General features: G+C 38.3%; 8 protein-coding genes, 1 non-coding gene and 1 pseudogene across 9 annotated transcripts in view; 6 read left to right on the forward strand and 4 right to left on the reverse strand.

The window, feature by feature from the left end:
- LOC126793165 (uncharacterized) overlaps window positions 1–1,406 on the forward strand; it is a 7,895-nt gene extending 6,489 nt beyond the window's left edge. The window contains exons 19-21 of the mRNA XM_050519610.1: window positions 66–170; window positions 440–826; window positions 1,125–1,406. Coding sequence (XP_050375567.1) covers window positions 66–170; window positions 440–640 — 306 coding nt within the window. The 3' untranslated portion in view covers window positions 641–826; window positions 1,125–1,406. The remainder of the gene's footprint in view (window positions 1–65; window positions 171–439; window positions 827–1,124) is intronic.
- Window positions 1,407–15,423: 14,017 nt separating this feature from the next.
- Window positions 15,424–17,323, reverse strand: LOC126795684 (pentatricopeptide repeat-containing protein At3g22470, mitochondrial-like; annotated as a pseudogene).
- Window positions 17,324–19,513: 2,190 nt separating this feature from the next.
- On the forward strand, window positions 19,514–22,357 carry LOC126793180 (protein MNN4-like). Its single transcript, XM_050519627.1, has 4 exons — window positions 19,514–19,867; window positions 20,104–20,153; window positions 20,247–20,299; window positions 21,719–22,357. Exons 1-4 carry the CDS (start codon window positions 19,644–19,646, stop codon window positions 22,136–22,138), a joined length of 747 nt encoding a protein of 248 aa, XP_050375584.1. The 5' UTR covers window positions 19,514–19,643; the 3' UTR covers window positions 22,139–22,357.
- Window positions 22,358–23,473: 1,116 nt separating this feature from the next.
- On the forward strand, window positions 23,474–30,579 carry LOC126793170 (membralin-like protein At1g60995). Its single transcript, XM_050519615.1, has 14 exons — window positions 23,474–23,681; window positions 23,790–23,852; window positions 24,110–24,517; window positions 25,187–25,268; window positions 25,654–25,715; window positions 26,254–26,348; window positions 26,581–26,660; window positions 27,367–27,450; window positions 27,939–28,055; window positions 28,363–28,448; window positions 28,606–28,712; window positions 29,351–29,442; window positions 29,533–29,609; window positions 29,894–30,579. The coding sequence occupies exons 1-14, from the start codon at window positions 23,529–23,531 to the stop codon at window positions 30,362–30,364; spliced, it is 1,977 nt and encodes a 658-aa protein (XP_050375572.1). The 5' UTR covers window positions 23,474–23,528; the 3' UTR covers window positions 30,365–30,579.
- Window positions 30,580–30,873: 294 nt separating this feature from the next.
- On the forward strand, window positions 30,874–32,944 carry LOC126793173 (ABC transporter G family member 23). The gene has a single exon (XM_050519617.1). The coding sequence runs from the start codon at window positions 30,919–30,921 to the stop codon at window positions 32,869–32,871; it is 1,953 nt and encodes a 650-aa protein (XP_050375574.1). The 5' UTR covers window positions 30,874–30,918; the 3' UTR covers window positions 32,872–32,944.
- A 1,972-nt stretch (window positions 32,945–34,916) lies between these two features.
- Window positions 34,917–35,615, forward strand: LOC126795685 (uncharacterized; the record flags this gene model as incomplete). Its single annotated transcript, XM_050522467.1, has 1 exon — window positions 34,917–35,615. A coding segment is annotated over one exon (699 nt), but the record flags the coding sequence as incomplete, so codon positions are not given.
- Window positions 35,616–39,756: 4,141 nt separating this feature from the next.
- On the reverse strand, window positions 39,757–39,863 carry LOC126796556 (small nucleolar RNA R71). Its single transcript, XR_007672397.1, has one exon. It is a non-coding gene; the product is annotated as a small nucleolar RNA R71 (small nucleolar RNA).
- Window positions 39,864–40,697: 834 nt separating this feature from the next.
- On the reverse strand, window positions 40,698–46,040 carry LOC126793176 (short integuments 2, mitochondrial). Its single transcript, XM_050519623.1, has 7 exons — window positions 45,759–46,040; window positions 45,576–45,653; window positions 45,349–45,490; window positions 45,181–45,251; window positions 44,998–45,094; window positions 42,418–42,632; window positions 40,698–40,990 (listed from the first exon to the last, which is right to left on the reverse strand). Exons 1-7 carry the CDS (start codon window positions 46,038–46,040, stop codon window positions 40,739–40,741), a joined length of 1,137 nt encoding a protein of 378 aa, XP_050375580.1. The 3' UTR covers window positions 40,698–40,738.
- Window positions 46,041–49,899: 3,859 nt separating this feature from the next.
- Window positions 49,900–51,235, forward strand: LOC126793178 (ABC transporter I family member 20-like). The gene is made up of 3 exons (XM_050519625.1): window positions 49,900–50,421; window positions 50,512–50,742; window positions 50,840–51,235. Exons 1-3 carry the CDS (start codon window positions 49,900–49,902, stop codon window positions 51,047–51,049), a joined length of 963 nt encoding a protein of 320 aa, XP_050375582.1. The 3' UTR covers window positions 51,050–51,235.
- Window positions 51,236–67,288: 16,053 nt separating this feature from the next.
- LOC126793181 (uncharacterized) overlaps window positions 67,289–70,475 on the reverse strand; it is a 4,102-nt gene continuing 915 nt past the window's right edge. The window contains exons 3-4 of the mRNA XM_050519628.1: window positions 70,352–70,475; window positions 67,289–67,800 (exon numbers count right to left, since the gene is read on the reverse strand). The exon at window positions 70,352–70,475 is cut by the window's right edge and continues 36 nt beyond it. Of these exons, the coding sequence (XP_050375585.1) occupies window positions 67,509–67,800; window positions 70,352–70,475 (416 nt within the window). The 3' untranslated portion in view covers window positions 67,289–67,508. The remainder of the gene's footprint in view (window positions 67,801–70,351) is intronic.

Raw genomic sequence — 70,475 nt, forward strand, 5'->3', positions numbered from 1 at the left:
GCTTTGTTTATTCCTTTGAGTGATTACTGATGAGCTCAGGCAATATGTCCCGGTTAATTCTTCAGGTACTTCCTGTTTTTCTGAAAGTTCTCCCACTTAAAGAAGATCATGAGGAATCCATGGCAGTGTACACTTGCGTCTCTACTCTTGTTTTATCATCCAATGCTGAGGTCAGTATATTTTTCCCCCTCTTCAACCTGAAACTGATTGAGATCAAGACGATGAAATCTCTCTCTCTCTCTCTCTCTCTCTCGAATTTGTTTGAGTCCTTGGTTCAGTGGCTGAATGTAGTTTCCGGTTACCAACTGACTAGATGGTGTTGACTTGGCAGAGTTTCTGTAAAGATTATTCTTATTTGTGGGGCCCGAAATTCTGAATTGTTAGACTGGTTTAATCCTTGAGTGTAAATTTTTTACATCTTCTTTTCTTTTTGAAGCAGATTCTTTCTCTGGTCCCTGAGTTGGTTAATGTATTTGCTCAAGTTGTGGCATCACCAGTTGAACCTACCGAGGTGAAAGCACATGTAGGCAGAGCTTTTTCTCACCTGGTTTCAATCTATGGCCATCAGATGCAGCCCCTTCTGAACAATCTATCCCCTCAACATGCTAATGCCCTTGCCACATTTGCTCCAAAGAGCTGAGAGTCAGTTACTTGCTTTCTATATGCATTTATCTAAGAAGCTTTTGAGTGAGGCCTCCCAGTCGTGGTTCTTCCACATAATTTGGCGTGGATTTTTATTGCCGAGATTCTTTTCCAGACACCGTAGTTGTGCATCCCATGTTTACATCTGGGATCAATTGATCATGCAAGGAGGACATCTTGTAAGGTATGCACATATATGAAACAACCTAGTTTTACTTTATGAAAAACAATTACATATATACTGCTGATAGCAGTGGCTTTCTTGGTTTAATAACCAAACAGTTGAACTATTGGTAGAGCATGCAAAACAAAATGTTCTTTGGGATAATTCTTTGGTTTAATGTTTGATCCGCTTGGAACTTGGGAGCCAAGTATATAGGGTTTTCTAGTTGTTCTGTGCCTAGTTGAAAGATATTCCTCTACCAGTTTATCACTACTATTTTTATGTATATCCCACCTGCCTAATTATCTTCTCCTTTCAGGTTTCAATCCTCCTTCGAAAACCACCTCCATTTTTCAAGGCTGGAGATACCATATTTATTTGTTTTTATATTTATCATCTTTTTAAATCATAGCTATTCATTTTCCCCCAAATTGTGTATCCCACATTCAGCAACTTTTTGATAAAGTGGAGTGAATTTTGAAGTTCTAAGCTTGTAGCCTTGTTAGTCTGTTATGGTGTGGGAACCTAGGCCTTATAAAATGGGATCATGTGATTCTTAAATATCAATTTTCACCTCAGTGTTTTGCTTTGTGACATATTATTTGTGTTGAAGTGGTTATTTCTATCTAGAGTAATTGGTGTTGCTACTATCATTTCTTCATTTCATCTGAACTTATAAACAAAAGGGGAGAACTGCGACAACTTTCAACTTTCTCGCACGCATGTTCGTTCAATTATTGTGGAAGCTTAACTCTTTCCTTCCACTTGCTGAAAGGGAAGTTGCAGAAGCTACTACACTGAAGAGGAAAGCCTAATTTGGCCTCAACAGGATAGATCAGAGTTAGGTTGAGTTCACTAATCTTGAATGGGATTAAGGGGGAATGGGAGAGGGAATGAGTGATTCTCATTCATGTGTTTACTTGATATCAGAAATTGGAAAGAGAAACATGAATGACTCACATTCATGTGTTTACTAATCTGAGAAACGGAATCATTGCTAACTTAATTATGGGTTTCCATAATATGACAAGGATATTTGTGAAATTGTACCCTGGGAATGAAAGGGGAATGAATCTCAAATTCAAGTGGGCCCAGATTATATTTATTTCCCCATTGGTGCAAGTAAACAACCAAAACACGAGAATGAAACCACATGAATCATTCTTATTAGGTGCAAGTATAATTCATGAGTTAGTGGAGTGTGGCGATCCAATTTGGAGGCTGCTTAAATTAATGCAACTTCCAATTTTTGGAATATTATAAGGTAAATTTTGTAGTTGATGTTCTCACAATACTGTTATACCACAACCGTGGCCTGCAAATCTCCAATATACCGATATTGTCACTAATTTAAGCACCTAAGAACATCTCCAACCAAGAGATGTCAAATTGTTGGAGTCAAATTCAAATTTGACACAAGAGTTGGCGATTTCAAAATTTGACTAAACTCATTCCAACCAATATATCAAATTATATCGAGTTATCAAAATATTTAATTATTAAAATAAATCCTTTTTATGTGCTCTTTCTCTCACATACACTGTTTTCCCATCGTCTTCTTCTTCTTTTCTACTTAAGAATATCTTCTTACAAAGACTCCCACCCTCCTGTGCATAATCCCCTCATAATCAAACCCTCCTTTCAAGAATCAAAACTCTTTATAAACCAAACTCTCATATGTCCACAGACCCAATCATACCCAAAACCTATAAAAAATAAACCTACCCACCCGGAAAAATCTGCAAACAATCTTGCTTATTCACATACCTGGACACCCAGTCTTATCCAATATAAAGATCCACCCCGCAAAAGGTTGATTTGCTTTCGTCTGGTAAGAGAGAGAGACTGCAAACGAGAAGAGGAGAACATGAAGAAAGAAACAATAAAAAATAATTTGATAGTTCTCCTTAATAATGTTAAATTTGACAGTATTGAGTTCAATGTCAATTACACGTTGGAATTGACATTGCCACCTCAAAATTGTCATTATTGTTGGAGAGGATCAAAAAGGTCAAAACTAGTTGTTGGAGCCTCCATATGTCATTTGACTAGATGGTTGGAGATGGCCTAAGGTGTTGAGTTTTAACACAAAATGGCTCGGTGATATCCACCCCTTATAAGTTGCATTTTTATTTTGTCTTTTCTGAGATGTGATCTCTCATCTTCAACAGTTCCCCTCACGTACAACTTGTTCTATCCAATTTCCACATCAAAAATTAGTATATGTCATTTGGTGTTATTTGTGGTGATTTGCTCCAATTCCCATTTCAGAAATGGGTAATACAATCTAAGCCCCTCAACGGACACTTGGTATGGAAATCGATGAACCCAAAATTCATTATGTAAGAGAAGCAATTTGAGAGGGACTCGTTGTGATACCATGTTTCACAGCAATAAGCGTGGTCCGTGGATTACCCATGTACCAATATTAGAGGTGGAAAACGGGCCGGCCCGGGCCGGCCCATTAAATCAGGCCACGGGCCGGGTTGAGGTCGGCCCAGTCTTTATCAGGCCCGGGCTCGAGCCGGCCCATTTGCTTAAATACTAGGCCCAGCCCGGCCCGCGGTCCAAGTTCATAACGTGCCGGGCCGGGCTTATCATGGGCCGGGCTCGGGCCATGAGGAAACAAAGCACATGGTTTTTTTTTAACTAGATCTGTTTTAAAATTAACTTGATACAATCAATATAAGATGGGTGAAAATTATAGAAATAACCACATAAGAATCATAGATGAAATAAGTAATGTTTAAGTATCAAAACAGATCATCCCCACCCCTGTGCATATCAGTCGGAGTTACATGGAGGAAAAAGACCAATGTCTGATAATTAAGTACAAAATATTATCAAGCCTTCAAAAGGTGAGATAACATCACTAGTTCACTACAGTTTGAGCAAATCCCAACTAGGTTGGCACCCACTCAACTATCAATCATTTGCCTTGCTCAAACCTTTCCATAAACAAAAAAAATCCAAATCTACTGCTTTTGCGTTCTAATGCTGCAACATGAACATGTGCATACCTCAATCTTCTCTACCTTCAACAATGATGTAGCTCTGAAGAAAACAAGATACAAAATATGATTAGACAAGATATTCAAACTAAACATCATGACTTTTAAGAGATTTCAAAATTCAAATTATAGTAGATCATTATACTTACTAGCTTTTACTTTCTTCTTCATCACATGCCAAGTCATCATCCTTGAAACTTTGAGTTCTATAATATGCATCATCCCAATCTTTAACACACATAAGAGCCTCCAAATTTTTGGGAGTCAGTCTTGACCTCTTTTCATCCAAAACACGACCACCTACACTAAAAGCAGATTCCAAAGCTACAGTGGACACCGGTGTTGTTAGCACATCACGCGCCATGATTGAAAACACAGGAAAGTTCCTGCAGTGTGTTTTCCACCACTCCAAAATGTCTAGTTTCTGTTTTTCTTCCTCAGTCATGAACTCAATAAAATCAGTATCCATATATTTGAAGAACTCATTGCATGAACTGAAAACGCCTTTTTCTTTCGCTTTACTAGCAAGCAAACCAAAAACAGCCTGACTACTAGATGCATTAGATGCTGATGAAGTAGCATGGTGAGGAGCTTGACTACCTTGAACATTAGCAGCAACATATTTCATATCATACAACTTATAAGTATCATTGAAATTTTTCTGGATAGTACTTATTTTCAATGGCATAGTGATGGACAAATTCTGAGCAATTTCACTCAATATTAATTGCAGACCATCAAGCTTGATCCTGGGATCCATAATGGTCCCAAAACAGCAGGTAAAAGGAACCTCCTCCCAATACTTTTTGTATTTTTCTGTCATTGATAGAAGCACAAAGTGTGACGTTCTTAATGTTTATATACCCTATTCTTATGATTTGTTACTTCTTATTTAGTTGTTTTAGGTTCATATTTGTCATTTCTATGTTCTAAGGAGAGCTATTTCGAATTTAGATGAATTGATGATGAAATTGTGCTGAGTGTTAGAAATCCTTATTGAGCTAGGATTCCTTACTCGACTATGATTCTACTTTCCTATTTTCATTCTTTCCTATTCCTTAATCGTCGATTTCTTTTCAGGAAAGACAAATCATACTTGGACAGGAAGTAGTAATGTCATGATGCATTCCTAGTAAGACAAGGAAATCATGTTCGAGTTGAAGAAGGAGAAGAAGAGTCCGGCCTAACTATTCCTAGTTGAACAAGGAGAGATGTCGTGCAGCCCATATATGTTTCCCTATTGGATTTGGTTTCCTACATCAAGTTGGATTTGGAGTACATGAATCAAAATCCATATCAAAGAAGATTTCAGCTTCCCAATTGGATTCTATCTCCTAATTGGGACGGCAAGATGGCTTCATTGAATCCTATATATAGAGGCACAGCCTCATTGTTTATTGATCATCAACCTTGCATACAAGCACAAGCCTAGCTCTGCCGAATCAATCCCTCACCCTTCCAAGAAATCCTAAACCCGATTCCACCATCCTCCACCAATCTATAGCTTCGAAGTACGATTGTGAAGAAGTTCCATTCCCTTAGAAAGCCACGGCTATACTTTGTGAGATTGCTTGATTTATAAAGTGTAACCATGATTCTCTCTATGTCTATTTCGGTTTTTGGTTTTTCTTGTTCTTGGATGAGTATGCGATTTGTGTAGGTAGTGTAATCTTGTTTTGATTTTGTCTATGAAATAGCTACTTGATTCAATTTATATAATGTTGCGATTTTAGGTTTTTAGTTCTATGAATTTAGTTTCTGCCATGCCTAGTTCTTGAGTGATTTCGATATCTTTATGTTATGTATACTGCTTAGAACCCTAATTGCATGATCCAACCTTAGTTATTCATGATAGTGTCTCGGCATGACTCTTAAAGGAGGACTAAAATTTGATTTTCGTTAGCTTTATATGATTTGTTTTGGTGATTGCTTATGTGTTGGTTGGTTGATCACATGTATATATTAGTTTAGGTTTTATTTTCTGTTTTTATCTTTGATGCGAAACTATATCAACTTTTTATATCTTTATGAATTCGTGTTAAGTGTTGTGATCCTAAGCCCTGGTTGGATCCCCAGTTTATGAACGATACCCTCTTGCTTTATACTACTAATGATGTGTACATGGTTAAATATTGATGTCGAGTAATCGAGCAATCATCAAATGGCGCCGCTGCCGGGGATCCATAAAGATGGATCCCAAATCTTTTAATGTCGAATTCATTGTTTATATTGTACATTTGTATATTCTTATCTTATTTTCTTGTAACATATAGTAATTTTATCTTAGGATGTTGCTTTGATGATTGAGTGAATGATTGTTGTAGGTTGTAAATCGAATGGAATAGGTAAAGTCCATTTTGTTAATATTAGCCTTAACCCCTCATGTTTTCTTCCAAAGTTTTTGCATGAGGTTGAGGGCGGCTTTTCTTAACACTTGGAGATTTGTCAACACCCAAGTTTGTTTAAAGCTGAGTAAGGGGCACGCTTTTTCATTACTCTGGTGCATGGGACCAAAATTGGATCTCAGAGAACTATTGACTGACATACATCTCGGTGATGGAGTCGATAGAGGGCTTGCCCTCCGTAGTTCAACAAATGAGTCCTACCATGTTCACTATCTCTGAATTAGCTATCCGGCCTTCTGAAACAACGATTCAAACTTGTGTCTAGGCATCCATACTTAGGCCGCACGTCCACCTTGGTTTAAAACTTAGAATCAATCGATCATTTAATCATTTGAATGACTTAGGAATATAGAAGTATACAATTGATTGAAAGACTTTTGTAAAAACTTTTTGAACGAAACCTTGTACGTTTCTTGTATGTTTCTTGTATGATTTTTGTATTCTTTCATGCGATGAAGAGTGGGAGAGTTCGATACTCTCATGCCACCACCAAAGAAGGCCGTGCCTTCCAAAGACAAGGATGCCGTGTCCTTGTCCCAAGTTGATCATGTTGTGCATGGTAAGGTAAGTTTTCTAACTTAAGTGGATTAGTTTCAACTAATGTCCTTGCTTGTGTAGATTCCCCAATAGGTTGAAGCTACCACCGATTCTTAATGGATCCATGGAGTACATTAAAGTGATGATAAGATCAATTCCTAGTTGGATTAGGAGAGGAGTGGCCATGACACTCCTAGTCGAACAAGGAAAGCGTGCGTGTGTCATCAAGAAGGAGATTTTCCATCCGGATTGGGATTTCCAAAGTAAAGGGAGAGATGGATTCCTAGGTGAGTTAGGAGAAGGAAGTTGTTGTGAGAAGAAATCTTAGTTGAAGTAGAAGAACCATGCCGTGTGTCATGAATGAAGAAGTCTCATTCGGATTTGGATTCCAAGTAGGAATGGGAGAAGTTTTCCATGTCCTTATAGGTTTCTTTCTACCTCATGGAAAAGGATTGAGATTGCTCTATATATAGAGCACGGGTTCAACATAATTATTCATTATTTTTCCAACCACACACAAGTTCATAAGAAGGAGAGGAAGGCTACCACATTCGGTTCAATCAATTCATAAGAAGACTTTCAAGTGTGCAATGGAGGTGTTTGCGTTTCGTGAAGACAACATGTTTCCAGAGAGGGACAGCCCTGCGTTTCATCCTAGATGCATTGTGTTGCCGGCTCCTAGACATAATCATATTCGTATGGAGGTCACATACAAGATTCTGAAGACCATGCCGCTCTTCAGAGGGTTTAAGATTGAGAAGGCTGATGTCCATATATTTCTTTTTGAGTCGAAGGTGCAACAAGTTATTCAGTCCATGAACGTGTAGACTTAGAGTTATTGTATCTTGAGGTGTTTCCCTTCACTCTAGTTGACAAAGCAAAAGAATGGTTGCACTCTATTCCAGAGAATTCCATCCGATCATGGGATGAGCTTAAAGAAACATTTCTCAAGGAATTCTTGCTCATGGCAAGAAGAGCAAGAATGAGAAAGATGATTCGAGCATGTCGACAAGAAGATAATGAGCCCTACCACAAGTACTTAAAGAGATTTCAAGAAGTAGTATCACCGTTAGACCATGACATGAACCAACATGCGTTGACTAGTACTTTCTACCAAGGTTTGCTAAGGGATTATCAAGAGTATATTGATTCGTTTTCACCAAGAGGGTTCATGAACCTTGAGGTAGGAGATAGGATCATGCATATTGGAGTACTTGGAGAAAGAAGGGATAGTATGGTTTCGACGTCATACTCTAGGGTGAGTGGTACTTCTCGGTTCTTTGGATTAGAGTTGGATAGAAGGAGAGCAAGGAAGTGTGGGAACACTCAAGACTATTTGAAACCTCTAGTTGGCATGAAGAGGAGAGGTAGACCGGCTAGAGTTAAGACTACACCCACAAGAGCGGAGCACCGCCGAGACAGGATGATCAATGAAATGCAATAATCGATTTTGGAATTGGCAAAATCGCATAGGGAGCTAAAGGATCTTGTGGAGGAGATTCGTGCTAGCTCTAAGGAAAGGAGCAAAGAACTTACAATTGAGGAGGTGGAGTCTTACAGCCGTGTCAATGAGGAAGAAGAAGAGGATCCGAGTTTGAAGGAAGAAGTTGATTCGAGCTATAAGAGCAGTGATTCAGACTCGAGTGAAGATGAGGAGGATAATGGCGAGATCATGATCATATCTTCTGATGATGAAGAGGATGACCATGTCGTATTTTTTAGCGGATGAAGATGAAGAAGTCTAGGTTATAGACTCTAAACTTAAGCCAATGAAGGAGCCATTAACGAGTGTTTGCATTTTCTTATCCCTTATCTCTTTTTAATTTTCGTTGCTTATCATATTGTACATTGAGGGCAATGTAAGTTTTAAGTGTGGGGTGGGGTATACATCATTCGTTGTATTCTATTGTTTGATGTTTATCTGTTTCGATTTTGTTGTTTTGTTTTTCGATTTTTTTAGTGTTATTTTTTGATTTTGTTTTTCGATTTTAAGTTGTTTGGTTAAGTTGTTGTTGTTTTGAGTCCTAGGTGTGCCTTTAACTGTCTAGGATGAGTTGATCTTTGAATTTATGGTTGATAGATGATCACGATATTCAATTGAACTTAATTGTTATTTGGTGGTTAATCGATGTGTAGATTTTGTACGAACATGTAGTGGATGAGGATTTTGAAACTTAGGTACAGAATGAGCATGTTCCTTACTTGTTTGGATTCATATAACCGATGTGAGTTTCGAGCCATATATATATGTCTTTCTTTGGAGAGTTTATTCTATCGTTTCTTGGCTTAATAACCTCATTACATCTATTTTGATCAATTCATATGCCATAGAATTGCAATGAACTAGAGAATGCTAAAACTTACTTTGTGAAACTTTCGAAGCTTTATGTCATAATATACTCTTATTTTGAAAAGGATTGTTGGATCTTTTTAGGATTTCCACCACTTTAAGCCAAAAAGCCGTATTCCCTATTTGGGCCATGTTCGGGACACCTTAGTGTTAACCCCTTTGAGCCTACGTTAAGCATTTTCTTTCATTACCAACATGTTATATTCTTGCTTAGTATAGTTATATCTCTACCTTGTCTTTAAGGCTTGGCAAAGCCGATTCTTGGTGTTAATATGGAGTGATGATTTGATTCAAGTGTGGGGTTATGCTATTGTATGTATGTTGTGCCGTGAAAAAGAACAAAAAATGGAAGATGCCGTGTGGAAAAGAAAAGAGAAAAAGTATAGATGCACGGTTTGGTAAAAAAAATGAAAAGATATCACGGCATAGCATTTGCTTATGTGAATTGGAGTTGTGATGTATTTGTTGAAGGCTCAATAATGTTATATTTTAGCCTCTGTTTGTTTTCACAATATTTAAAGTGAAGAATGGGTCCAACGTGATGATATTTGGCCCTTGTTTTATGGAGTATGGCGACATAAGGTGGATGTTTTGCTCTGCTAAGTCTTGAGGATGACCTTTGTGATTCCTTTACCCTGAAAATTTTATCCATGCCGAGCCTAAGCCTACCCTTTTCTAAAGATCCGCATGATTCTTAAAATGAGTAGCTCTTGATATGTGGAGTTTGTTTCATGAGTAAGCATATAGTTTGGGTTCATTTGTGCATATGATTGGTATCTTTCATGAGGTTTTCGATTTCACTATATATTTATAACTTTTGTGTGTGAAAAGCTTTTAAGCATATGCCATGTTCTTGAGAGAAAATATTTGGAGTGCATATCCTTTGTGAGTTGAATTTGAACTTGTTTTGAACATGTCGAGCTTAACATCACCTTTGTTTCTGCCATGTCTTACTTGTTAAACGAAATCTCATGTTTATTAACCATTGAATTCATCATATCTATCTCGATTGAGTGTTATTCTTGATGCTATGAGTTTGAAGATCTCTGAGACAAAATATTGAAGGCATTAGTAGTGTTGTTATTCTTGTTTTCGTTTCATGTTTTGATTTCCCTTTTTAGTGTTTGCTAAAGGACTAGCAAAGTCTAAGTGTGGGGTTGTTGATAAGAGCACAAAGTGTGACGTTCTTAATGTTTATATACCCTATTCTTATGCTTTGTTACTTCTTATTTAGTTATTTTAGGTTCATATTTGTCATTTCTATATTCTAAGGAGAGCTATTTTGAATTTAGATGAATTGATGATGAAATTGTGATAAGTGTTAGAAATCCTTATTGAGCTAGGATTCCTTACTCGACTATGATTCTATTTTCCTATTTTCATTCTTTCATATTCCTTAATCGTCGATTTTTTTTCAGGAAAGACAAATCATACTTGGACAGGAAGTAGTGATGTCGTGATGGATTCCTAGTAAGACAAGGAAATCATGTTCGAGTTGAAGAAGGAGAAGAAGAGTCCGGTCTAGCTATTCCTAGTTGAACAAGGAGAGATGCCGTGCAGCCCATATATGTTTCCCTATTGGATTTGGTTTCCTACATCAAGTTGGATTTGGAGTACATGAATCAAAATCCATATCAAAGAAGATTTCAGCTTCCCAATTGGATTCTATCTCCTAATTGGGACGGCAAGAGGGCTTCATTGAATCCTATATATAGAGGCACAGCCTCATTGTTTATTGATCATCAATCTTGCATACAAGCACAAGCCTAGCTCTGCCGAATCAATCCCTCACCCTTCCAAGAAATCCTAAACCCGATTCCACCATCCTTCACCAATCTATAGCTTCGAAGTACGATTGTGAAGAAGTTTCATTCCCTTAGAAAGCCACGGCTATACTTTGTGAGATCGCTTGATTTATAAAGTGTAACCATGATTCTCTCTATGTCTATTTCGGTTTTTGGTTTTTCTTGTTCTTGGATGAGTATGCGATTTGTGTAGGTAGTGTAATCTTGTTTTGATTTTGTCTATGAAATAGCTGCTTGATTCAATTTATATAATGTTGCGATTTTAGGTTTTTAGTTCTATGAATTTAGTTTCTGCCATGCCTAGTTCTTGAGTGATTTCGATATCTTTATGTTATGTATACGCTTGTAGCATTATATAGGTTGTTGGATTAAAGACTTATGCCATGAATATGTTTATCTTTTCTATGTGATTTTCGGAATTGCATGATTATTGCTTAAGTAGGTGACATGCGTAATGAATTCAATATGCATGGCTTTGAAGTTGCATGGTAGGATAAGTATGTTAGATTTCGATTAAGACCGCTTGGAATGAATCGAATGTGTTAAGTGTCTATGCGTTTAGGTTACTGCTTAGAACCCTAATTGCATGATCCAACCTTAGTTATTCATGATAGTGTCTCGGCATGACTCTTAAAGGAGGACTAGAATTTGATTTTCGTTAGCTTTATATGATTTATTTTGGTGATTGCTTATGTGTTGGTTGGTTGATCACATGTATATATTAGTTTAGGTTTTATTTTCTATTTTTATCTTTGATGCGAAACTATATCAACTTTTTATATCTTTATGAATTCGTGTTAAGTGTTGTGATCCTAAGCCCTGGTTGGATCCCCGGTTTGTGAACGATACCCTCTTGCTTTATACTACTAATGATGTGTACATGGTTAAATATTGATGTCGAGTAATCGAGCAATCATCAGTCATCACCTCACAAACATTTTGAAATATACCATTTTCTAATCTGTACTTTGTGAAAGTAAGACTGATTGTATACAAATCATTAAGCACAAGAGGAGATGTAGGATAATACATACTAGAGCAATTGCATGTAGCATCATAGAAGACTTTTACAAAGTCCACAAATTTAAAACAGAGATTCCACATATCCTCAGTCAAACGGTTGTCATCAAATTTGTCATTGTAGAAAACACTCAGTGCATTAGTGTAACCTCGACAACTATTCAACATGTGATAAGTTGAGTTCCAACGGATAGGCATGTCCTTTTTAAATTTCTTGGGTTTCAGACCTTGACTCTTACATAGCTCCTTAAAATCCTGAGTTCTACTGTCAGAAGAACAAACATAACCAATAACATTTCTAACACAGCCAATATGTTCTCCAATTTTGTTCATTCCATCTTGCACCATCAGATTAATGATATGACATGCACACCTCATATGAAAAAAAAAATTCCTCCATAAGGAGGATACAAACAACGCTTGAGCTGATCTATTGCAACTGTATTGTTGGTTGCATTGTCAAAGGTTACTGAAAATTTTTTGTCAACAATATTGTATTCCTTAAACACATCCATCAAGCCATTGAATATTGTCCTTCCAGTATGTGGAAATTCTAGAAGACGAAAGAAAATAATCTTTTTATGCAATTTCCAATTATCATCAATGTAATGAGCAGTAACACACATAATAGGCAAGTTATTCCTACCACTCCATAAATCAGAATTAACCGCAATTGACCCATTCAACTTTGAGAAAACATGCACCAACTTTTCCTTTTCCTCTCTATAAACTTTTAGCACATCATTCTTGTTAGTGTTACGAGGAACACGTTTAAATTCCAGTTGGGAATACTCTCTGAAATCTTTCAAACCTAGGACTCTCAGCAAATGAGAAAGGTAATTCTTCAGCAGCTAGAAACTTAGCCAAACCCTCCCTCATTCTAGCATAGGAGTACTTAAATGCGGCTACATTACCATTCTCTTTTCTAGCAATTGTAGATGGAGTAGGATCAGATACAGCTACATGTTACTGGATACATTTTTTGCATGCCTATTAAGATGGCCAATACCATTAATGCTCTTGCAACTCAGAATCTTCTTGCAGTAAATACATACAGCCTTGTCCTCTTTTAAACCATCTTTAGTGAATTCTTCAATTTTAAAATGATCCCACACACCAACCTTCCGTTTTCTTTTTTTAACCACATCTTCGTTAGGCTGAGTAGTTTTAGATTCAACCTCATGTTGGTTTTTATCATTCTCAGATTTTGAATGAGATTCACTTGAACTCGAAGACCCATATGGCATATTTTCAGGGTTTGGTTAAGGAAATAAATCTCTATTATCATTGTACTCACCCATATTCAAATTATCCTCATAGTCCATCTAAATAAAACAATACTGACACGGCCAAATCAGTAAAAAGAATCAAACAATTATTCAAAAAAAAAAACAACAGGAATCAAACTACAGAATCACACAAAAAGCTTGGATTACCTCTTGCACTTCAAAGTCCTGGATTTTAAGCTATATCAATATGATCCTTAACTCACAATATCTGCATGCAACAAGCATAAAAGAAACACTCAATACAAATTTAATTGATTAGTTAATCAAAACATATTAAAATATAGTGCATACTAAACATTTAGTACCCAACTTTATTAAAATCAAAAGGGATATGAGGGTTAAGGGTCGAGGAAATTTTGTTTTTTTCATATATCTATTCCCTTATTAAAATCAAAAGTCTGAATAAGCAAGTAATGGCAGCTTGTTCCAAGTAATTTAAGCTCACAATTGAGAAGCTTCGTTTTACCTTTGAAGGCATATTAAAAATCAAAACGAGAAATTCATAGAGAATCATAGAGAAATCATATTAGAAAACACATATCAAATTACCTCAAGCCTCAAAATTGAACAGAGCATCTCAATTCCAACGGGTAGCCCACAACACCCTCTTGATCAAACAACAAATTCACCCACCAAAATTAAAATGATGAAATAATGGAGTGCAATCTATTGGAAAGGGTGAACCTGAAAGATTAGGCTTTTTGACAACAATTGAAATGATTCGAGAGATTCAGAAAATTGGGAGGAGAGGATTCATAAGAGATAAGATGTATAAATATGAGGAGAAGAAGTTGGCAATCTTGGCATCTTTTTCCATCGATAAGCTAGAAGGTCCGAGCTTGAACCACAGAGGCAGACTATTGAACTTCTCCAGGGAAATAAAAACCAGTGTGGTATTCAGTATTTGACACTTCTAAACAGGCCGGGCTGCAGCCCGTAATATTTCGGGCTCGGGCCGTGTCAGGCCTTAATACGGGCTCGGGCCAGGCCGGGCTTTTGGGCCTATATATATCGGTCCAGCCCGGTCCATTAAAATAACAGGCTCGGGCCGGGCCGCTTCTTAATGGGCCGGGCTCGGGCCAAACGCCCCATTTGCCACCTCTAACCAATATTGTCTCAATTTAATCACCTTTAACCCGTTGACAGGATCTTTGGTGTCATCCAATACTTTACTTGATGAGTCAAACCCATATTACTTTTTCTCTCATTTCTTTGATAGAAATTTTGTGATTGATAATAAAATGAAATCTCTATCTTTATTAATGTCCCGCAAGATCAACTCCATGCATGGTTTATGGAATGGGGTAGTGAGCAATGAGAAGTCCAGAACCACGGTGATCTTTGTTGTCTAATCTAAAGCTGAAAAGTGGGAATGCCTTTTTATATTGGGGTAATTGATGAAATCCAAGCATAATTAATTGAGATATATATGGAACTAAATACAAGAATCAATATTTCTTTCCAATATCAGTTATAGAATCCTCTCCACGAATGAATCAATTGCAAGTAACAAATTATTATAATGTCTTTAATGGAATTATCTTGTTATGTCGTAGTGGCCACCCCCTCGATAGCAATAATGTTAAACGTTGTGAAAAGAAATTTTCATGAAAGGGGAAATGAAAACTTTTAACACCATATGAGGTTTTTACATAAGAGGTTTTTTTTTAGAAGAAAAATTATTTTTTAAAATAAGTGATTGTCTGATAAAGAGCTAGGAATATTTGCCTCTCTTAAAATGCATATATGAATACATAATATAGTTATCCGATAACATTTTTTTTAAAGGTCTAAGGACAAACCGACGCCCTCAGCCGAAATTTATTAGAACAAGAACAAAAGGGATTTTAGGACAAACCACTCTCATAAAGATGAAACAACAAGAAAGAACAGATTAAAAAGAAACATGAATAAAGAGAAAGGATACCGGGGCCATTCACATAAGTCATCACAATAAGAAGATGAGAGAAACTGAGGAGGATGGATCATCCCACCACATTGAGCCATTATTAGAAACTATGCAATTCTCAATTACACAATGGTAGTTTCTTGCATACTCGTTGTGAAAGTAAAGATCACACAATGGTGATTCAATTTAGCTTCGTTGTGTCAATGCCGCGCATGGCATGTCCTGCATGTGCTGCGCATAGTCATCTGCCGAGTTTTGTTACAACGTTGTTTTTAAAACGTTGTCTGTATATCTAGTAACACAATGATTTTTTCACCGTTATCTGATTATTTTCATCAGATAACAGTTTGATACAACGGTTCCGACTGATATTATATAATGGTTTTTGTCCATTATCTGTTGCATTTTTTGGTGTAGTGTTAGACAATAAACTAGTTATCAATTTCATAGTACATGCATCTGCAGAGAAACTGCACTCCACCAGTTCTTCAATAAGTCATGTAGCCCTTGATATTTCGATCACATTGATAAAACCTCGGATTATGATGTTCTGTCTCATTTCTATCAACAACTTTTCTGCTTCACTTAATAAGCCCCCTTTACAAAATCCATGAATCATTATATTGTATGTTCTCACATCAAGCTGAACCCCTTTCGATGACAAACCAGAGGAGACATCAATTGCAGAATCGGATTTTCCTTCTTTGAAAAAAGCTTCAATGATAATATTGTACGATACAATATCTGGTTCTAACTTGTTGCCTTCCATCTCTCTAAGCAAGTCTAGTGCTGTAGAAAGATTTTGATTGTTACACAGGCCATTAAGTATAATATTATAAGTTGAACATTTGGAAGTTGTCCGCACTATTGCATCTCATAGAACAACTTATATGTCTCTTCTACTCTCCCCGATTTGTAAAAACCATCAATAAGAGTGGCATAAGTAATGGTATCAGGAACAATTCCCCAAAACGGCATTTCCTCGAAAACCTTATTGGCTTCATCGATCTTTTTATGCTTACAGTATCCATTTATCAATGTGTTATAGCTATCAACACCAACGAAGGAGCCCTTGATAACCATTAAATCAAAAACTTGATTCGCCTCATGCATCTCCCCTCCAGACAGTAACCATCCATGATTGAGTTATATATCACTGTATTAGGTTCAACTCCTCTTTTAATCATCATTTGAACCACATTTCTGGCTTCCACAACCATATCCGCTTTACAATGTGCATCAACCACAATATTGAAGGTGCGGAGATTTGGAGAAATACCTTGACTCACCATTTCGTTCAACATTCTCATAGCCTCACTCAGTCACTCCACATGCCTACTTTGCAGACTCCGTCAATTAAAGAGTTAAAAGTAATAACATCGGGAGCCATACCTCTAGTAATCATTTCATAGAGAAGGTTGAATGCTTCGACAACTAGTTTATCCTTGCCCAGGTTGTCGATGATATTGTTGAATGCAAATAGGTTAGGCTGGCATCCATTTTCTTCCATCTTACGAAGTAATTGAATAGAAACATTGTTATTTCCACTAGCACAAATTCCCTTTTATGAGTGTGTTGAAACAAACCACATCCGGCCGACAATGACCTCCCTCCACATTCTGCACAAAAGCAGCTCTGCCTCATCCACTATACTTTGGATAACAAAGCTATGGATAAGAGTGTTGAAAAGGTGGTGATCGTTGGTTCAAGACCCAACTTGAAGAAGTGGCCCAAGACAGACAAGGCATAGCCCATATAGTTTGAATGGCAGTAGTAATTCATAAGAATGTTGAGGGTTTAGTCATTAGGTGCAATTCCGCCGAGAAGCATTTTTGTATTCAAAGAGATAACAGCAGAAAATCATTTCAATTTCACGAGTGGGTGCAATATCTGAGTGAAACAGATAACAGACGGCAAAGGACGCCTCTTGAGCATTTCATCGATTCATCGAACACCATATGGGCATAGTTGAGAGAATTGATGACTCTGGATCTGGAGGTTTGGGGATGTCTGATAATTTGAAGAAACATGGCGTGGATTAGAGATGTGAAGGTGGTGAGATCGAGATGGAGACCGCGTTTGAAGAAATGACCAAAAATAGGAAAACCCAACTCGGGTCGGTTCAATTGAGTGTAGCAATTTGCGACAATGCCGAGAGTAGAACAATCAAGGATGATTCCAATCACACACATTTGCTTAAAGAGAGGAATGACTTGCCCATAATGATTCAGTTTGGCAATATGAGGCAGAATTGGATTGAAGCAGTCGGCAAAAGGAAGAGGACGCGTGTGAAGCAATTTAAGCAAGACATTTAGGGTAGAATCAATGACTCTGGGATTTGTGTTGTTGCTGTTGTAATGATAATAACATAAAGAGAAACCTCGAAATGATTTGTGCATCATCATTTTGAGCAATTCTAGAACAACAACAACAACACCTGAACTGCCTGAATTGATTCTCTGGTGTTGAGATAGTTGGGTATCCTATGGGATGCAGTGGTTAGTTAACATCGCTCGAGCTATGACGGTTTTCTAAGGGGATTATCGGGGGAGAGAGAGGAAACTCAGGAAAGGAGATTAGGGTTAAGAATGATAACTTATATGGGTATCTGGGTTTTTTATCGATCGCTAGCCTCAAATAAAATTTAACTGACACTAAGATGAGGAGAGAAAAATGGGACACGTGGGAAAGAGTTAAACATAGGGACTTATTATTTAGAGTTGAGTTTCTCAATAGTCCCTCAACTCTGGTGCACAGGTCAGTTTAATCCTCAAACTTATAAAGTGATTCCCAGAGTGTTATGTTGCTATCAACAAGATCCATACCATTAACTCTGACTATTTCTGTACAGACCTTTTTTTTCTTAGATTCAACCTCTAGATACTAGCCTTCAACATGCTAAAAATTCGCCTAACAACTCCCTGATCTAAATGGCTACTAAAACTGGCGGAATCACTGTTGTCTTAGAGTGTTTAAATCTAAACTTTTCTAAAATAACAAAAGAAATATGCGAAAAAAGAACATGAATATTTTTGTGACGGAATATGGGGCACAATCCTAGAATTTATTTAAGCAATCAATATTACAATCATTAAACCTAGAGCCTCACTCTAGGGCAAACATCTAAAACTGTTTAGCCACTCATAATTTTGAATTAAATTATAAAAACATACAAATACTTAGTTGTAATTGTAGCACACCTTACAAATAGCACACCACACCCAAAGATTATATTGTAATCACACTTACACTCACACTCTCACAAACTACTAATGTTTTTACACACTTCTCACTTCTTGAGGGAGATTCAGAGGGCAATTTTCTCTCTTGTTTTTTCGATGCCTTCTCAAGGAAGTTATCCTTCCCTTTTATAAGCTTCGGACTTCAAACTTCAATTAAAACTTATTCATAAATAAGTGGATGACAAAGAATTTTATCTTGATAACTTTACTTTTATCAAAGCAAAGTTGTTTGTCCTCATTCGTCGACAACATTTTAAAAAACAAGGTTGAGTATCTTCTTGCATCGGCAGCTTCTCAGCCCTCCATCTGATTTATTATGTTGAGATGAGTTTCGTTATCAAAATAAATGAATCATCTGATTCAAAATCTTCAGGAACTGATTTGAGATCCGAATCATATATAGGAACTTTTTCCTCATGCTCTATTTTTTCTAGACACGTAATTGAGGCCAGAGTGCAGTCGATTTCTTTTCTTGCTAATGACTTGAAGCAATCACAATTCTGAGGGAGAGGATGGTCATAACAAGTAACCATAGTCTTTTCTCTGCTTGCTAAGAGACTTGCACTATAATCTCTTGGAATCATCTTCCTTATGCTAGTAATAGTCATTGCCTTCATCCAGGGAATGCTTCGATTAGGCTTGCCATTGTCCTTTTTGACAAAAGCCAGCTTTGAAGACCCTTGGATTATTCTGACATAATGGTAGGGAGAGATATAATTCATTTCTCCATTGATTACTGTCCACTCACTGTGGACACAAATTTTAATCTCAGGATGCATCCATCAGGTCTAATATTCTTAACAGCTTCATGGATTATTGCCGAAAATCCCTGTAAATCTTTATTTGACTTTATTCACAGATTACGAACAAAACCATTTTCCAAAAGCCAAAGTTTGTGCTTCTGGGGATGTTCAGCTTGCACATCCACAAGATATATTCCATAATATACGCCATGAAACTACCATTAATGTTTATGTAAGAATGTCTCTTTTCTTAGAATTTCCCAAATAATTATGAAAATTAATTACTACAATTTTTTTGGAGAAACTTTAACCGCCGGTCGAAGAAATAAAAGTAAAAACCTTAATTTATAATAAAACGCAGTAAAACCCCGTATCGACGACGAAGAAGGGCACTAGCCAACACCCTGTTTCCTCTGAGATGAAGAATACCAATCCTGTATCAACTCGCTCAACGGCCATAGGAATCAAATCCATTGCATTCTTATCAGTTACAAACACTCTTTGATCTTTCCCTGTTTGTTTCTGAAATGTACCACTGCAGCCGGAGACTGCAATCGACGTTTACCCGGGTCCGACTCCATCATCATCAACAACAACAACAACAACGACAACGACAACCATTTTGTTCCAAATCCCGCCACGATGGTCTGAGCTCGTACGATGAGTCGTTGAAGAAGCTCGACAAATTGGACTTCGCCACTGCCGCCAAAATGCTCTTCACTGAGCCGCCCCCCAAAAACAAGAAATTTGGGTATCGATTCTTTGGGACTTTGTATGCTTTTTTTCATGTGTTTTAAGTTTGAAATGGTACAATGTTGTTCTAACTGTTAAGGTTGGATTGCTGATCATACGGATTTCCAAACATTCATTACTTTGTTTGGTGTTTTATGTCTTCAATTGTCACAATTGTCGGATTCAAAGTTATTTGACATAGATTTTTCATTGTTGGCATTGTGAATCTGAGTTTGTTTTTGTTTTACTTCGCAGGCTTGATTTTCATTTGGTACAACTATTCTTTGCTTGTATGCCTTCCTTTGGTATGTAAGTCAATCTCCATTATATTTCATAATTTTTGGTTTGTCCCCATGTTTTCGAGTTTGCCATCTCAAACTGTTTGTTTCCTGCGACAGCTGTATATCTGGTGGCTCAGTATGCTCGCTATGAGATGAGAAAAATGGAAGCAGTAAGTATGCATTTATGTTTTATGTACCTGATGTCGTATTGTGTAGTAGTGCATTAGTGTTGCTCTTTCAAGGGTTTGGATGTTGTTGCGGTGTTTCTTCCTTCGTAGCTCATTATATGTGCTGTTTTATTCACTCACTCTTAGTTACTTGTACTAAGACCATTGCTTGAATTTAGTAACTACCTTAAGGGTGTAGCTATTTGCACTAATACAGTAGACCTCTTACTGATAATCCCATCTGACTGTAGAACTAACTATTCTAATGCGAATGCGAGCTTGCAAATGGCCAGGATTTGAATGTTATTCTCAATACCTTTTTGTCTTTGCTAGATTTGACATTTCATCTTTCATTGTTATACATATTAGATTCGACAATCTCCAATTAAACATGGGTTTTAGATATTCACTTCAAGGTTTGGGGTATATGAAATAAATCACATATTACTGGGCTTGAACACTTAAGCTTAGCACTTGGACACTTGGGAAGTGTCAAAATTAAATTCTTTTGCTCCTGAACCACCCTCTACTATGGCTTTTATATATTGTACGATTCAGCAGAAGCTTGTGATGATTTTTTTTTTCTTTGGGAAGATGAAGCATTGAATCAGCTGACATGCAGTAAAACTGGTTCCTGGGTTTTTGCTGAAGCTAAGCACCCCGTTAGTTTTCTAACTTGAGTTATCCTAGAATAATGTTAGTCCCTTAACTCCCTTTGATTCATGTATCATGAGACCTTCCACTCAGTGATCCAATTCAAAGGTGGACAGGTGTTTTTATAGGCACAAATATGATAACAATTTGAGCATATGTTTACAATCATAGGTGGATATCAGTAAACTTCCTTGACTGCCCTAAATGTAGATGGTCCTTTCCTGGACCTGTGTTTGCTAGAAGAAAATTGGGAGGTTGGGCAATAAATTCATTTTTGAGACGAAGTAGCACAGAAGCTCAACTAGCTTTTAGAATCAAAGATATCGCAGCTCTCTAATCCTTTTTTTTTGCAGTTCTTTCATTAACTCTATGTAGCATCTGGAGATATTCAGAATTGACGAAAATTAATTTGGCTATACATATACGTATCTATATGTGGCCAATATTGGGTCAACTATTATTTCGCTGACTTAAAACTGAAGTGCAGAGATGTGTGAATGGTGTGTTTACTTTAACTTTGGCAACTTTGCGAGTCCCTGAAGTCTATCCTGAACCATGCTGTACATATATAGATGAATAATTAATACTACATCACACTATTTTGTAAACTTTGTTTATCATTGTAAATGGCATCTTTATGTATAAGCTTGTACATCGTAACTACTAAGCAAGACTGAACTTTACCATATAAAAACCATGTTTGTTATAAGGTTACCAATGGTTTCTTGGTTGCCTTTCATTTGTTTCTCAATCCTTGCTTCATCCCAGGATCAGGAGCAGAAAAGGAAGAAAGAGGAAGAAGAAGAGAAAGTAAAAGAAATAGAACTAAGTGCTGCTAAAGAAAAAGAAGCAAGATCCGCTCCAGAGATTTTGGAGGTGAGAGAGAGATTAGAAAAACTTGAAGAAGCTGTGAAGGAAATTGCGGTGGAGTCAAAGAAGCATATGGTAAATGACCAAGCAAAAGGCCATGAGGGTGACATCCCAAAGAAAAGTATGGGAACAGAGGCAAGTACCCTGAATAGTTCAGAATCTAGCAGGCCAGTTGAGAAAGACCCCCTCAAACAGGATTCTGTAGAGCCAAAGCCAGCTGCAGGCAAAAATGGGTTAAGTGGGTCAGCAAAAGCTCCTAATGCTTCTCCAGAGAAAACGATTCAGGATGGTGGGCCGTCTGAAGATGCTAAAACATGAAGAAAACTTGTTACAGTGCTTTATTGTCCATGATTTTGTGAGTAGCGTTGGCAACAGGGTACACAGTAATTGAACAGTTTGAATTGATTTGTAGGTATGATGCAACTTCAATGTACTTGCTTGTTCGACCTTTCTGCTTGCAAGGTGGGAGAAAGTAGTTAGTTTACCACTTTCCCCGAGCATGGATTCACTGGAATTGTGTTGAAGTCTGTTGGGACATTTCCTTGTGATCTGATCTTTTTGAGAATTTAGTAACATGATCTTCTTAGAAGCTCCAACACTTGATCTTCTTACTCTAACAACTCCATCAGAATCTTAAAAAGAAAAAAAAAGGCTAAAAATATTTGTAACATGAACATGAGGAACATCAAACTCAATGGCTACTCTTTGCAAGACAATCTGCCAGACTGCCACCATATTGCATTCTCTATAAATTCACCTCAGCTGAGGCTTTAAGTATTCATCCATTTCAGTAACAGAGATCAACATACCAAAATTTGCACCGGTTTTGAAGCGATTTGGCCCTATTTAAATTAGACTTTGGAGACTAATCAAAATAGTGAAAGACATTAGATCGCTTGCTACTCAATTTTCCGTCTAGCAATGTCGGACATATTTTTAGAGAGACCAACTTTTGTCACCGATGCACTAGAACTATGTCCTCACACTACAAAAGACATAGGAAAATGCCACAAATGCAAAAGTCACAAAAGTATAGATTTTTGGTCTTTAGTGGTGTGGTCATTGTAAAAAGATCCCACATATTTTCAACAAATGTGGAATTTGTATTATATATTACCAGTACAAAATAGACCTTATGTGTGAAGGGAAGTTACAAAGTAGTGGGGAAAACTTTTCAGATAACCACAACTTAATTTATTTTATTTTATTATATTTATTTAATTACTATTTTAGCCTTATTGATTATAACTATCATAAGATATTTTAATATATTAGGGACATTTCGGTAAAAAATTTCTGTTTTTGGCTAGCAAGTCATGTTCTAGTTAAAATAGATAAATAATACAAAATCCACATTTGTTAAAGACATGTGAGATCTTTTCGTAATAGCTACACCACTAAAGGCAATAAAAGAAATGTGTCTTTTGCTAATTTTTTTTGTAGTGTCAGTATTGGACTTCAAAACTCCATTCTAATGATCTAATCTAATCTACTTATTTTCCCTTCCATAAAAAAAAAAAGGGAATGAAAAATGAGAGCACGTGAGTGGTCACGTGGTTTGGAAGGTGAAAAATTCAAGAGATGGGTCTCTTCTGGTGACAATGCCCCATTCAACGATGGCTTCTTCTCTCTCTCCCCCTCTCTCTCTCTCTATAAAATTTGACTGAGAGGAGAAGAAGAAGAAGAAGAAGAAGAAGAAGAGACGAAGATGGATCCGGAGCAGACATTCATACGCGTGCAAGAGCGGTTCTCTCAGATCCTGACCCCCAAAGTGAGAGCTGCTTTGGAGTATATCTACCTCTTGATCGCCATCACTCTCTTTTGTATCCTCGTTGTTATGCACGCCAATTACGTCCAACAGGTCTCTCTCTCTCTCTCTTTCCCTCCTTTTGTCCCGTGAATTCGCAATCCAACTAGTTGCAATTCGTTGTTTGAGAAACCAACTCTGATTTCCCTTTGTAAATTAAAGCCTGGCTGCTCCAGTGAGCTTCCCGGTGTCGAGACGGCCGATGCACAGATCATTCATGTTAAGGTATGTCTTGTCTCACAACAAAACAAGGGTTGTAGATCTTTCTCAACTGAACTCTCACTTGTTCCGAACTAGGAAAATTAGTTTGGGAATACGTTTCGTGTTCTTTTTGCTGATATGTGGCTCTACTATGTACCTTGTTCATAGTGGAATTTATCTATTTTAATTCTTTCTATGCTTTTGCTCATCTTGTTTTGTTTTTGTTTTTTTACTGTCGTGTGTGTTGTTACTAAAACGCTAACTCCGATACTCTTGTTTAGATTTGTAGTGCGGGCCTGTGGTCACAGAATGAGTCAGAGTTCACCAATGTGATAAGTGATGTCCCCAATGTGAAGTTTGTGATGGACAAATTGGAATTTTCCAATGTTGATGGGGATGGTTTGACATCTTTTGCGGCTAAGTTTTGGCTCAATTGGATTGGCTCCAGCGCTAGGAGGACTAAATCGGCGTCCAAGTCTGATACTGAGATTCTGGATCATCAGGGAGATGGGTCTATGCCGAATGTGGATGACGTGGTTATGAAAACTGGGATGGAGGAGTCGCGTAGTAGTTTCCCTTTATCTGCAAAAGAGACGATTAAAGCAGCACTCTTTCATTTTAGCAATAAGTGGCACAGGCGTCTGTCATTCCTATGGAAGCATGCAAAAAAAATAATTGAAAGTTTGTGGGTGAGTAGATTGAGATAAACAAAAAGCTATAAGTTTAGTATGCTGGTCAACAAAAAAGGAAGAAAGAAATCTATTGGTCCTGCTTTCTTCAATTGCCTTTTGCTTTGGTTTTTATCTGTTCATATCCAAAAATATATATGATTCAGTCTGCTGTAAATGTCATACGTCACTGTACGGACCTCCTTCCAAGTACCCTGCTGCTCCCTTTGTGTGCTTACACTATATTTTTTTGTTAACACCAAAATAAATTACAAACTAGACTAGATCATCTTGGGATCTTATAGAAAGACTGATCAGATCTAAGTAGCATGGGAGTTGAGGGAAGAATTGTTTTTCAAAACAATTACAATTTGGGTGGACTGGCTGTCCAGTTTGTCAGCCAACATTTTAGCCATGAAATATTGTTGAATTTGTGGAATTAGAAGTTTTCAGTCAGTCCTTGTGTTATCCCTTAATTTAGGATGCTATTAGTATCTATATTTATCGTCTTGACTCTGTTTATAGCTGCTTAATTTTCCTGGGTGTTTAACTCTTTTATGATCGGACTCAGACTTTATATGGATTAGTTATGAAGATCCTTAGTGTGGATTCTCAACATTGCTGGATTTCTTATATGGTTTCTTAAAGCTTCTTTTTTTTGTCCTGATTTCTGTTTTGTTTGAATTGCAGAACATTGCAGGTATACATTTGGATCTTGATATTCCAAAGTGGCTGCATATACTTCGATTGGACAGGCTTAACTCATATGCAGGTTACAAACTATCCTTTTAGTTATATATGGCCTTTCATCATGTTTAGCCTAGGAGGATCAGTCTCTCTTTGCTTACTGATCTTGTTTTTTTTTTTTAATTAGTTTGGTCATGTGTGATGGTAAAAGTAAAAAAAAAAAAAATGAAAAAACCATCATCTTTACAAGCAATAAAATGTAATTATTCTTATTGGAATTAATGTCTTAGGAGATAGCCTTCTTTTTCCTCACTTCTCAACATCTTTGGATGGTATTTGCAAATGACACAAAATCTAATTCATGTAATTTCTTCTTTAATTCTGTGGTGGGAACAGAATAGTTTGAGTGATGATTTTACTATTGTAAGTTGTCTAGATACTTGTTGATAATTGATTTGAATATGTCTCAGTGCAGTGGCTTGAGAACAGAAGCAAAACTTTTGAACCAACTTACTTATACACTATGGAAAAGGTAAAATAAAAGCCTGATGTTTTACTTCCATTTTGTGTCTTGAGCTTTCTCCAAGTTTGACTGCGTAAATATTGGTCACCGAAGTTTATCAATGATACAACTGCTCATGGTGTCTGAGTCTGAGTCTGTTCTATATATATATATATATATATAGGCCGGATCGAGAGTGGACGTCCGCACCTCCGCCTTAAAGTGCGGACGTCGCGATTCCGACGACGGCTAGGCGGACCAGAACAGCCACCCTACCCACCTCCTGCAACTCCTATCTGTGCCGGCCGGAGCTCCATTGGCGACCCACGGCGGCCGGAATCGGCAAAAACAATTTTCTGGGTTTATTCTGGTGACTTTGCGATTCCGGCCACCGATGGAGCTCCGGCCGACACAGACGGGATCGCCCTGCCGTGGGGAGTGCGGCTGTGCCGGTCCGCCGCGCTGCGCCTCGCCGTCGCCGGAAAGGGACGTCCACTCCCAATCCTTTCCACATATATATATATATATATAAATTAATCTAGATATTTTAACAAAAATTCCTTTTCAGGGTTATTTCTTACTACCTGAAAGTGCAAGGGCTCAGCACAATATTCGCACAGTAAACATAAGCATATCAGCTCGACATTCCTGTTTTGGAAACAGGTATATCCTGACTCAACATGCACTAAAATAGAGTCACAAAGCTTTATGGTTCATGTGCTAAGTTTCATTTTAATAATATTGCACACTATAGGATTCATTTCTCCTAAAATAAGAATATTGAGTGATAATTATACGAGTAGTTGTAAGTTAATATGTCGTATTCTGTTCTGTAATTTATATATGAGACTTGTATATTATATCTATTTTGATGTTTAGATGTTTATAATTACAGGTGGCAGCAGCTACTCATTAACAGATTTGTTGGGTATGATACTATTTTGATAAACAGCTTATTGAGTTCTCCTGGTCAAGGTAATAACCATGTTTTTTACCTCTTATATTTCTAATTTTCAATTCTACAATAACATGTCTACAAGAGGAGAGAATTTGTACTACGGCAAGTTATGTAGCGCATCAGACCTGAACAAGTTAGAATTGGGTCATGTCAGAAATGAACCTTGTAGGATTTTAAATAAAAATTAGGGGTGTAGCTATCAAAGTGACAACCCATAGGGGATTGTAAAACAAAAATAGGAGTATGAAAGAATTGTGTTGACCTTACGCAACCTATTTTCTCGTCCAAATCGGCAGGTGATCATTCATGTTTGAAATTTTAACGTTAATAAATAAAACAGTTAGTTGTGAATGATGTTCTTGATGTGTATCATAGACAAAACAACCAACTTGTAAGCTGTATTGTATCAGAAATTATTGATAACTGTACACTGTAGCAATCCTAAAAATTAACAAAGCATACTTTATGTCTATTATATAAGCTGTCTGTAATTTTCTAAATTTCACTATAAGCATCGAGTGTATTATGGATTACTTATACAATAAAGACAAACAAAACGATGAGTAGATTGACATTTGAGATGTGTAAATAACAATCAACATCCTAGCTGTGATTATCTGCATAATTTGTAATTTTGAGCATGCCATAGCTCATTATACAGTCTGTAGAGTCTGATTTTTATTCATGATCTATACCTAAGGTTGTTGTTTAATTATATTGCAGGTTATCTTTATAATTTTCAAACGAAGGAGTCCTTCAATCTTAGTTATGCGCACGAACCACCGGAAGGTCCTGCAAAATTTGGAGGTATGTTTTCAGGCAATGAGGCGTAAATATCAACTTCTGAAACCTCATACATGTTTTTTGATAGCACCCCTGACATTGAGGAGTGGCACGAGGTCCCTCAATTCTTTTTCTTTACCAAAAGGCATATGATTTTTTTTTTTAAGAAGTACTTTTTGTTTATTGATTGTCTATGTCAGTGGTTTGAAAATTTGATTACGTATCTATATAGAACCTGAATCTAAATCTAGGTTAGGCCTAATACTTTTTTAATGTTAACTGATATTGAAGTGATGTCCACCCTACGATTCTCAAAAAAAAAAAAACCAATATTTGGATTTATCTCTATGTACCTTATCAAAGTAATGATACAATCAGCACAATAATCAAAGAAAAATATTTTTGATTGAAAATAAAATTAGGTCCTTCAGTTAACAACTTATTAGTTATCTAACAAAGGGCCATAAATTCCTATTCTAATATGTTGTGATGTTTTGTTTCACTTCCACCAGATTACCTTGTGACAAAGTGTGGCGTTCTTATGATGTCTCTGTTTGTGTTCTTTACAACCACTATGTCTGTATCATTTACTTTGAGAGAAACGCAGACCCGGATGCTGAAGTTTACAGGTTTGTTTTATTGTTTTATATATATTATGGTGCTATTTCCACTCAGTATCTTCTCCCATCTTAAGCCCATGATAAAAAGTCATTAAATGGCTTCCATATATTTTCACTATCCAATAGTAATTTAGATTTCTTGTACAACATTGAAAAACTTTTCTTGATATAGAACAATAGTAATGAACTAAATTTCTGAAATGATGAGTGTTTTTTTTTTTTTTTACTATGAATTGAGAAGACCACATAGTTACTTGTGTTATGGCTTCTCCTAGCCACTGTAGTTTGGTGCTTACATTTGTCAAAATTATTCCAGTGCAGCTTCAACATCATGCTCGTCATCAGCTTCCTACATTTCAGTTGATTTTCGTGCATGTAATTGAATCACTTGTCTTTGTGCCGGTAAGTGTATCTGTTTGGTTTGTCGTTACCATCAATAGTGTGTGTGTGTGTGTGTGTGTGTGTGTGTAATTATAATATGTGTTTTTGTGGTTATATACACTATGCTTGTCTTTGGTGTATGCTTCACTCTCAAATAACATGATCTTGGGTTTTGCAGATTATGATTGGCATATTGTTTTTCCTGTTCGAGTTTTATGATGATCAATTGTTGGCTTTCATGGTCCTAATTCTTGTCTGGTTGAGTGAACTATTTACCCTGATCAGGTCTCTCTCTCTCTCTCTCTCTCTCTCTCTCTCTCTCTCATTCTTATAGTCCGTATAATGTATAGAATAATTTGATATGAGAAGATTGTGTATTGAAATCCTTCATTCAGTAGTCAGTGCCTCTTTTTTCTTTAATTTTGCTTAATAAGGGGGCCTGAATTGGTGTCCATGGTGTAGTTAATCATCTACATGATTATATTTTCCTTTTCTTGTGTTTTTTTGTCAGATCATAGTTAGGTAAGGGTACAATTCAGATATAATGTGTCTTTGTGAGTGTTTCAAATGTTTTGGCGGTTCAAAATCTGCTGTATACGCTCTGTAGTTTTTTCCTAGTAACCAATGTAGAATGGACAAAAATACCTGAAAGCCACTGTTGAACGAACTTCAGACTTTGTTAGGATGTAGTTGAATTTTATTAGATAACCTGATATAAATCCAAGGCTGTGATTTCTGCAGTAGGTGGATCAATTGCTTTGATGATATAACTAGGTTGTTAATTGTCATATGGTTTGAAATTAGCTAGAGTTCTCATATTAGATCTTCCCTGCATGTGGCATACTTTAACGAGTTTAATCATGATACATTTCAGTTTTGTGTGCCATGCTGATCTGATTTATTTGTGCGCTTTTTTTTTTCAGTGTTCGTACGCCCATATCAATGAAGTTCTTTCCCCGCTTCTTTCTACTGTACTTTCTGGTTTTTCACATCTATTTCTTTTCCTATGCTTATGGTATGTTCATTGTCCATTGTTATTGTTACTTCACTGTTAGATGAAAACAATCTCTTTTGGTGATCAAAATCTACCTTTAAACTGTTTCAGGATTTTCCTATTTGGCTCTTTCTACGGCTGCGGCATTTATGCAGCATCTTATTCTATACTTCTGGAACCGTTTCGAGGTTTACTTTGTTATTCAACTTATCTTGCCTTGCGTCTGGGTAGATATCAAAGAGTATTACATAGTAGTTCGACGGCTTTAGAGAACAAAAGTTCATTGTAAAGGTTTCTGAAGGAAAACGAAGTCCATTTTGATGATACTGTTAAAATAAGCTATTCTTTAAACACCCAGCCATTCCTAGGATCCTAGCTGCTAGAAAATAATCTGGTCATAGTGCATTGAAAATTTGTTTTGACCTTAATTGACTATCAGTTGATGGGTGCTAAATTTTTGGAACACTTGCAGGTACCAACTCTACAAAGGTTTATTCAAAATCGAAGATCACAACTCCAACAGCACCCAGATTTCCACATTACTTCCTCCACCTTCCTTGCCTCAACTCTACATATCACAAGATTAAACACAAGAAATCCTGGTCCAGTTAATTCTGACTTGGTCTCTGGACCTGAGCTGAGATCTGGATCCAATCCAGCAGTGCCTTCAAATGGAGCTGAAGCTCCTGGCTTTCATGAACGATCGGGCAATGAGAACCCAGTGCGAAACCCTCTTCAGGTTCCAGGCCAAGCTGACCTGAATCAAGCAGAGAATGGCCCAAACCCCGGTGCTATGAATTCTTTCAGTTCACTTTTGTTACGGATATTAGGGGGAGCGTCCTCCGAAGGCCTCAACTCATTTCTATCCATGTTCAGAGATGTCCGAGACCAAGGAGAAGCTTATGCTGAATCTCCCAGTCAAGACAATCAGGACGTAAGATAGTACTCTGACATTGCTTGTGAGATTTAGGTCCCTTGCTTTAGTTGTAGATCTAAATGTATGTATTTTAAGTAGAACAGCAGAATGCGGTGTCATTATAAAGAAAAGTATGTGATGGATATACATAAATGTATAGAAACTGTATTAAATGGATGTCTCAAATCCTGTTGATTGGTATCAAATCGACATATACAATTATACATGCTCATTTAGATGTGCCAGATTAAAGGAAAAACACTAGAGCTTTTGCTGCAAGCCACATCCCAGAATATTGTTTGGATTGGTGTACTGGTGTTAGGTGTTCTAGACTTTTAGGTTGATGAAGTCGTCAACCACCCGATTGACTTCACACTTCAATGTAATTTTCCATTTTCCCTATTGCCAATGGCAAAACTTCTCAACTGGTAACCAAACATTACCAACCAGACACCAGCTCTATTAGTCACCCCCTGCTAAATAAGTTTCATACTCTATAGAACCCAAACAGAACTCCAATTTCTAGTTAGCTTCTTCCTCCAATCTATCATTCACTTTCTGTAGAAACTATACAGACATTCATGCCAGCAGCTTGCTTTGAGGAACCAAACATGGATGCAGATGACTCGGCGATTCTCTTTTCCACCTCAAACTCCCCTGAGGATTATACCACCACCCCTTCCTCTTCTTCTTACCACTCATCACCACCACCACCACCCCAACATTGCCTTAACCCAACTTACACACTCTCTGTACAGAACCTTTCCTACACTTATCTTCCAAATAGGGGCATACCAATTTCCCTTTCTCAACTGCTACAAAAGCCTAAGCCTGTTGCCATACTCAAGTCGGTTTCTTTTGTTGCAAACAGTTCTGAAATACTTGCCATTGTTGGCCCCAGTGGCACTGGAAAATCTACTCTCCTGCGAATAATATCAGGGAGGGTGAAAGATGAAGACTACAATCCCAACAGTGTTTGTATTAATGATCATCAGATAACTAGTCCTGCACAGCTGCGCAAAATTTGTGGATTTGTTGCACAAGAAGATAACCTGCTTCCCCTACTAACTGTAAAGGAGACTTTTCTGTTCACTGCCAAGTTTCGACTTAAAGGCATGGATGCAAAAGAGAGGGAAGAGAGGGTGGAGACCTTAATGCAAGAGCTCGGTCTACTCCATGTCTCTGATAGCTTTGTGGGAGATGAAGAGAACAGAGGAATATCTGGTGGAGAAAGGAAAAGGGTATCCATAGGTGTCGATATGATTCATGATCCACCTATTTTGCTTCTTGATGAGCCAACTTCAGGCCTAGACAGCAGTTCAGCACTTCAAGTTATAGAGCTTCTTTCTATAATGGCCAAATCAAAGCGCAGAACCGTGGTTTTATCAATACACCAACCAAGCTATAGAATTCTTCATCACATCTCCAACTTTTTGATCATCTCACATGGATCTGTAGTCCATAATGGGAGCATTGAATTACTTGAGGAAACTATAGGTACCCTTGGAATGCAAGTACCATTACAGCTGAATGCCTTAGAATTCGCCATGGAAGTTATAAAAACCCTGGAAGAATCATATTCCAGATGCACAAATGATGCTACGGAAACCAAAGAAACGAAAGAACCACGCTCATATCCATCATTTCCAGAAATAGAACATGACCAAACCAAAGACACGGGTAATTATTTCTCTAGTTTATATGAGATCATCTTTCTCTGCTCTAGATTTTGGAAAATTATTTACAGAACGAAGCAGCTGCTCTTCGCTAGAACATTGCAAGCTGCTGTTGGAGGATTTGGCTTGGCAAGCGTGTACATGAAAATCAGGAAAGATGAAGAAGGAGTAGCAGAGCGACTAGGCCTCTTTGCTTTCAGTCTAAGTTTTCTACTCTCTTCCACAGTTGAGGCATTACCTATATACCTTCAAGAGCGGCGAGTTCTAATGAAAGAAGCCTCAAGGGGAGCTTACAAGGTCTCCTCCTACATGATTGCCAACACTGTTGTTTTCCTACCCTTTTTATTTGCAGTGGCTATTTTGTTTGCTGTTCCTGTGTATTGGCTAGTAGGCCTCAATCCTTCTGCAGCTGCTTTCGCCTTTTTCACTTTCGTTGTCTGGCTCATTGTGTTGATGGCTAGCTCTCTAGTGCTCTTCCTCAGTGCAGTGTCTCCTGACTTCATTTCAGGAAACTCGCTTATCTGCACAGTTCTTGGAGCCTTCTTCCTTTTCTCTGGCTACTTCATTCCGAAAGAGAGCATTCCAAAATACTGGCTCTTCATGTACTATGTTTCCATTTACAGGTATCCATTGGACACATTGCTAACAAACGAGTATTGGAGTGCTAGGAGTGAGTGTTTCTCTTGGCAACAATTTCCCTCCCAGTGTTTGCTCACTGGCAATGATGTGTTGAAGAGTAGGGGACTTGACAAGGACACAAGGTGGATCAACGTAGGGATCATGTTTGGCTTCTTCCTGTTCTATCGGATGCTTTGTTGGATCATTCTTTGTCGAAGGGCTTCAAAGACGACACTTTAATCACATAAGATCAATGTTGTCATAGTGTACTTCTACTTATACATGTATATCCTAATCTCCATTCCGTAATAAAGTGTGGTATTACCAGAAACTACAACAAGAAAGTAATGATAATAAGAGATTAGAGCGAAACCAAAATGTTTCAAGCCAGTTGAATTGAGAACCACTACAATATTTTTTTTCTTCTTCTTGACACATAAAAGTCGAACCAAAATATTTGAGACATGAAGAGCAGAAAAGAAAATAATTTCCAAAACTGCACTCTTGCCGCAAGCTGCAATGGGATGCAAAAAAACTAGTATATCTAAACTTTGTATTAGGTCATTGTATCCTAGTCAACCAAGGAATAGATTCCAAGCTTTCAACCAGTAGCTATAGCTCAAGAGCCCTGAGACATCCTTCAACGTTAAACAAATGTTCTTGAATCCTAGCTCACCCAATAACTATAGTTCCAACCCTTTATATCAAATTGTCGGGCATGTAGCCTTAACATTCTTGTCATTTACTTTTCTGTCTCTGGGTTTTGAAGTCGCAGAAGTCCAGTCCAGTTTATAGTGTCTGTGACTGGACTTGGACATTAGACCATTAGTTCGGTAAGACTTAATAACTGATAACATTGTAGTCACTCTCAGCCAAATGGGCAACCCATGCATTTTCATGTTTACTAAGAATATATTCTGTCCTCCTGGAAAAACTATAATTTCAGACCAAAACATATCCTGAATCCTTTCTGCATCTGACTTGATTACATTAAGAATATTATTACTTTTAGACCAAATATATCCCAATGATTAGATAATTGCAAGCAATGCAAGTGTCAGGAGCATCTGAATGCAACGAGGGCTCGTGAGAACAACGACCAACCCCAAGAAACAATGACTCACACAGTCACTGCAGGACTTCAAATGTAAGAATGATTCAAACACAGATAAACAATGATTCCAAGGTTCTAGCAGCCAAGTCCAAAATAGTCAGAAAACAAGAAAAATTTGTAACAGCAGCTTTTCTACAATATTCATTTCTTTATATACTTGTAACAGAACAACATTTCTATCTATGTTCTGTGTTGCATTCCTCATCTTTAGTCAACATGGAAATTTTGTTCAGAGGACCCAAAAAATACAAGTTATATTCACCATGAAGTATAGAAATTCAACAATAATTGAACTTACAAACATAAGGCTAGCTCAACCTGTCAAAAGCCGCTGTAATTTTTCTAAGGATACTTCTGCCTAAGTAAATAATACATCAAGAACAGTCTTGATGCAGTCAAACTAACTGACAACTGTTTTCTACTTCAAGAGTTCGATCTTGAGATCAAGGACAAGAAGGGAAGTGACAATGTTGTCGCGGATCATTTGAGTCGTTTGGTGAGAGATGCCGAGCCCTTGGCTATCCAAGAGAGCTTTCCGGATGAGCAACTCTTTCGAGTTGAGGTAAGTGAGCCATGGTATGCAGATATTGTCAATTATCTTATTTCTAAGCAATTTCCGGATACTTTATCGCATGCTCAAAAGAATAGACTCAAGGCATTAGCTAAGTATTATGTTTGGGATGAACCATACTTGTGGAAACATTGTGTTGATCAAATCATTAGGAGGTGTGTCCCTGAATCTGAACATCATTCTATACTTACTTTTTGTCATTCTGAATCTTGTGGAGGACATTTTGGTTCACGTATGACTGCTCTAAAGGTGTTAGAATGTGGTTTCTTTTGGCCTACAATTTTTAAAGATGCATATCATTTTTGCATGACTTGTGATAGATGCCAACGCATGGGGAACTTAGGATCTAGGGATCAGATGCCTATGACACCGATTATATATGTTGAAATATTTGATTGTTGGGGTATTGATTTCATGGGACCTTTTCCTAGCTCTAATGGTTTCTTGTACATACTCGTTTGTGTTGACTATGTTTCGAAATGGGTGGAAGCAAAAGCCACCCGGACTAATGATTCTCGAGTTGTTACAGATTTCCTTCGTTCTAACATTTTCTCTAGGTTTGGTATGCCGAGAGTTATCATTAGTGATGGAGGATCTCATTTTTGCAACCGGACCATTGAGGTGTTGTTGAAGAAGTATGGAATCAAGCATAAGGTTGCTACGCCTTATCACCCCCAAACAAGTGGACAAGTTGAGCTATCTAATCGTGAGATCAAGAGAATTTTGGAGAAGTCTGTTGGACCATCACACAAGGATTGGTCTCAACGATTGGATGATGCTCTTTGGGCCTATAGGACGGCATACAAGACTCCTCTTGGCATGTCACCATTTCGATTAGTTTATGGCAAGACGTGCCATCTTCCTGTGGAGCTTGAACATCGTGCATGGTGGGCTGTGAAGAATTTTAACATGGACATTGATGAGGCCGGATTGCATAGGAAGTTACAATTGCATGAGCTTGAAGAGATTAGAAATGAGGCATATGATTCGGCAATGGTTTACAAGGAGAAGACTAAGACATTACATGACCGCATAATTAGGAAGAAATACTTTGTCGTTGGGCATAAAGTTCTTTTGTTTAATTCTCGACTTAGATTGTTTCCGGGCAAGCTCCGTTCTAGGTGGCTTGGACCGTTTGTTGTTACTAATGTTTTTCCTTCTGGTGCTATTCAGATCAAAAGTATTGTGCATGGAAAGGAATTCACGGTCAATGGACATCGCTTGAAGTCGTACTATGACAATTTCGTTGAGCATAACATGGAGGAGATCTCTCTCCTTGATCCTACGGCAAGCACGTGATGCTTTGAAGATAGTCTAGGCTATAGACTCTAAACTTAGGCCAATGAAGGAGCCATCAACGAGTGTTTGCATTTTCTTATTCCTTATCTCTTTTTAATTTTCGTTGCTTATCATATTGTACATTGAGGGCAATGTAAGTTTTAAGTGTGGGGTGGGGTATACATCATTCGTTGTATTCTATTTTTTGATGCTTATGTGTTTCAATTTGTTGCTTTGATTTCCGATTTTTAGTTTGAAATTTTTCGATTTTTAAGTGTTTTGTTAAGTTGTTGTTTTTGAGTCCTAGGTATGCCTTTAACTGTCTAGGATGAGTTGATCTTTGAATTTATGGTTGATAGATGATCACGATATTGAAATGAACTTCATTGTTATTTGATGGTTAATCGGTATGTAGATTTTGTACGAATATGTAGTAGATGAGGATTTTGAAACTTAGATACAGAATGAGCATGTTCTTTACTTGTTTGATTCATGGAACCTATGTGAGATTCGAGCCATACACTTGTGCCTTTCTTTGGAGAGTTTTATTCTATCGTTTCTTGGCTTTATGACCTCATTACATCTATTTTGATCAATTCATATGCCATAGAATTGCAATGAACTAGAGAATGTTAGAACTTACTTTGTGAAACTTTCGAAGCTTTATGTCATAATATACTCTAATTTTAAAAAGGATTGTTGGATCTTTTTAGGATTTCCACCATTTAAGCCAAAATGCCGTATTTCCTATTTGAGCCCTGCTTGGGACACCTTAGTGTTAACCCCTTTGAGCCTACGTTAAGTCTTTTCTTTCATTACCAACATGTTATATCCTTGCTTAGTATAGTTATATCTCTACCTTGTCTTTGAGGCTTGGCAGAGCCGATTTGTGGATGTTAATATGGAGTGATGATTTGATTCAAGTGTGGGGTTATGCTATTGTATGTATGTATGCCGTGAAAAGAGTATGAAAAGAGAAAAAATTGGAAGATGCCGTGTGGAAAAGAAAGAGAAGAAAAAGTATATGTACACGGCTAGAAAGAAAAAAATGAAAGAATGATGAAAGATCTCGGCATACATGTTGTTTATGTGAATTTGGAGTTGTGATGTATTTGTTGAAGGCTCAATGATGTTATATTTTAGCCTTTGTTCGTTTTCACAATGTTTAAAGTGAAGAATGGGTCCAACATGATGATATTTGGCCTTGTTTTATGGAGTATGGCAACATAAGGTAGATGTTTTGCTCTGCTAAGTCTTGAGGATGACCTTTGTGATTCCTTTACCCTGAAAAGTATATCCATGCCGAGCCTAAGCCTACCATTTTCTAAAGATCCGCATGATTCTTAAAATGAGTAGCTCTTGATCTGTGGAGTTTGTTTCATGAGTAAGCATATGGTTTGGGTTCATTTGTGTATGTGATTGGTATCTTTTATGAGGTTTTCGATTCACTATGTTTATAACTCTTGTGTGTGAAAAGCTTTTAAGCATATGCCATGTTCTTGAGAGAAAAGATTTGGAGTGCATATCCTTTGTGAGTTGAATTTGAACTTGTTTTGAACATGTCGAGCTTAAAATCACCTTTGTTTCTACCATGTCTTACTTGTTAAACGAAATCTCATGTTTATTAACCATTGAATTCATCTTATCTATTTCGATTGAGTGTTATTCTTGATGCTATGAGTTTGAAGATCTCTGAGACAAAATGTTGAAGGCATTAGAATGTTGTGTCGTTAGTTTAGTTGCTTTGATTTTTGTTTTATGTTTTGATTTCCCTTTTTAGTGTTTGCTAAGGGACTAGCAAAGTCTAAGTGCGGGGTTGTTAATAGGAGCACAAAGTGTGACGTTCTTAATGTATATATGCCCTATTCTTATGCTTTGTTACTTCTTATTTAGTTGTTTTAGGTTCATATTTGTCATTTCTATGTTCTAAGTAGAGCTATGCCGAAATTGAATGAATTGATGATGAAATTGTGCTAAGTGTTAGAACTCCTTATTGAGCTAGGATTCCTTACTCGACTAGGACTCTACTTTCCTATTTTCATTCTTTCATATTCCTTAATCGTCGATTTCTTTTCAGGAAAGACAAATCATACTTGGAAAGGGAGTAGAGATGTCGAGATGCATTCCTAGTGAGACCATTCCCTTTTCGAGTTGAAGAAGGAGAAGAGGAGGCCGGCCTAGCTACCCCTAGTTGGACCAAGAATGATGTCGTGTAGCCCTTATGTGGTCTCCCTATTGGATTTGGTTTCCTACATCAAGTTGGATATGGAGTACATGAATCAAATCCATAACAAAGAAGATTTCAGCTTCCCAATTAGATTCTACTTCCTTATAGGACGACAAGAGGGCTTCCTAGACTCCTATATATAGAGGCTCGGCCTCCCCATTCAGATCATCATCAACCTTGCACACAAGCACAAGCCTAGCTCTGCCGAATTAATCCCTCACCCTTTCAAGAAATCCTAAAACCGATTCCACCATCCTTCCACCAATCTATAGCCTACAAGCACGCTTGTGAAGAAGGTTTCATCCCCTAGAAGTCACGGCTATACTTTGTGGAATTGCTTGATTTATAAAGTGTAACCATGATTCACTCTTTGTTTCAATTCGGTTTTTAGGTTTTTCTTGTTCTTGGATGAGCTTGCGATTTGTGTAGTGTAATCTTGTTTCAATTTTGTCTATGAAATAGCTACTTGATTCAATTTATATAAGGATTCGAATTTATGTTTTGGTTTTATGAATTTTCTGTTTTTGGTTTCTGCCGAGTTTTGTTCTTGAACAATTTCGATTCCTAAGTGTTATGACTATGCTTGTAGCATGATATTAGGTTGTTGGATTAAAGACTTATGCTAAGAACATGTTTACTCTTTTCTATGTGATTTTCGAATTGCATGGTTGTTGGTTAAGTAGGTGACATGCTTAATGAATTCAATGTGCATGGCTTTGGAATTACATGATAAAGATGAACATGTTAGATTTCGATTATGGCTGCTTGGTATTAATCGAATGTGTTAAGTGTCTATGTGTTTAGGTTACTGCTTAGAACCCTAATTGCATGATCCAACCTTAAGTGTTTATGAGGAAGTCTCGGCATGATTCAAAAGGAAGTCATAGAACTTGTTTCGATTTCTCTATGTGAATTGTTTGGTGATTGTTTATGTGTTGGTTGGTTGATCACATGTATATATTAGCTTAGGTTTTATTTACTGTTTTTACAACTCAATCCGAAACCTATATCAACTTTTTATATCTTTATGAATTCGTGTTAAGTGTTGTGATCCTAAGCCCTGGCTGGATCCTCGGTTTGTGAACGATGCCCTCTTGCTTTATACTACTAACGATGCTTACAGGGTTAAATATTGATGTCGAGTAATCGAGCAATCATCAGACGGCAAAAAGAACTTGTGAATTATATGAACTTTGTAACGTAAAGAACTAACTTTGTAACATGACAACATGGTTGTCGTGCCTCTTCCATAAGTGTGTCGTGTATATGACCAAGGAAGGGCACGATTCATGTCTTTATTTTGTATTTTTCAATGCTAACCCTTTAACTTTCGTATTACATGAATTATGCATGTCCGCAATATCTAAGAAAACACAAGAGCTCAAAGATCGAACTCAAGCAGTTAGAGACTTACAAAAATCTTTCTCGAGTGGACCCCTAGATTTCGAATCATCTCCAAGCAATTCAATCTTAAACTCTTCACCAAGATCAGAAGAGGAGGATCACTTCTTCCCCTTCATCTTCAACTCAGAGACATACACAATTGCGGACTGTGACCTAGTTCCTACCGGTGCTCCAATGGCACTGAAGAATGCGTTCATCCCCACCACCCCTGAATCACCTTCATGCATTGCTTTCACTCCACCAGATGAAGCCAACTTCTCCATTATGGTACAATTGCTTGGACATCTGCCTAATTATTATGGTTCCTCAATGGAAGACTCTAATGTTCACCTTAGAGAGTTATTGGACATTTGCAAGCTCCAATCAAGTTATCATCTTTCTCAAGAAGGCTTGAGGTTGCTTTTGTTTCCATTTACCCTTAAGGACGATGCTAAGCGTTGGTTGTACTCTCTGCCTGCGGGAATCATCACCACATGGGATGAAATGACTAGGAGGTTCTTGAAGAAATTCTTCCTTGCTCAACTCATGAAAAGACTAAGGAGAGAGATTCAAAACTTCATTCAAAATGATGGTGATTCGTTCTACGAGGCATGAGAGGAATTTCAGAAACTGCAAAGGAAGTGCCCTCACCATGGTATTTCGTTAGATGACTTAGTGCAATTCATTATAGTTCATTGAATGATATTTATACTTCTACAGGGAGAAACCTTAAAACGGCAAGAGGCTCCTCAACAAGATGCATGCACAATAGCATTTTGCATTCCAGATTTTTTTAACTTTGCTTAGTTAAAACTCTTGATTCTATATCCGAAATCGGTACACAGATAAGAAGAACCTTGGTACGAAAGCTTCAACACAGTTCCATCTGCAAGAGGTTTATGTCTGCTATTGCTTTAGTTGGTCTTTTATTGTTTTTGCTTTTGTTTAGTTCCTCACTACATTCTGGAACCATTATGCAGATGAAAATGTCAAAAGTGATGGGTACACTTCTAACACCAAGCATATTTGATGATGAAGTTAAATCTCCTGAAAAGAAGACCTGCAGGTCCTGCAACAGTGATTAAGACTGCATTAGTGCTAATCATATTTTGTGGATCGGGGATTCCTTTTTATTCTACTTCAATTGGGTTCTGTGGTACTATTTTTCCCTTAGCCCGGTATTTTGTCCCACTGGGTTTTTACCGGGCAAGGTTTTGACGAGGCCACTCACTAGCATTCAACTAAGTTGCAATACTTCGAAAGTCAAATCTATCTTGATCAAAGATGAATGACTACTTTTGTGTCCCAGCTTGAATTCTTTCTCCTACCAACTTAAATCTCATTATGTATGTTTCTTATGCTGTTCCCCCTCCATTTTGTTGATCAAGCTCCAGTTAGGAGATGCAAAAAGAAACTGCCAAAGCTTTCTGCTTCAGTGTGTTAGCAAACATGAACAATTGACTACCAAATAACAATCGACTACCAAGGGAAAAGAAGGATTTTGATAGACGGTGACATGTTCAATATGATAATATCATTGAGGCAAATTAGAATCCGGGACATCATCAAGGATAAAAGGACCTAACTTCCCCGTTCTAAATAAGGTAAGAAACTTCTTTGATACCATCAACCGAGCTTCTGGCCCCTTGTTAGCTATCTTAAATGCCTTCTGCAGTGCTTCAAACTGCTGATCTATAAGCATCTCCAAGTCAGCTTCATCGTCTACACTGCCATCAAATTCTGACAGAGTCGAATATAGAGCACATTCTACTTTTGTTACTAGGTCCTGAAAAGTGTAGAAATATCAGCAAGTCAAAATCACCAAGAATTTTGTCTTGCTACACTTGTAATTGTGAAACACAAAAAATAAAAAATCAATGCAAACTGATGGACAGGTATAAATAGTAATGAAAAATGGATTGTGAGCACAAGCTTCCTTTTTCTGTTTTTGGTCCAATCAGTTAAATTTTAACATTTAAAAGAGAATTGAATTCCTTTATTTTATTTTAAATAGAGCAACTTCTACAGGTTTAAAACTTGCAACAATATGTCATGGAGACTGGAGAAGATGACCACAATAGAGAAAAAGCTTAATATATAAATCAAAGGATACAGCACTTGAAATCAAGGTTCACATCAACCACCTTAAGCAAGACTCATAAAAAATAATTATAAATAATAATAAAAACTAGACCACAGCTGCCTTTTGAAGCAAGACAGTACAAAAAAAAGATTGCACTATTAGAAGGTGACATAAACGTATGCCCAAAATCTCACCAAAACTCTGTCCTAAAGCTCCTACCCATCTTTGAACTCATGTAAACAATTTTATATTTACTTCATACAATGAGCAAGACAACAAAGTTAAATGGATGTACCGTGTTATTGCTAAATGTAACTCTATGGGATCCAGTCTAAGAATCCAATTTATTATTGACAACCCTGACAGAGTTTCTTGCTAATTGGTTGTTATATATAACTTGTATGTTCTTGGCTGCACAGACAGTTAAGTAAACAGCTAACAATATCGACTCCAGAGGCTACAATGTTAACATACACTCAGTGTTTGATTAAACATCAAACCTAATACTCCAAAAGCCGAACATCAACTAGACCAACATGGCCTGGCCATAAACTGATTAGAAAAAGAAAAGCAAATATTGAAATTGAAACCAAATCTTTCTATACAAAAAATTATGTACCCTTACTTTGAGATATTCAACATACAGCAACATCCTAAGCCAAACAACAACTGAAGAAACATAATATGTTCCTTGTAGAATCAATTTTAAAGGAATGCCATACCAATGTCAGAAATCTATGCCCCAAGTTCCGGTTAAAAACTATCAGAATCCCTTCTTCTTTTTTCAAACATACCACCCCGCAATTCCCCCAGACTTATTTGAATACAGTAATTCCTATTTAGACAGTATACATGTAGGATACAAGGACAGAAATATCAATTACAAGGCTAATTAGCCAATAAAAATTGGGCAAGTTACCTACTAATATATAAAAAGCCTAGTAATGTGGTAATGAAAAAATTTCTATAAGTACTGTTTTTTTTTTTTAAAACAAATAGCATTTATGCACTTAAGAAGTTTAAAGATTTAAGCTTGGGACATTAGATATATCAGAAGTTTAAAGCAGTAAACCGTTGCACAAAAAACTACTGTGCATAAAGAGGATAATACAGTAAAATAGATCAATCACCTCAACGTACAGGACGCCAGACTTATTTGGCATCTTCCTCCTTGGTTGAAGATTTATAAGACTATAGTCAACTTTTTCCTGAGCGTCATGTTGAATGGCTTCTGTTCTGCTATTATGTGAGTTGCGCCAGTGAAGAGGAGTCCTTCTAGTATTTAGAACTGCAAGTAAGTATTGAGCAATACGTTCCTCCCCCACCACTGAATCTTTCACAGATCCTGCAGGTTCATTTGATAAAATTGATTAGATTCAATTTGTACACCGACCAAACAATCAGTTATCTACCCCCACCAAAAGTAAATGCCACAGACAAACCCTCAGATACCAATCTATAGCTTAACTAATAATGAAGAACATAGGGTTCAAATTTCAAACACAAGCTTCAGTGAATTTCATCAATTTTTCAAGATTTAATCAGTTTATCAGTTTTCAATCTTCCTTGACGCAAGGAATTTGGAAATACTACAAAGAATGTATGTAGCTGTTCAATAGTCACACTTATATGGATCATACACATTAAAGATATGAGGTTTGACATTAACCTCATGAATTATAAATGAATAGAGCATCTTTATATATGATGAAAAACAAGTTAATGCAGAGAATAAGGTGGCTGGCAAATGAAACCCTTGTGGAAGCCCAAGAAAAAGTCACTACCCCAGCACCAGAGCTGAGGTCTCCCTTGTACATTTTAATAGTCTCAACATGGTAGCTCAAGTGTTTTAGTGAGTAAGAGATTACATGAGAAATGTCATCCTATATAAAAGTTAGAAAACAAAGAATAAGACTTTATTAAAGAGACGATATGTACAGACAAAGAGGACAAAAGGCCAACAAAACAGGGATCAGCAAAAGTACAAGAGAGATGTACCGGAATCTGAAACCCCCCTAAAGAAATTCATAAAAGAGAAACTACAATCGTTAGAACTTAGACGCCTCAGAAACAAAAGGCCAAAGAACTTACCGAAATCTAACTCCCTACTACACCTTCATAGACTTCAGAAACTGCTTCTAATTCTTTCCATCCACAACACCGAAACGACACCGCACCACCACAATGTTTTGGCTTTCTTCCCGTTTCAAAACCCGGACAATCAAGCAGACAGAGCCAAAATCTTCCCCAAGGCACCCCCATACTAAGATTTAAGGCCGAGTATTATTAGGATACTTAGGAATCAAGTGGTATTGCACGAATCTGCTTCAAATCTTGGCGTGAGCCCAATGTGTCTGATTTTCCGAGGGCATCATGTGCAATATGTCTGAGAGTCATCACTTCCCTTGTTCTCACGCTTCTGCAACCTTTGTTCTCTAAACTCTAAAGTACACTGAGACTACAGTTTACAAATATAGAAGTCCACTCTTTCTGCTATATTCCATGAGTCTTCTCTTTCTGCTAAAATTGTAAATCTTTTAACCACCTATGCCCACCAAAAGCAGGCAAAACCAGCCTTCTTTTTTTCGAATATTAGATTAATAATTCCTATTGTATGTTGAATGACACGAGACCTTAAACTTGTTAAAATGACCTCTATTTCTCTAACAGGTTTAAACACAATATATGGGATATGTTTTCACAGGTCTCTTTTAGTCACGATGTATTTACCATTGCATTTTTCAAAACAACAATACATTTGAAGAAAAATTAACATCGAACCTAAATCTCAAAAATCCCAACTTACAACTTGCATGGGAACTGCAGCACCAGCAACAGCACACACACACACAAACTGATTAAATGAAGTGGCATATGTAATTGTCAAGGATACAGGTAGACCCATGCCTACATAGAGCAGCCTTAAGTTGGCTGGAAACGAAGTATCCTCTTTGGAAGCCAAAGACTAAGCCCAACCCTTTTTGTTCCAAAACAAAGTCACCATGTAGTTTAGGGGTCTTATCAAGTTAATTTTCAGTTAATGAAGAAAAATTATGAGCCTAGAGTTTCTAAGAATCTATTAAAGTCTGAGTACTCGAGGGCCTTTAGTGTATCTTTATGTCTATTTTAAGTTGTAAGTACTTAAAGGTCTCTATTATATATAAGTTTTATTGGTTGTCAGGTATTCTAGGAGCCTATATATGGTGGCCTTCCAATATGGGTTGTATTTGAAGGCTTACGTTTTGTGGGACTTAGGTATTTAAGGGTTGTATTTGAAGCCTATATATGTGGCTTTCTAATGTAATTCAAAGATAAGACTGGAATGAGTTAAATATATCATATTGAAGGCTGTGCATTGGTTTCTCTCCCCTAACCTCCCTTATTCTATTTCCCTTCCAAAACCCCCTCTGTTTCTTTCAAAACTGTTTTGTTCCCTTGTTCTCTCAATGCTCCCTACCATTCTAAATCAAAATTATATAAAAATAAATAATAAATAAAAACAATCCCTAAGGCATTCCAACCAAATTCCCACCAATTGTTGTTGTCTCCTGCATCACTATATATCTGAATGTCAAATACAACGGTACCACAACTTCCTGCATGTCTTTTATATACCATTGTAAGCCCAAGAAGATCAAATACATTCACAAAGCAATAGCCACACAAGCACCTTTTAAGTTCAATTGGAAGAAAAAAAATTAAGGACAGACCTGCAAGAGCTAGCTTTAACCCAGTCTCTATGTCTGGAATACTTGGAACCAATACACCTGGAGTGTCAAGAACGTATATGCTAGGCTGATGAGCAATCTGTAGACAAACAACTGAACAAGGTCAGAGCAACAACTCAATACAGAGGAAGACCAAAGCATTTGAGACCAAAAATGGTGATTGACCTTATATCCGGCAATGTCTTGAGTAACACCAGGCAATGGACCGACCGTAGCTCGCTTCATCTTCCCCTGCACTAAGAAAGAAACTCGAAAATCATCACTCATATTTTCATTTCAACAAAATAAAATGCATGAAAAATCAACCACTAAGATTAACAGTATGAAACTCACCAGGAAAGCGAGACGAAGCAATCTGATGAATAGAATTAATCAGAGCAGATTTGCCAACATTAGGAACCCCAACGACCATAACAAGCAAGGTGGGCTCCCTCGAAATCACCTCCTTCAGTTTATACTCCACCAGCTCAAGAAGCTTTGTGTCAAAACAACCACCAGTTCACAGCTCAACCCAATCGAAAATGGCAAACAACTTCAAAGAAACAGAATTGAATATGTACCTTGGAGACAGAACTCCTGCTATGCGCACTAATGGGCAGGCAGTCTTTCCCGGACGACTCGAAGAACCGAGTCCATCTCTGCAAAAGATTACAGCTCAAAATATCAAGATTCGAATGACAAAACAATAGAGAGAGGAGAGGAGAGGAGAGGAGAGGAGAGGAGAGGAGGGGGAAACACATTACGTGCATGATGTTGGGGTTGGCGAGGTCCTTCTTGTTGAGGGCGACGAGGGAGCGTTTGGAGCGGAGTTGGGCTTCAAGGTCCTGATTGGCGGAGGATAAGGGAATGCGAGCGTCGCGGACCTCAATGACGAGGTCGGCGAGCTTAAGGCGGCCGCGGATGGCGGAGGTGGCGGCAGCCATATGGCCTGGGAACCAGTTGATGGCTCCTCCGCCGGTGATGAACTCCATGTCTGCCAACCCCAGGCCCTTCTTCACCAAGTCCTTCAATCCTCCTGCGGCCATTATTTCTGTCCTGGGGTTTTAGGGAGGAGCTTTATAGGATTATTAAAAATTTAAAACACAAAGTTACTGTTGAAACACAGATGTGAAATGCTTTGTTTTTTTTTTAATTATTATTATTCGATGAAAATAAAAAAAAATAAGAGTAAAAATCTAAAATGGTACTTGAAATATCGTGAAATTTATTTTTTAGTACTTAATAATTTTTTGCTACCTGAAATTATTGCATTGTTACCTAATATGAGTACCTCTGTAAGTTTTTCCGTTAAATCAATGACGTGACATATATTTTGATTTTTTTATTAAATAACAAAGAGAAAAACAATAATTTTGAAATCACTTTTGTTATTATTGCTAAAGAAATATGTACACTAAAATTTGCGTAAAATTTGTGTTACAAGAGTTGATTTTCATCTTAAATTAGCAAATTTGATACAAAAAAATTTAAATATATAAATAATATATGTATCATTCATCAAGTTCACCAAATTTGCAATCAATTTGGTAAATTTGTGAAAATTTTAGAGGAAAAATAGAAATAAAAATAGTGTGAGAGGAAATTATGATAAAACTTGCTTCCAACCTAATATGTATACGTGTGTCTGATTATGAAGTGCGCTTGACAATTTCATAGATTACATGATCCCTGGAAAACAATAAGGGTATGAGATTCATCTATATTCTAACTGTTTTTAGACCGTAAAGGTGGGAAGAAGGTTGTAAAAGTTTGTGAAATTAGAGTTATATCTTAATCGGTTCGATTACTCGACATCAATATTAACCCTGTAAGTATCGTTAGTAGTATAAAGCAAGAGGGTATCGTTCACAAACCATAGATCAAGCCAGGGCAAAGAACCACAAACATTTAACAAGAAATTCACAAAAGATATAAAAGATTCAAGATATAGGATCAGATTGTATGAAGACAGAAAATAAAAACCTAAACTAATATAAACAAGTGATCAATCAAACACACACACAAGTCATCACCAAAATAAGATACACAAAGCCAACGAAAATCAAGTTTCATTCTCCCTAAGGTTCATGCCGAAACATCTCATAAGTAACTAGGGTTGAATCATGCAATTAGGGTCCTCAACGGTTATCCTAAACACATAGACACAAAGACATTCAACTATTTCTCAACGCCATTCATTGAACTCTAATTAATTAATCCTAACATGCATACTCAACACAACAAATAAGAATCATTGAATTCATCACAAGTCTTAAATCTAACAACCTAGATGTCATACTATACTCAACGCAAACATTACACTTAGATACTTCCGAAATTACTTCAACAACATGCACGACATAAACCAAAACTCATAGAAAAAAAATTCATCATCTTTATATAACTCGAAATCGTACTATAACTTCATAGACAAAGTCGAAATAGATTAACAAAAACCAAACATTGTAATCATCCAAATACAAGAAACCTAAAAAACGAATTGAACATAGAAGAATCATGTCACACTTTATGCTATCTCTACGCATTCACAAAGGCAGGCTGAGACTTCTAAGGGGATGAAGCTCATTCACTCAACGTGCTTGGAACAAGGGATGATGAAGGATGCAATTCGGATTTAGGATTTCTTGGTGGTGAGTATGTGTTTGGGCAGAGCTTTGGTTAGTACTTGGTGCAAGGATTGATGATTCTTTTATGTGTAAATGAGGTATTATATATAGAGGAAAAACTTTAGGGAGGCCGGCCACAAAGTTGAAACCAAATTGGTTTCGGTTTCCTAGATTTTCTCAATTCGGCAGAGCTGACCTTTGTGCCTTGTTGTCGTCATAACTCTCGCACGAAAATAGATATTGAGGTGATTCCAATTGCATTAGAAAATAGACTTTTGTAGCTTTTCATCCATATATTATACATTGTCTGAGTCATCGTGAGCTATCCAGGGGAGTCCATCAAATATGGATGTCGTGCACTGACAAAATTCTGATTCTAATAAGGATTGGACATTAATTGCATATCTTCTTCCTCCTTTAGTGCTGATTTGTTTTGTAGGAATTTCCTCCTTTGAATCAGGGAGACAGCTCTCTCTCTCTCTCTCTCTCTCTCTCTCTCTTATCTCATTGGGTGCAGCCTTCTTTGATTTTCCTTCCTTCATTTGTTGTAGTCTTCTTTGATTTTCTCACCTCTTCTCATTTATTTGATGCATGATTTCTTTGATTTTCTTACCTCTTCTCATTTATTTGTTACAACATTCTTTAACTTTTTTTAGTGCAAGAATTTATAGTGATTCTGATATAGATTCGTGCCTCTATATATAGGATCAAAAGCAAATCAATGGTTGAGATAATTTTGTCGAGCTCACTAGACCTCCGAGTAATGATTCGGTCATATCTCACTGTAAGAATATGATATTGATTCGATTCCAAATCCTACCGAAAATAGACTCGTAGAGCTTTCCATCCATATATGGAATATTTTCTAATTCGATCTGAGCTGTCCAGGGGAGCCCGTCAAAGTTGGACTATAAATCCTGACAGCTTTCTGATTCTTGCATGTATTGGCCTTCTAAGTGCATATCTTATTCTCCTTGATAATTCTGATTTATATGCACGAAAATATCTTCATATACACCTTGAAAATCCATTTCCAACTTTGTTTTGAAATCCAACTTCCAATAGGAAACTATCAATGTTGCACGACCTCTCCTTATCCTACTAGGAAACTGATTTTCAGTCTCTCCTCTTTCCTTGCGCAACTATGATTGTTTTCTTTCTCCAACATGGATTTGTCTTTCCTAATAAGAATAAGTACGTTAGAAACAAAGAAATGGAAAATGATGAATCCTACTCGAATAAGAAATCATATCTCAATAAAAGATTCTTATCACTTAGCACGATTTCATCATCAATTCACTCATAATCGATATAAGCTCTACCTAGACACTTATTCATACAAAAGAAACTAAAACATACTAAATAAGAGGTAACAAAGAGTAACAAGATGACATAAACACATTAAGAACGTCACATTTTGTACTCCTATCATATTTCACATCTACAAAACATATACATAGAAGAAACGAACTCCAAGCATTCTCTAAAACTCTAAGTAGCACTCTGTCAATTAAGAAACAAGTCATAAATAAATTAACCAACTTAGCTTAGAACTCATATATTCACCACTGCAATTCATTTTTTCTTTTTCTTCTACTTCTTTTTATGTAGATTTCTTCTTCTAAATGTTTTTTTCCTTACATTCTCTCAATGCAAATGGGCTTAAAATTAAATTTGCACTCAAGGACTCAAAATATTGTGTGGTTTGGATGTTTTTATAGGCTTACAAATATTTTTTAATCTAATATTTGACATAATGAGTCTAATATACAAAAAAAAAATTTATCACTTCAATTAAGAGAAAAATTTCAAATCCACCCTAACTTAGAATCCTAAATCAACCGCTGCTCATGATTAATATTCCAACGTGTTTTTGTTCAAATTGTACAAAGCAGGACATGACACACATAGTACATCACAAAAAACTGTGGCGTGCAATTATCTGATTTTTTTAGACTCAAACTGTATGTATGATAAGTAATTAGCTCACATATTACGATGAAGTGCTCTAACAATGGCAGTTGATGAATCTCACGAACATAGATTAGTAAGCCTCGGTTGTTACTGGTTGCCGCGAAACTTTCACCTAACTACGCAAGAAAGTCCCTCCCCTTTACAACGTGTCGCATTCCCATTGGGTCATTTGGGCGACACATTACGGGGACGCACCGAGTCCGCAGCCTCAGATGTGACTGTGAACGGGCCACGCCTCCCTCCCACCCGACCCGAATGCTTTAAATCCACCGCCAAATTCTCCCTCTCTCACTAACCGACAACAATGGGTGTCAACCAAGATTCCACAGAACCAACGATCGTGATCAACCGCCTCAAATTCACCTACCCAGGAATCAACGGCCACCCGCCCCCCGGCGCCAAGCCCCTCATCGAAGACTTCTCCCTCACCCTCAACGCAGGCGACCGATGCCTCCTGGTCGGCTCCAACGGCGCCGGCAAGACCACCATCCTCAAGATCCTCGGCGGCAAGCACATGGTCGACCTCTCCATGGTCCGCGTCCTCGGCCGCTCCGCCTTCCACGACACCGCCCTCACCAGCTCCGGCGACCTCTCCTATCTCGGCGGCGAGTGGCGCCGCGACGTGGCGTTTGCTGGGTTTGATGTGCCGATTCAGATGGATGTCTCAGCCGAGAAATTGATCAATGGGGTGGCTGGGATTGACCCGAATAGAAGAGCTGAGCTGATCAAGGTGTTGGATATTGATCTCTCGTGGCGGTTGCATAAGGTCTCAGATGGTCAGAGAAGACGGGTTCAGATCTGTATGGGGCTTCTCAGACCATACCAGGTACTTGAATCACTCTCATTTTAATCTTCGTTTTTGTAATTCTAGTTTTTGCACGCAAGGTGTTTGATGAAATGTCTGTGAATGATGTAGGTGCTTCTGCTCGATGAGATCACGGTGGACCTTGACGTGCTGGCCAGGGCGGACCTGCTCATGTTCTTGAAGAAGGAGTGCGAGGAGCGAGGTGCTGTGATCATTTACGCGACGCATATATTTGATGGATTGGAGAATTGGCCGTCACACATTGTGTATGTTGCTAATGGGAAGCTGCAGTTGTCAATGCCGATGGACAAGGTTAAGGAGACTTACAAGCTGTCCCTCATGGTTAGTGTTCGAAAGGGTTACAATGTTGAAGCACTATTTAAATTTTGAGTAATTTTCTTTGATTTGTTGTTGACATTGTATTGGATTTGATTTGCAGAGGACGGTTGAGAGTTGGTTGAGGAAGGAACGCGAGGAGGAGAGGGCGATAAGAAAAGAGAGGAAGGCAAGAGGTCTTCCCGAGTTTGATGAAAAAATTGAGGGAAGCCGAGTAGTGGTTAACAATGGCTGGGCGGCTGGGCGCCTCAACTCGACTGTTGCTGGAGAAGAGAACTTTGTGTTGAGCTCGAACAGGGTTCTCAGGCAATAGATACTTGTAGAGAATTTGAATGTGCTGCCGCTGGTTTAAGGATTTGTGACTGATCTTGTTTGGGATGATTGTATGACTTTGGTTTCTCTCCACGAATCGGTTTGAGATTTTTCATGGAGCCCTTCAGTTTGGATCCTTTGAATTTCTGTGTTGCTAAATTACTTTTTGTGTTCCAGTTCCGGCAGTTCGTGTGTATATATAATTACATATACCATCATTGGATTCATTGCTGGATAAAGGAAATCAAAGACCATATTTACTTGTTCCATCCAGTTTTTCAGTTTGTTTTCGATATGCCCCAGTTTCTTATTGTTGTCCGCTCAAATGTCAAATTAGAACGGAGTACTTTGGTAAGTCACAACTCACAAGCAAACCATCTCTCTCACGAGTCATGAATGTTAAAGAGTCTTCAACAATCTAATAGACTTGCCCCAGCTTCACGTTCAACTTACAGAGAGAGTTGACTCTTGGATACATCAATTATGTATAAGTAGCAGATTCTGACCAACTTTGCAACGTTAATAAAATTAAAATCGTAGTCAATTTTTGTTCTGTACTTTGCAACATTACTTAACAAACCGTAGTATTTTCCTGTTCTGTTTAGGTACCTTGCGCTCGAAAATAGACTGTTGCCTATACAAAGGACTTGAGTGTTATTGACAATCAATGACTCATTCAACACTGCATGCATTTAAGTCCATCAAAAGATGGAGAAATAATAGTAAAGGTTCAAAATCCATTGACTGGAACCCTAAACCGATACAAACAAACGTGCATGTAGAATGCAGAAGTCGAATTATTTAAAATCTACAGCCGTCAATCACTTTGTAATAATATCTAAACAGATACATACTCTGGATGTAATAATACCTTGCTGGCAATATTGTTCGAGAGCCAGTCAAGACCCTCATAGAGCCCTTCTCCAGAAGTGGCGCATGTACTCTGGATGTACCTGCAAAAGTAAGAGATTGTGTAAGACTGTAAGTTCACTTCCGAAATCAAATGCCTTTTATGTTAATGTACTCCGTATGTGCAGAAGGTATGCAAAGGAGGGAGGAGGTGAAGTATTTTTTAACGTACCAGTGGCGTTGGCGAAGAGAGTACAAGGTACGTTGTCTCGAATTTAATTTGTTAAGCTGAATACAAATGGTACGGTTGAATAGTAGTCATTTCACATGTTCATGCATATTAGATAAAAGCTTAGTATATATATCTGAACCCAGAATTAGTAATGCAGTAACTGCCTAACTGGGCTTAACACAAAAGTAGTATAAATTACTGCTACTCTGCCATATAGCATATACCAGCTACTCTTGTTCTAGCTAGCTTCTGACTCTCATTAGTTCCCAACACTGCTAGGATATATCAATGGCTTTTGCTAGCAGTAAGTCTGTACTTGTTTCATTACTCATGGTGGTGTTCCTCGTGATCAATATCGAACCATCATGCAGGCGTTTGACTCGGCAGCAGTCTCATTTTTCCAGAGAGACTACGACGGTGTGTACAAGGATGAGCGCATAACACCGCAACTAGAATCGAGCTGCAAAGACACACTGGCTACGCCGCCTGCTAGCCCGCAGAGACACATTCTTGACCAAAGAAGCAAGGAAATGAGGATACATAGTCATGGTTGTGAATGCAGTGCAGGATCTGCTTAGTTCAAGGTCTGAGGCACCTGCCGCTGCACCTGCTCTGCTGTAACACCACTATCTAGCATCCGATTCAATTTCATGTTGTCTTTCCCTTGCAAAATTATTGAATGTAACGAATAAAGATCATAATAACGATGTAATTGATTCATTAAGACCATTACATTCCTTCACATTTAACGATTGTCCGAAGAATCGTTCTATTTAAAGAACATGTATTTGTTTCCATCATTTATACGCACCGTGTTTATGCATATGAATTTAGGTTTGGGGTCTTAGATCAAAAGTTTGAGATGTCCTTAAGGTGTTTAGGGCGTGTATAAACTATAAAGGTGTTTATAAGCCGGTTTGCTATGTCGGGGGTGTGCGATAGGATAACATCTCAAACCATTCAAACCCTGCTACCAATTTGTAAAGTGGTCTGCCATGCTACCTCAACACCTTTATACAAGTGGTAACATGTTTGAATCGTTTGACGCTGATCTAAGTTCATTTCTTGCATACTCCAATCCATATCTCCAAGATCACAATTCTCCATAATTTTAGCATGCGAGGTAAATTGTTGAACCCAAGATCAATGCTGGTCCTCACTAATTGGCTATTATGTCAGAGATGAATTAGAAGAGAAAACTTCTGAAAACAATGAAGACAATCATAGGAAGATACAACAGTTCAACGCAAACCCCGTACTGAACACTGAGGTGACGCTCAAGTCAAAAAAGACATATCTAATGTATCACATTCACGATTGCTCAGAAGTTATACAGCTAAAGGAACACAGATCAAGAAACAAATACGATAGATCATCGGGCCAACAAGGCAACATGATCCTTTTGTATTGCCTGTGTTAGGTTAATATCAAAGAGCTCACCCCCGATAGGCATCTCCATCTCATAGAAGGGGTTCTTCAAGACATAATCAGTGTAGAGCTCATAGATATGTTTCAAGAGACCTTCCATGTACTGTGTGTAGACACATAAAATTTAATAAAGTAAATTATCTTAATTAAATGATTAAATCGACCAAGAGCCCGATAAAATTGCACACGTGGCCCAAAAATCAACAAAGTCGGGGCGAATCTGAATAAAATTCGTGTCAGCACATAAATTGATGATCGTAACCGAAACTATGTGATTCCGACTTAAATCGGAAAACTAAATGTCATTAACGATTCGAAATGGTAATAGGACATTTGATTAAATTAATAAATTCTTTAACGGTTATAATTAAGTCAATTATTTTCTGTTTAATTTAGTTATGATAATAACTAATTTTAAATTAATCGGAAAATACATATTGATTTAATTATACAATTAAAGAAATTTATTATTTTAGTGTCATTAAAATATTCTACAAAATAGAAACCTTGACACTATAAATACCCACTTAAACATGAAGAGGGGGGACTTGAGAAGAAGGGAGAAAATCACTTGAGCAAGATCACTCTCGACAAATCCCGAAGTCTCTCAAGTCCACGAAGATCATCAAATCCACGAAGAATCATCAAGCGGTCAAATCGCTCGTTCTTCATCAAATCCAAATCCAAACTCAAGTCCACGAAGAATCATCAAGGGGCCAAATCCCGAAGTCTCTCAAGTCCACGAAGATCATCAAATCCACGAAGAATCATCAAGCGGTCAAATCGCTCGTTCTTCATCAAATCCAAATCCAAACTCAAGTCCACGAAGAATCATCAAGCGGCCAAATCGATCGTTCTTCATCAAATCCAAATCCAAATCAAACTCAAATTCTCAAGATCAAGTGCACGTCACCCTTGAGTCAAGTCATATACGGAGATAGAATCAGAGGAGTTCACAAAGATTGTAACCCCGCGCTTGATATTCAATATATCACATTTTATTTTTACACGTATCTGCATTTTTATTTGTTTTCAGATTATCGTTCTACAAATTGGCACGCCCAGTGAGACATTTTGGCCTCTCATCTCCTTCTCCGAAGAAATCTTCAAATCCGTTTGTGCGATGGCTTCCAAGAACAACCAAGCCGTTCCAATGAAGAAATCCAAGTCCACAACCGCGAGGTCAAACGGAGAGGCCGAACTAGTCAAGAAATCCAAACAAGCATTCTCCAAATCAAAGAGTGAACCAATTGCCCTTGTCACCCGGAGCGTGGCTAGAGCTCAACCAATAACATTTCTGGCGCTTGCTAGCAAGCCTCGTCAACCAATCATCACCTTGGAGAGCTTAGGAGCAATAAAGCATGCTTCTCAAAGTGGGAAGAAGCAAGTGTCAAAGGAGAAGGAGCCAAAGGAGCAATCTCCTCTATCCGTTCATGGTGATGGCCCGATACTGGAAGACGTTTTCTCTGATGACGAGTCAAGCACGGCATCATACCATGGAAGTCCCAAAGAAGATGGCGATAACTTTCATCCTATGCCGCATGAATCCTCTTCTGACAATGCGCAGGTTTTGGTGATGGGGACATCCACAATCGAGGAACAACTTTCCAATATGTTGGAGATGGTTGAAAAGCTCACCCGAACGGTTGAAGAAAAGGATGTGCAAATCACTGAGCTCTATAGGAAGTTGGAGAATCAAAATGATGAGAACTCCACCAAAGGGTCATCTGGCAGGAGCAAAGTAAATGAAAAGGGAGAAACGTCCAAGAACGATGACGACTCTCTTGGTTTCTTATCACTCCAGCAATTGCAGGACATCATCACCAAATCAATTCGGGCTCAATATGGAGGTCCTTCTCGTGACTCCCTCACTTACTCCAAACCTTACACGAAGAGGATCGACAACTTAAGGATGCCGCTGGGGTATCAGCCACCAAATTTCCAACAGTTTGAAGGTAAAGGGAACCCAAAGCAACACGTCGCCCACTTTGTGGAGACTTGCAGTAACGCCGGGACAGAAGGCGATCACCTTGTCAAGCAGTTTGTTCGCTCATTGAAATGAAATATTTTCGAGTGGTATACAGACTTAGAGCCGGAGTATGTTGACAGTTGGGACCAAATGGAGCGCGAGTTCCATAATCGATTCTATAGTCAAGACGGACGGTGAGCATGATGGAGCTAACTAATACGAAGCAACGGAAGGATGAACCCGTGATCGGCTACATCAATAGATGGCGCTCACTTAGCCTTGATTGCAAGGATCAACTGTCAGAGGTGTCAGCCGTTGAAATGTGCATCCAAGGCATGCACTTTGATTTGTTATACATCTTGCAAGGAATCAAGCCTCGTTCTTTCGAAGAGCTGACTACTCGAGCCCACGACATGGAGCTAAGCTTGGCAAGTCATAAGGGGAAGAATGAAACCCTGGTTGACTAACGAAAAGACAAAGTCTTTGAAAGCAGATTTGACAAGGTTGTGAAGAAGTCTTCCAAAAAATCAATGGTCATCAATACTGCACCGGTTAAGATCTCTACGCGGGATAAGAAAGAGTTCAAGAAGGTGGAACCTCCTCGAACCTACGATAGGAGTAAACGCACGTTAAAGGAGATGGAGCAAAAGACGTACCGGTTCCCAGACTATGATGTGGCGGGCATGTTAGAGGATCTGCTCGAAAACAATATAATAGAGCTTTCGGAGTGCAAACGTCCAGTAGAAATGGATCGAGTCAACGATCCGAAGTATTGCAAATATCACCGCCTCGTTAGTCACCCTATAGAGAAGTTCTTTGTTCTCAAGGATTTGATAATGAACCTCGCCAAGCAAGGAAATATTGAGCTGGACGTTGACGACGTTGCTAAAGTCAATTGCACTACCGTAACATTCGGGTCTTCGAGCCAGCTCCACTCCCTTTTCACCCGATGAAAGCACCGTTCTGTTTCACAAATGAGGCGCGCGAACATAAGAAGACCAAATAAGTTAAAGAATGTCCTGCTTCCACGGCTATCCTCCAAGTTGCCTCTAATGCTGATGATGAAGGATGGATATTGGTCACCCGGAGAAGAACTCGCAAAGGTATGATGTCAAATTCACCGATTTCCCAACCAAGCCATAAGAAATCACCTCCACAACGGGAGGAGAATGGACGAGGACGTCTTGAGACGAAAGTCATTCCATATTTGTGAAAGCCTCTTCGACGGAATTTGTCAAAAGAACACTTGCCTACAAAACGACCGAATGTCACTTCAATGGACACAAGTTGTGAAGTCAGTGCCAAAGAAGATGAAAAGCTTGAACTAAGAGAAGTAAGTGCAAGTCAATTGTTAAAGAAGAATGAGGTGTTGAAACAATTGGAGAGTCTACCTTTCCAACTTAGCCTCTCTGACTTGATGCAATTGCCAAAATCAACGAGATGCGCGCTTGTGAAATTGCTCATTGATGTAGGAAAACACTCCACAAACATGAAGGAATGTGGCGTGTGTGATGCATATTGTGATATCATTCACTTCACAGATGATGACCTCCAATTGGGCTCTAAACCACATAATCGGCCTCTTTTTGTAACAGGGTACATGCGAGAGCGGAAGTTGAATCGCATGCTCATAGACGGAGGGTCAGCAGTAAATATCATGCCCAAGTCAACCATGTCTCAACTCGGCATCAATGTTGATGAGTTATCAAGGAGTCGTCTCATGATCCAAGGTTTCAACCAAGGAGGACAAAGAGCGATAGGGATGATCAGACTAGACATGAACATCAGAGAGTTAAAATCAAACACCTTGTTTCATGTCATCGATGCGAAGACCTCGTACAACTTGTTGTTGGGACGACCATGGGTACATGAAAATGGCATCATGCTATCCACTTTACACCAATGTTTCATGTTCTATTGCGGAGGTGTGAAAACCGTGGTAGGAGATACTAAACTATTCACAGAAGCTGAATCATACTTCGCGGATTCTAAATTCTACACAGATGAGGAATCAATGAAAGAAGTCGGAGTACCCTCTACGGGAAAAGCCGCTAAAGTGAGGGAGAACGATGCCAAGTCAAAAGACATTGAGCTTCATGGTGAAGTGTCGCAAAAAGTCTCATCTGAGGTGGCAACATCGTCTGCGGAAAGAAAAGCCAGTCATGCCTTTCTGGTCCTTCGCTATGTCCCGAAATCTAGACGAAGAGAAGGGGAGTCTCCATTTGTGGGGACAAAGTCACAAGAGTGCCCACGAAAATTAGAAGAGGATGATGTGAAGTTGTTGAGGGAGGAGTCAACATTGCCATTAATAAAGGTGACCAACCGAAATCCCACAAAGCAGCCACTAAAGAGATTTGTCAAACCAATTCAAGGAAAGACGGAACATGGATCACTGCCCAAGAAAAGAACAAGTGAAGGGTTCGATCTTAACGCATACAAGCTGTTAGAAAAGGCCGGATACGACTTTGGTTCATCAAGCAAAAAGGACGACCAAGATGCAGCAAAGATGACGCATGAGCTTGATGAGCCGCAAAAGAAGTTAAGAGAGCAAGGGGCAACAATTGATTCTTCTAAAGCTGGTTTCGGTTTCACTTCAAGCAAGCCAATCAGAATTTCAGGAAGGAGGAGGGCAGAGCGAGTCAATGTGCAACATATCAGTGTCGAGGTAGTTGAAGAAAAGAGTCAAGAGGTTTAGTCAATCCCTCACATTTCGTCGTTCGATCGCATTCGTCCAGGTTCCCAAAGAGTAACATCTGAACGCACTGAAGGATCAATCACAAGGGTGTCGGTTTTTGACCTTGTGAACATGACAACAAGTAGAGGTTCAGTCTTCAATCGCATCAGTAGTACAACCACTCGGCCTTCCGCATTCAAAAGGATGTCAAGTTCAGACAAAGATAAGAAAAAGTCAAACCTCATTCCGCGAAAGCTTGCGTTGGAAATGATCTAAGCACCTGACAAACGACAGATATGCAAGAGGAAAACAACTTGTAGTTGAGCGGAGAGAAAAGAAACAAGCCAAAGGGTGACTGATCCATTTCAATTCCTAAAAAGTACCTCAGTGCACCAAGATCTTTAATGGCAAACTTGGTATGCAAGGTACCTTTAAGAGACTGAATTTCTTCATTACTGTCACCAGTGATAATTAAATCATCCACATATATGAGAACAATGAGTCTTCCAAAAGTACCAGTTCTGACAAACATAGATGAATCAGCCATACTCCTTTTAAAACCACATTCAAGAAGCACAGAGCTGAGCTTAGAATACCAAGCTCTTGAGGATTGTTTAAGACCATATATAGCCTTATGCAATTTGCACACAACCCCAGCTTCATTTGCTTGAGGATGCCCTGGAGGCAAGCGCATATACACATCTTCTAATTCTCCATGCAAAAATGCATTCTTAACATCCATTTGAAACAAGGACCAACCAGAATTGACAACCACAGATAACAATACATGAACAGTGTTCATTTTTGGCAACTGGTGCAAATGTTTCCTTATAATCAACTCCAAACGTTTGAGTAAAACCACGAGCTACTAACCTTGCCTTGTGTCTCTCAATTCTGCCATCTGAATGAAACTTGATTTTGTAGATCCATCTGGCTCCAACTACCTTGTGGCCTTTTGGCAATTGAACAATGCTCCAAGTATTATTTTCATGGAGTGCTCGAAGTTCATCTTGCATAGCCTTTCTCCACACTGGTGACTGATTGGCCTCTTCAAATTATCTAGGCTCAGTGGTGTCACACAACTTGTTAAGAAAAACTGAATGGGGAGCTGACACATTGTTTAGAGTAGCAATATTACCAAGAATATGTAGAGAAGTGGGAGTTTCAAAACCAAATCTCACATTTGGTTTCCTAGTTCGACTAGGATACCTTCTTTCTAGTGGATCTGCAACATTGTTCTCAACGTCAGGCTCAGTGACTGCAACTGGATCAGGTTCAACATCTTCAGGTTGATTAACTACAACATCCTCGATGACCTCATCAACATCATGAACAGCTGAAGAGGGTTGATCAACGCAGTGATCATCATTTGGAACTACAGTGCGAGGAACATGAACCTCACTAGGTATAACTGGCTGAGGAGCTGCAGATTCAAAGAGCTCCCCCTGAAGATTATTATCTTTAGCATGAAAGAATGGTTGTGTTTCATCAAATCTCACATATCTGGAGACAAACAACTTCCTTAATTGAGAATCATAACACTTGTATCCCTTCTGTGATGAGGAGTAGCCAGGAAAAACACACTTGATGACTCTTGGATCTAGCTTGTCTTGATTCTTGGCATGAGTGTGAACATAACACACACAACCAAAGACTTTGAGATGATCAATGTTTATTTTTCTTCCTTTGAGAACCTCAAACGGTGATTGGAAGTTAAAAACTCGACTAGGAAGTCGATTAATGAGATATGCAGCTGTGTGAATTGCTTGAGACTAGTATTTCTTAGGAACATGAGCATGAAGCATAAGAGCTCTAGTCTTCTCCAACAAATCTCGATTTTTCTTTCTGAAATACCATTTTGTTGAGGTGTACCTACACAACTTGTTTGATGGAGAATGCCTTGTGAACTTAAGTAATTTTGCATGACTTTGGATGTATATTCAGTCCCATTGTCGGATCTTAATATGCAAATATTTGAAGAAAAATGAGTTTTGACCAGATTATGAAAGTCTTGGAAAGATTGAAACACTTCACTCTTTGATTTTAGGAGATACAAAAACGTAGTTCTTGTAAAATCATCGATAAAAGTTACATAAAATCGATAGCCATCAAAAGACTCTACCCTTGCAGGTCCCCAAACATCCATGTGAACTAAATCAAAAGCTCGAGATGTTTTTGAACTAGAACTAGGAAAAGGCAATCTGGTAGATTTGGACTTATGACAAGTCTCACATTTATGAGTGATTTTATAAGAAGTATGAAACATAAATGACATGACATTTGATGAAGGGTGAGCTAATCTCATGTGCCACATATTTGGAAGAGGAATGAGGCTTGTATCTGTAGCAAGACTTTGATGAAAACTTGAAGAAGCTGAAATGTAGTAAAGGCCATTTAGAAAAAACCCTTCACCAATCTTCTGTTTTGAAATACGATCCTAAAACACAACACTATTAGTTGAGAAAAAAACATGACAATCAAGAACATGAGTGATTTTTCCAACTGAGAGTAGTTTGAATGGGAATGAGGGAACAAACATGACATACGAGTACTTATGATTATAGAGAAGCTTAAGTCTAGCCTTTCCTAAGATTGGAACTTTCTTTCCATTTGCAACTGACACATGTGAGGGAGATTTGAAAGTGTGAAAATCTTCTAAATGAGATGCATCATTAGACATATGATCTGATGCACCAGAATCCACAATCCAAAAGTCATTATTATGCACAAATCTAAGGCAGTGGAAATTGCACAAATGATAACTGGAATCTCCTCTTGCCCTGCGATATTTGAATCAGCAAGATAGCCTGCAAACTTGCCAAGCATGGCAGTAGCCCCCTCACTGTCACAGTTGTCTTGTCTCTGTTGAATAAAAGCTGCAAACTCATTGATGAGATTGATGAGATTTGCAGTGAAGTTGTTGAGATCTTGTGAGTTAGAAGAGCTGCAACTTGCTCGATTAGCCTTAGGAGTATAGACAAGTCTAAACTGTCCCCTCGAGCTTTAATGAAACTTGTTCTTCAACTCAGGATGAAGAATCCAGCAAGTTTCCTTCACATGACCTACTCCAGTCCTTCCAATCTTCTCACAGTGTGTGCATTTCAGATCTGGGCGTCTGCCTCGATATGGTTTGTTGTTGCTAGCAAAAGCTCTAGCATCAGCAGCCCTCTCCTCTCTTTCAACAACAGCAACTTCAGCATTTGTCATGACCTTCCTTCTTGTCTCTTCTATTTGAATGGTGGTTCTCACATTGAGAAGAGTAGACAGCTCTAGTGACATGAGAAGATGACTCTTGATATCCTCATATTCAGCTCCAAGGCTAGTAAGAAGCTCAAATATTTTATCTTCCTCTTGTCTCTTCAAAAGTATAGCTCTCTCAGTGGTAAAGGGCATATAGATCTCGAGCTCATTCCATTTTGCAGTTAATTTGCCAAGATGTTCAGTGAAGGTTAGATTACCTTGTCGAAGATCAACCAACTCCCTCTTGATTTGGAACACTCTAGCACTGTTGTTTAGATCTCCATACATGCCCTTGATTGCATTCCACATGTCAAGAGCACTTTCTGAGTATTGAAAGATTGATTGCAGCCTTGGTTCCATGTAGTTGATGATCCATGACCTGACCAGTTGATCTTGAGAAAGCTAAGCATCATACTCAGCATCAGAAGTAATGGGCTTCTTTGCTTCCTCGTTAATGTAATTTGTCCTCTGCCTTCCTCCTATAGCCAAAGTCATGGCATTGGCCCATTGAATGTAATTGAATTCATTGAGCAAGGTGGAGGTGCGACGAGATTATGTGTTGGAGTCAATGACATCTTTAGAATCAGATGAAGAGTTTCCTGCAAGCTTATTCCCTCCGGCCATGATGAAATGCTAATGAAGATGAAATGAAAATCAAAAACAGAAGCAGGCCCTATGAGGATTACTGCTCTGATACCATGAAGAAGGTAACACAAGGAAATAGTTTGAATATGAATGATGTATTGAACTTCTAGTTTTTACAATTGAATCATATGTGCAGCTACAATGGAAACAACTATATATAGACTAGCAAAGTAAACAGTACTAAGAAAAGAAACTGCATTAAGTAAGCATTATCTAAGAAAAGATAGCACTAACAATAACACTAAGAAAAGAAACTGCTGCACTAAGTAAGCACTAAGAAAATATAGCACTAACAATAACACTAACAATAGCACTAAGTAGACAGCACGAACAATAGACGTACAAAGAAATGCCCGGCCTAGATCCAGAGGTAGCAGTTCATCGACTTGCTATCAAACCGGAGGCTCGGCTAACCAAGCAAACACAAAGACGCTTTCGATCAGAACTTGTTCATCAAATTGAAGCAAAAGTTGATAAGTTGATTGCCGCAGGCTTCATTAGAGAGGTTCAATATCCCAAGTGGATCGCAAACATTGTTCCTGTCAAAAAGAAAAACGGACAAATCCGCGTTTGTATAGATTTTCGTGACTTAAATGAGGCATGTTCAAAAAATGATTTTCCTCTACCAATCATAGAGCTCATGGTGGATGCGACAACCGGGTATGAGGTTTTGTCATTCATGGACGGATCATCAGGTTACAACCAGATAAGGATGACCTTGGAGGATGAGGAACTCACTGCATTTCGAACTCCCAAAGTAATTTATTGCTATAAAAGTCATGTCATTCGGGTTAAAAAATGCCGGTGCAACGTACCAACGCGCTATGCAGAAAATTTTCGGTGACATGCTGCACAAGTATGTAGAATGCTATGTTGATGATTTGGTTGTCAAAACAAAGAAAAGAAGTGATCACCTGCAAGATCTACGAAGAGTGTTTGACAGGTTACGCAAATACCAGTTAAAAAGTGTGCCTTCGGCGTCAGTTCTGGAAAATTTCTTGGATTTATCGTGAAGCACCGAGGCATCAAGGTAGACCAATCCAAAATTAAAGCCATCCAGGAAATGCCAGAGCCAAGAAATTTGCGGGAGTTAAAAAGCCTCCAATGATGACTCGCCTTTATCAGACGGTTCATATCAAACTTGGCAGGCCGTTACCAATCATTCAGTCGACTCATGAAGAAAGATGTTCCATTTGTATGGGATGAAGCTTGTTGCAATGCCTTTGAGAGCATAAAGAAGTACCTGGCGAATCCTCTGGTGTTGGGTGCACCTATCGCCGGGAAACCTCTTATCCTTTACATCGCGGCTCAAAAGAGATCACTTGGGGCCCTTCTTGCCCAAGAAAATGAAGTCAAAAAAGAGAAAGCCTTATACTACTTAAGTCGGACTCTCACTGGACCTGAGCTAAATTATCCACCGATAGAGAAGATGTGTCTTGCACTCGTCTTCGCCATTCAAAAGTTGAGCCATTACATGCAAGCTTACACAATATACTTGGTGGCGCAGCCGATTCAGTTAAGTTCATATTATCTAAACCAGTTTTAACTGGGCGTATGGCTAAGTGGACATTATTATTGAATCAACACTACATCGTATATGTACCCGCTAAAGCAGTAAAAGGACAGGCGTTGGCCAACTTCCTGGCAGACCACCATATTCCAGCGGATTGGGAAATCTCAGATGAATTCTCGGATGAGGAAGTCTTTCTTGCAGAGGTCCTCCCTACTTGGAAGATGTTTTTCGATTGCTCATCTAGGGCAGACGGAGCAAGGACTGGTGTTATCTTTGTCTCTCCACAAAAACAGATATTGCCTTATTCTTTCTCTATGGGAACTGTGCTCCAACAATGTCGCAGAGTACCAAGCCTTGATCATGGGATTGCAAACAGTGTTAGAAATTGAAATCCAAAGTCTTTAAGTATATGGAGACTCGAAGTTGTTGATTGATGAACTGCTCACTAATTATGAGGTCAAGAAGGAAGATTTGGTACCTTATTTCCAACTCGCCACACAACTCTTGAAGGGCTTTAATAATGTTACACTCACACATGTGCCACGGAAAGAAAATCAAATGGCAGACGCATTGGCAAACTTGGCGGCGACCTTGGCATTGTCGGGAGACGAAATTTTGGACATCCCAATTTGCCAAAGGTGGGTCGTGACAACAAAGCTTTCACTCCAATGTGCCAGTTCTCATGTAGTGTCAGTTCACACCATTGATGTTGAAGACTGGAGGCATCCTTTTATCAACTATCTTGAGCACAACAAGCTTCCCGAAGATTCGAAGCAAAGGTGGAGCATCAAGCGGTGAGCACCGCGCTTCATCCACTACAAAGAAACTTTATATCGGAGGTCATTTGACGGAGTACTCCTTCGATCTTTGGGAAAAGATGAAGCGGTCAAAGCCATGGAAGAGGTTCATTCTGGAGTGTGTGGAGCACATCAGTCAGGACCAAAGTTACATTTTTAAGTAAGACGACTAGGGTATTATTGGCCCGCCATGGTCAAGGATTGTATGGAATATGCACAAAAATGCCAAGCTTGTCAGTATCATGCCAACTTCATTCATCAGTCGCCTGAGCCGTTGCATCCGACATTGCTTCGGACCCGTTGGACGTCTGGGGAATGGATGCAATCTGACCCATCACTCCGGAATCATCGTCTGGTCATATGTACATTCTGGCAACCACAGATTCCTTCTTAAAGTGGTCAGAGGCGATACCGCTCATAAAAATAAAGAAAGAAAATGTTGTGGACTTCATTACTGGAAGTATTATTCAACGCTATGGTATACCGCGATACATCATCACGGACAACGCAAAATACTTCTCGAATACCGCAACAGAAAAGTTGAGCAAGAAATTTCACTTCAGGTTTCACTTCTCTTCGATGTACAACGCTCCGGCAAATGGTTTGGCAGAAGCATTCAATAAAACGCTTTGTAACATTCTGAAGAAAACTGTCAGCAAGTAGAGGGATTGACATGATAAATTGGGCGAAGCTCTCTGGGCTTATAGAACGACGTATCGGACAGCCACAAATGCTACACCTTATTCTCTTGTCTATGGTGTCGAAGCCGTGTTACCATTAGAGAAAGAAATCCCATTATTGAGAATCGATTTGCAAGAAGATCTCACAAATGAGGAAAATGTGAAGTTGCGCCTTCAAGAGTTAGAAGCTTTGGATGAGAAGAGGCTTGATGCACAACAACACCTGGAATGCTACCAAACTCGGATGTCAAATGCTTTCAACAAAGGTGTTCGACCACGATCATTTCAAGTCGATGATTTAGTTCTTGCTGTTCGAAGACCCATCATTATGACGCACAAGTCTGGCTCCAAATTCAAGTCAAAGTGGGATGGTCCTAACGTCGTCAGAGAAGTATACACCAATGGAGCTTACAAAATTGTGGCGGAAGACGGTTTAAGGATCGGTCCCATCAACGGCAAGTTCTTGAAGAAGTACCATGCTTGAAAACGTCAAAGTATGCTCCAAGTCTGCACGAACCTAAACTGCACAAGACACACACAAAAAAAAACAAAAAAAAAATGCTCCAGGCCTGCATGAGCTTAAACTGCACGAGGCACAAAAAAAAAACAAATCCTTGAACTACGTGATGACTTAATTCCTTCATTAGAAGGATACGTAGGCAGCTTGAGAATAACAATATTAAGTTCAGTCACATCAAAATAAAAATAAGGGTTTGTTCGTCAAATGATAGACAAATTCTTATTTAACTACGTAAGTCCACTGCAAGACGGGAGTTGAGCTGCCATAGAACGAAGCTTTAAAAAGTGAATGGCCCAGTAAGAGAGTGATACACGGTTAAAGTGGTGCCATCATGTTGCTCATCTTCAACATCGTTAAGGATAGTGATTGTCTCGTCCTTGAAACTTCTGAAAGCCGTCATGCTGAATGTGATCCGTAAAGCCTAAAACGCTTTCATTTAGTACTGTCAAGTCTATGAATTGAGAGCAGTCAAGCGATTAGGTCGTTTACTTTCTTCAAACTCTTGAAAGCCGCGATGCTGAATGTGATGCGTAAAGCCTAAAACGCTTTCATTGAGTGCTGTCAAGTCTATGAATTGAGAGCAATCAAGCGATTAGATCATTTACGTTCTTCAAACTCTTGAAAGCCACCGTGCTGAATGTGATGCGTAAAGCCTAAAACGCTTTCATTGAGTGCTGTCAAGTATATGAAATGAGAGCAGTCAAGCAATTAGGTCGTTTATGTTCTTCAAACTCTTGAAAGCCTCCATGGTGAATGTGATACGTAAAGCCTAACGCGCTTTTGTTGACTGCTGTCAAGTCTATAAAATAAAAGCAGTTAAGCGATTAGGTCGTTTACGTTCTTCAAATCTGCCGGAAATCAACGCGTTTCGAAAGCAGTCAGATAGCTAGATCGACCGCGACTCTCAAATTTGTTGTCAAAATCCTACGAAAAAAAAAAGTCAATATCAGTCCATGAAAAAAAAAATCAAAATCAATCCAAAAAAAGAAGTCAAAATGGGTCAAAAAAGTAAAAAAAATCAGACAAAAAAAAGTCAAAATCAGTCCAAAAAAAGAAGTCAAAATGGTAAAAAAAAAGTTAAAAAAAAAAGAGAACCGATTGCACTAAACTCAACTGCATTGAATCATTTCTTTCTCAAACCCGTTCTCCCTCTTTTCTTCCAGTCTCCCACCTTCCGTGTCTTTTTCTTTTTTCCCTCTCTTCTTTTCCCTTTCTCTTTTTCTCTCCCACAGCATCTTCTTCTTCTACTTCTTCTTTCTCTCTCTCATTCGGCATCTAAATCTCCTCAAGTTAAAGTTGGCTCTTCTGAAATTGTTTCAAAAAATTCTACTTCTCCTGGGCCAACAAAGCTGCAGCCAATATCCACTGGTAATACCTCTTAAGGATCAAAATTACAGATTCTTAGTTGGTGCAGGAAAGTCCGAAGTGCCATTGGCAGCAATCAAGGAGGAAAGGAGCAGTGGTTCTAGTCAATCTCAAAACAACAGACAGTCCAGTGATCATGCAAAGACTATCGGTTCCTTACATAAGGAAGATGCAAGAAGCTCAAGTGCTGGTTTTGTGAGTGCAAATAAACTTTCCAGCAGCTCTTCTCGACATCAGAAATCAAGCAATGGTCTTCATGGATCTGCAGTCTCAGGGGTCCATAAGGGAACGGATCTGGAAAAGTTGGTACTCTCTGAAAAAAAAAATCAGAGCAGTCAACCTCTGAAAGTCGGAAAAAAAAGAGTGGAAGAATTTGAAAATGAGGTAAAAGGGCTGAAGAAAGAGCTTGACAGTGAGAAATAGGCAGCTCGAGAAGAAGCATGGGCTAAAGTTTCTGCACTTGAACTAGAGATGAATTCTGCAAAGAGCTTGATTTTCAGAGGCAAAAATTGAAGGCTGCTAGAGAAAGAATAATGCTCCGGGAGACTTCAAAAATCTTGCAAGGGCAGGCCTTGATGACGATGTAGCCGTTCCTGAGGATGGTAGCAGCTTGCTGAGGATAGTCTTGGAGGCTCCAACGTCGGCCTTGGATTCGAACTGGTGCTCCTCGTCGGACGTTTGCGGTGGAGTGTGAACATCTGGTGGGCCAGTGCCACAAGCTGGAGAAGTAGTGTCCGTTGTATGATCATGACAGGGTGGCGTTGATGGATTTTGGGAACGAAGCAGACCAGAGGGCCGAGGAGGCCGAGTTTCGAGTTGAAGGAGTACCGGGGATTTAAGCTGGAAAATTTGCAAGGGATATGAGATAGTGGAAGTTAACTTTAAAGTATAATATGATTGCATGGGCCTTCTTCATGTGAATGAGTGAGTTGGAGTGCAAAAGCTTTCAACTTTCCCGTGCAAGTGAGCTAGTGGAGTGCAAAAGCTTTCAACTTTCACAAACTGTCACTAGCATTACAAGGAAAGTTAAGAGGGACCCATCGGTGGACAAGTTGGTGGATGATGTATCTAATAATATGGAGAATCTGAAAAGTTACAACAAGCTTGCTCGAGATAACCTTTTTGCATATAGTATGTGCTCAATGTTGGAAAGAAATGTAATGTGCAAACGAGCTAGCAGTCATTCACTCAAAATTCTAACCATGTGCCGACATGATATCACAACAGGCAGTGGAACATTGTAGTGGCATCAATGATGAATTCAGATGAAAATATATTCAAAATTAAATTCATCTGATTAAAATATATAATGGAAAGATTACTACAAAATTTGCGAAGTCTCAGAAGCTAGCTTCGCAAATTCTCCAGATTAAAGTGCGTACTTCAAACTGCGCTTTTGACACGTAACGACGACATGTCTACAACACGACTTGAAGTGAGGGCATTTGTGGACACATAAAATTTAATAAAGTAAATTATCTTCATTAAATTATTAAATCGACCAAGAGCCCGACAAAATTGCAAACGTAGCCCAAAAGTCAACAAAGTCGGTGCGAATCCGAATAAAATTAGTTTCAGCACATAAACGGATGATCGTAACCGAAGCGATATGATTCCGACTTAAATCGGAAAATTAAATGTCATTGATGATTCGAAATAGTAATTGGACATTTGATTAAATTAATAAATTCTTTAACGGTTATAATTAAGTCAATTATTTTCTGTTTAATTTAGTTATGAAAATAACTAATTTTAAATTAATCAAAAAATACATATTGATTTATTTATACAATTAAATAAATTTATTATTTTAGTGTCATTAAAATATTCTACAAAATAAAAACCTTGACCCTATAAATACCCCATTCACTATGAAGAGGGGGGACTTGAGAAGAAGAGAGAAAATCACTTCAGCAAGATCACTCTCGACAAATCTCGAAGTCTCTCAAGTCCACGAAGATCATCAAATCCACGAAGAATCATCAAGCGGCCAAATCGCTCGTTCTTCATTAAATCCAAATCTAAACTCAAGTCCACGAAAAATTATCAAACGGCCAAATCACTCGTTCTTCATCAAATCCAAATCCAAATCAAACTCAAATTCTCAAGATCAAGTACACGTCACTCTTGAGTCAAGTCATATACGGAGATAGAATCAGAGGAGTTCACAAAGATTGTAACCCCGCGCTTGATATTCAATAAATCATATTTTATTTGTACATGTGTCTGCATTCTTATTTATTTTCAGATTATCGTTCTATACTGTGTACCAAGTTCACTCACAACAAAGAACTTTGTCGCTGGAAAAGTGAAATAAAATTATTCGATCAGTATTACAATCAAAGCACTTCTACTTGCAAGTAAAACACCTGACCAGCCATAAGAAACAAAGGGTAATTAACCAGCAATCCAAGATGCCCAAGCCTAAAGCAACACATGAATTTTCCATGTGTAAGGCAAAATTAAAGCATATAAGACGAGCATAACGCAGAATATCGGATGTGACTACAAGACACAATATAAAATATCTCACTGGCCTTGGGAATTTAAACAACAGCTATTAAATGGCATCTCCCACACCAGAGAAAAAAATGAAGTGGACAAAAAAATCGGATGTTACCCTTTACCAAACGCAGAAGAATAGAAGATGCAGAGTGAATCAAACACATGAAAACTTTCATTGCATGACCTATCTCCAAAGACTCTAAGTAAGTACTACTTAATGCCTTAAATCCAACGAAAGAAGTCTTGAATCGCAAGAACAAAACATAGAACAAAAGTATACATATAATTTCTTCATGGAAAAGGAGATCACAATGCTGACAAGAAACACAGGAAAGTCTATGTGGACATACTTCTCTCTGCACAACTACTCTTAGCAAGCACAGAACCACAAGCTTGATCTTGCTTAAATCGTATGACTTACAAACCACATGAAGAGTACTAGCTGCTGGCACTCTCAAACATGTAGCATTACTAGAATGATACTCTTCAACCATTTGCACCGAGAACTGAAGTTTGGCTCAAGGGACAATGGGTCTCAAAATTTCTCCATGTCACCATAACTACCAATCTTAAATTGAAACTCAACAAAATTAGAAAAACCATAAAGCCTGTCAAAGAATTGTCTGGATAAGTGATTTCTCTACGTCCTTGAGAAGTTCAAATTCATATGTATCACAACTTAAAAACACAATTATCTACCAGAATGCAACAACCCCCCGAAACCCCAGTGACTCACTAAAATTGAGTGCCTCAATGAATAATAAGGCACTCAATTTTTCAAAACATCCAATGTCTGCATACTCACTCTCAAGTTAAAATGTTTCTCAAAAGAAAAAAATCAGTGAGACATCTAAAAACACAAAAAGGTAGAATGTTTGGGAATTACCGGAAGTGACTGGAAGTAGTGGAGATCAAAGGTATCAGCTTCGAGAAGCGCAATGCCAGAGCAACCGGAAACCGGGGACAACTGCTGGGAGGCGTGCATTGAATGCCACAAGCTCGCAACCTCA

Source organism: Argentina anserina, chromosome 5 (genome assembly GCF_933775445.1).
Source record: "Argentina anserina chromosome 5, drPotAnse1.1, whole genome shotgun sequence".
NCBI lineage: Eukaryota > Viridiplantae > Streptophyta > Magnoliopsida > Rosales > Rosaceae > Argentina > Argentina anserina.

What these genes read in the sequence shown, in the direction of transcription:
- LOC126793180 (XM_050519627.1), top strand. Translation starts at nt 19,644, where the DNA reads ATGTACCACTGCAGCCGGAGACTGCAATCGACGTTTACCCGGGTCCGA. An exon ending in TGCTTGTATGCCTTCCTTTG is followed by an intron (nt 20,154 to 20,246) that starts GTATGTAAGTCA and finishes TTCCTGCGACAG; the next exon opens with CTGTATATCTGGTGGCTCAG. An exon ending in AGATGAGAAAAATGGAAGCA is followed by an intron (nt 20,300 to 21,718) that starts GTAAGTATGCAT and finishes GCTTCATCCCAG; the next exon opens with GATCAGGAGCAGAAAAGGAA.
- LOC126793178 (XM_050519625.1), top strand. Translation starts at nt 49,900, where the DNA reads ATGGGTGTCAACCAAGATTCCACAGAACCAACGATCGTGATCAACCGC. An exon ending in GGCTTCTCAGACCATACCAG is followed by an intron (nt 50,422 to 50,511) that starts GTACTTGAATCA and finishes TGAATGATGTAG; the next exon opens with GTGCTTCTGCTCGATGAGAT. An exon ending in CTTACAAGCTGTCCCTCATG is followed by an intron (nt 50,743 to 50,839) that starts GTTAGTGTTCGA and finishes TTTGATTTGCAG; the next exon opens with AGGACGGTTGAGAGTTGGTT.
- LOC126793170 (XM_050519615.1), top strand. Translation starts at nt 23,529, where the DNA reads ATGGATCCGGAGCAGACATTCATACGCGTGCAAGAGCGGTTCTCTCAG. An exon ending in ACGCCAATTACGTCCAACAG is followed by an intron (nt 23,682 to 23,789) that starts GTCTCTCTCTCT and finishes TGTAAATTAAAG; the next exon opens with CCTGGCTGCTCCAGTGAGCT. An exon ending in GAACTATTTACCCTGATCAG is followed by an intron (nt 28,713 to 29,350) that starts GTCTCTCTCTCT and finishes TTTTTTTTTCAG; the next exon opens with TGTTCGTACGCCCATATCAA.
- LOC126793176 (XM_050519623.1), bottom strand. Translation starts at nt 46,040, where the DNA reads ATGGCCGCAGGAGGATTGAAGGACTTGGTGAAGAAGGGCCTGGGGTTG. An exon ending in GCAGGAGTTCTGTCTCCAAG is followed by an intron (nt 45,491 to 45,575) that starts GTACATATTCAA and finishes TTTGACACAAAG; the next exon opens with CTTCTTGAGCTGGTGGAGTA. An exon ending in TGCTTCGTCTCGCTTTCCTG is followed by an intron (nt 45,252 to 45,348) that starts GTGAGTTTCATA and finishes TTTCTTTCTTAG; the next exon opens with TGCAGGGGAAGATGAAGCGA.
- LOC126793173 (XM_050519617.1), top strand. Translation starts at nt 30,919, where the DNA reads ATGCCAGCAGCTTGCTTTGAGGAACCAAACATGGATGCAGATGACTCG.